Genomic DNA, 66131 nt, shown 5'->3' on the forward strand with positions numbered 1-66131 from the left:
TCGATCATTGCCAGCAGTCTACAGAGGATATATCATTGTGGATTTCTGGGGACCTCTCCAGCACTCTGCCTGTTCCTGTTCTCATGTGATCTGTTAAAACCTTTTTAAAAATTAGCCTGTGAGACTTGGAAAAGTCAATAATTTATTTTGCTTTATGTTAGTTTTATTTGTAAATTATTGTTTGTTTGTTTTTTATTTTATTTTATTTGTTGCTGTTGTTTTGAGCCAGGTTCTCAATAGTAAGGACCAATCTTGACTATGCTATGTAGCAAAGAGTGGCCCAGAATCTTTGATTCTCCTGGCTCAGCCTCTGAAGTTCTGGGATTATAGTTGTGGGCCACCTTGCCTCCCTTGAACACATTTTTATAAATTTGAGAAACCAAGTTTCAGTTGTTTTTATAAAAAATACGGTTAAAAATGTGAGGCCTTTAGAAAGGGGAAAAAACAGACTGAAGAAACACTGAATTTTCTAACAGAATACAATATTAGAGAAATGAAAAGTATGTGTTAAAAACAAAGCTCTTACTAAAACAAGCTATGCCAAGTGATTCACCAAATTTAAGTGTCAATCATCAGCAACAACTGTCAGGTCAGAAGGGAAAGTCTAAATTCTCCACTCTCTATTTCTCATGCCCTTCAAATGTTGTTACATTTAAACTCTAAACTGAACACTTTGCTGCATTAGTATGGTGATAATGAGATGTGGGAGCCTAGGACCCAAGACCTCAAATCACAAGGATACATATCTCATTTTCCTCCGTAAAACAGAATTGTCAGAGAAAAAAAGAGCTGACTCCTAGGAAGTCTTCAAGGATGGACCCTTATAGAGTTCAGAATATTCCTACTGGTTCCCAGTTTCTCAAATCCATCGCTTGATATTTCCTTCCTCTTCATACTGAGTTGAGATCTCTTTGTGGGCTGCTAATTGCAGTTGGGAGTTTCCTACTTGAATCTGGCTTATCCCTTCAGTGATTTTTAAGATGAACTTTTGAAACTGTGTGCACCTGGATGAGGCAGCTTAAGCTTGTCATTCCAGCTGCCTGTGAGGCTGAGTCAAGAAGACTGAGAGTTCAAGTCTGAAGGGGCAAAATTTTCTGAAGTCCTAAAGAACTGCTTCTATACATAGGCTATAAACAGATGAGTATATGTCATCTAGAAATTTAAAGCTTAAAGTTTTCTTTTTATGGTTTATTATAATTTATTAATTATATAAAATAATGGGCTTCATTATGACTTATTTATAAGCATATAATTTACTGATCATCTTTAATCCTTTATCCTATCCTGTTCCCCCTTAACCCTGTTAACCTTCCAGTACCTCTTAGTCATCCTACTTTAATGTATTTTCTGTATTGTTTCCTTTTCATTTAATTATTAGTTACATGTTAGCATATTTATCTATATCTATCCATCTATCTATCTATATCTATATATATCTATATCTATTTGATTCCATTTAGCATTGTTTACATGTATATGTTTTAGAGCTGACTCCTTGGTATTAGATATTCACTTATGGGCTCATTTTTTTTTTTGTGCCAGTGCTGAGGACCAAACCCAGAGCCTTGTGCTTGCTAGACAAGCACTCAACCACTAAGCTAAATCCCCAACCCCTGGGCTCATTCTGAGAAGAAATTTGATTTCTCTCTCAGCTGTCATCAATTGCCTGTAGTTCATCATCTAGCAGTGGGGTCATGTGGACATTTCCCCTGTCCATATTGGCATGTCCTCTGGTAATGTAGTTGGGCATGTCTTGCTTAGGCTATGATATTCTTGTAATTGTCTGGGCGCTGCTTCCTTGTCTTGCAGAAGATGTCCTGAGTCTATGTATTTTACAGTCTCTTCATCTTCTCTTCAGAGATATTCCTGTAAGAGTTGGTTTGCATTCTAGAATTTTACTTAAAACATTAGAGGTACCATCCCTTTGTTTCATATGGTGCCCCAGGACATGGCTGGTGGTGGACCATGGGATGTTCCTGGTGATGATTTTGATGTCTTTAGAAGTTGTCAATCTCCTTACATCTCATTGCAGTGGCTCTTGGGGCCCTTTGCTTACTTCTGATGATGGCAGTCTCGGTGTGGCTGATATACAGTGAGTAATTCAAATACATCTTTTGCCTAGGTAATGCCAACAGACACTAGTTATGACACAAAGATCATACTTTGTCCATTACTTTGTCACTAGGTGACATTCCAGGTGGGCTGGAATTTGCAAGTTTGTTTTCTCTGGACCCCTGAACTCTTGGACATTACATGACTGGGACTGCCTTGAACTGCCTTAGTCTGTCTTACTCATGATCATATTCCTTCTGATAATAGATGTGTATGTCATATTCTGGTTTGGGAGCTCAAGTAATTATGAATCTGACATATACATGTTGTAAGAAACAGCTGTACAAAATAAATTATGTCATTTTGTGGATTTTTTCCCAGCCCATATTGATGGCATGATTAAGTGAAAAGACTGAATCTGTACACAGAAGTAGAAGTTCAGGAGTGTCAGCTTTATCTTTCATTTGATGCCATCACATCCTTAGAGAAAACCGCTAATGGACTGGGCTCCAATACTGCTGTATATCTGTGTATTATTGTCTGTCCTCCTGTGGGTATTCTACCTGCTTCAGTGATAACTGTGCTATTACTTCTTTATTCAAATTTTCTTTTTTTTAAATTTATTATATTTGTGTTCCAATTCCACTCATCAGCCATGGGTTCCCCCATCCTCCCCCCTCCTGCCCCCACCCTCCCCCCAGCCACTCCTGCCCCCACCCCCACCCTCCTCCCAGCCCCTCCCCTCCATTCCCATGTCCTCCAGGGCCAAGACTCCCCCAGGGACCCATTTAAACCTGGTGGATTCAGTACAGGAGCAAAGCGTCCCCTGTAAGCCCAAGGTTCCAAACAGCCAGCTCATCACCAAGGACAGGTCTGGGTCCCACTGACTGGGTGTCTCTCAAACAGTTCAAGCCATTCAATTGTCTCACCTATCCAGGGGGTCAAATTTTCACGTTGTGTTATGTTTCTCTGAACATTTTACTTAAGTATTTATTTGTTAGTTTTGTGCTGTGAAAACAATGAATTAATCAGGACATGTGGTGTTTCCATCTTAATATTATTTAGCTGTTTCACCTACTTTACACTGAAGTTGCCAATAGCGAGAAATTCAGTTTCCATTTTTATAGTGAGTTAATTGAAGAATTACTTTTTTAGTGTTAAAATAGCAATTAAATGATGATATATGTTGGTAGTCAATGAGAAGCTTTCTTCTCTAATCATAAATTAGATATTTACTTCTTATGGGAATTTTTTGAGTTATATCTGCTACTAATTTTAGTTTTTCAGTATAGTCAAGAAAAAATATGAACTTCAAAGAACTCTAAACAACCTCACTGAAAATTACCACATCCTGCAAAATGACAACTACTTAAAGGAAGAAATACTGAGAAATAAATCTAGAGAGTGTGATGACCTCAAACATCAAAAGGAACCAGACTCCCTCAAAAGAAAACAGAACAGATGCTGTGGGAAAACTAAGGTTGTTTTAGATTGCATACAGCATACAGGTAAGGAGGGAATCATGTGAATAAAGAACTGCATTATTCTGTATTGATTCTTCTCCAGAAGATTTGAAGTCCAGTTAGCAGCTATCAATGCTGGTAATCCCTGTGCTAATTGGTGGGTGGAATTTCCTTGTCTCATGGAGGGGGCTGGAAGCCTGGAAATCCCTGTTTGGATTAGGAAAATCTTAGTTTCTAGAACTCAGTGGCTATCCTGTCTCCCACTTCTCCCAGGGGTTGGAAGCTCAAATCAGCACAGCTGAGAATTCAGGTCGTTTTCATGTGTGGGCAAATCTGAGTCCCCATTTTTGTTGTTGTTGTTGTTGACAGAATGTGGAAGTTTCCAGTAAGAGAGTATTTACCAAATTCTTAGGATGAAATGGACATAAAGTATTTACATGGATGCAGTCATAAAAATAATTGTGTTTGGGTGTTTGTTTTCCTTCTGCCTTGGTATCAAGAGTTGGCCTGTTTGTGACCATAGTGAAGCTCACTGCAGCACACATGGGAGCTTCACCATGGTGCCCACACTGGTGTATCTCTGTCACTGAATGACACAGAGATGAAACTATCAAGTGTTACAAGGAAACTTTCTTTCCTTGCATCATTGTTTACATTAATTGGCATGGTTTATCATTCATTGTTAAGTATTTTTTCAAAAGTTAATGTACACAAAGAACTCTTGAATATGATCTCACTGTTCATGATAGCAGGGGTTGACAATCTTCATTATTCAAGGACTAATAATATCCTTGCCAACTGGAAAATTTTAAAATATGTGACAGAGAAAATAATAAAGTCCAAAAATAGTCATGAAAGCATTCCAGATTCATTAAAAATGTTTTATATTATTATTTTAGAATAAAATAACTACCATCTCTAAATGGGAGCATGATTCTGCAATGCTTGTGATTAGAACATTGAGGCAGGAGGATTGCAAATTTGAGAACAGTCTAGGTGTCCAGCAAATTCCAAGCCAGCCTGAACTATAGAGTGATGATACCTTCCCTCAGAAAAGCAAGGGTTGAACATAAAAGTTTATTAATAGAGAACAGGAGTCCCCAGCACAGACCAAACAAATAAATCTTATTGAGATATTGTAGCTATGTAAACTACACACATGGTAATGTATTCAAATTTGATACTTTGGGCATGTGGATGTACTCTTGAAGGTAGGAGAACAGGAAATCACCATCAAAAGCTTCATGATTGTCTTTTATTTATGCATCTAACATAGACCACAGCACAGCTGTATGTGTACAGTAGCATTTGGGCCACTGTGGGCACAGTGCATTACTGCAGATCTAGCCTTGCATCATCCTTGTAACTGCCTCTGAGCAGCAAGAGCTCCTTTGCCCTCCCTCCAGCCCCTGGGATCTTACAAAGTCTACTACTTAGAACTGGGGATGCTGTAAATCTCATCTGATTGATATCACAAAGTATGGTCCTGGCTCTGGTTTGTTTCACTTTGTACTTTATCTTGATATTCATCCATGCTTCTCTGAGATACTTTCTTGTAGACTTCTGACAAAGGGAAGTTATTGCAAAGACTCTGCTGTCTCATTAGTAATGGATCATCAGGAATGCATAGCTCGTTTTGTATCTTTCAGTATCTACTCTCAACATATGTGTTATGTTGTGTGATCCCCACATTACATAACAAGACACTTTCTCCTGACACTAACTGAGCAACAGTCAGGAATCACCTGGGAGACTCTTACTACACAATTGGTCACTTAGGTCAGGATTTCTCTTTGGGGGTGTTAGATGTGACAATGGTTTCATTCAGTAGCCTAGGCTGTGTGGAACTCACTGTATAGCCAAAGCTGGCCTGGAGTTCACTGCTTAACCTAGGCTGACCTTAAACTAGAGGTGAACCTCGTGCCTCTGCCTGTGTAGTGCTGTGGTTATAGGCATAAGTCATTATGCCCAGTTAGATTTCTTCCCTTTCAAGGATAATAGTATTCCTTTGTGTGTATATGCTACATTTTCTCTATTGAGTCATCCTTAATGAACACTTAAATTTTATCCATATCTCTATTATAAACAGTGCTACATAGAACATGGGTGTGCAGGGGTCTCTCAGCATTCTAGTATCTCAATTTCCGAAAGCTGTGAGGTTTTAGTTAGTTATATATGTGTAGTTATCTAATATAGCACAAATCATAATAGGTCTTAAAATAAAAGCCTGGACCCAGATATCAGGGTAAATCTGAAAGATCAGAAGAAACAAGCCACAGACAATTCTCACCTCTCCAACTTCTCAGCCAAAGGAGGAAGATCCTGTCTCCATGAATCCTCAGACTGAATACCCCTGAGTCCTGTTTCTACCCACCATATATTCCTTTCTCTACCCAGTCTTATCACTTTTTGTCTCAATCTTCCTTGTCCTGGGTTTAAAGCCATGCAACTCCCATTACTGGGATTAAAGCTGTGAGCCGCTCTCCCTGACTCTGTTTCTCTTTTTAGAAGACTGGATTAATGTCGAGTAGTCCAGACTGGCCTTGAACTCACAGAGATCATCTATCTGCCTCTGCCTTCTGAGTGCTAGGATTAAAGGTGTGTGCCACCACTGCCTGGCTTCTATGGCTAACTCTGGTTGGCTCTGCCCTCTGATCTTAAAACAAGCTTTATTTGTTAGAGCATATACAAAATATCACCACAATTCTAATAACAGAATACCAGAAAATGAGAATTTTCACCATTGCCTTCTCTGTTATAGGAAAACATGTTGAAGGACATTTGTTCTGCTGTGGGATAAAATGTTATTATGTCATCATGGAAAATAAACACTGGAGTGGATGTAAACAGACCTGCCAGGCCTGCAGCTTATTCCTTTTGAAGACAGATGATGATGATGAACTGGTACCATAGACAATTACATGCTTCTTTATTTTTAGACTCCTCTAACCCTTGGATAGTGAGATACTGAGCCCATGTGTTTCAAAAACAAAAGAGTCCTTTAGCAGTTGTATGTGGTTTTCCTGTAATGCCAGCAAAAAACACACAATTAAAAGTTTCCCAGTCCATCCTTTCCTGCTCCCTATTTAGTTTCAGGATCAGGGTCGGGTATGAGGAGACTCATTACTAAGGAGACAGTCCTGTTCTTGCAATCCCTTCCCTTTCCCAGGAATCTGCAAGAGAATCATGCAGAGAAGCATGTTTTACCTGAATAAGTTTAGCCCTCTGGTATTGCACATCATGTGACTGACAGTTATTTATCTCCATATAGTGTCAACTACACCCAGAGAGGCCAAGTTTAGGGTTTGCACTTTGGAACCCAGAAGTGAGACCGCCTGAGATGAGTAATTGGAAGACAATAGAGAGAGTAACTGACCTCTGAGTCAATCTGCAAAATGGAAATTATTTGAGAGCCTTGGAATTAAACAGTTTTTCCTGTTAGCCCCATGTTGATTTTCACTGAAACTGCCCATAATTTCCTTCCTAATATTCTTAAGTTTCCTTAAAAAGATCTATATTGAGAAACGAATATTTAATGAAAAATGAGTAGCCAGGATCCTGAGATTAACTTTATATTTGTCACTAAAGAAATCTCTTTAAATACATACAGGGTATTTTTCTAGAGAAATTGTTGAGTGATCAGCATGAAACATTGGCATTTAGAATATGATGTACAATTTCTTTATCAATTTAATACATGTCTGAATAATTACAGCATAAAATAAGTTTTAAGGTCAAGTAATGATATAATTTTCCATATGATACAGTAAACAGTAAAATTTAAACTGGTATCCTAAAATATATTCAGTAGATTTAATAGTAATCATTCCACTTGTATGTCACGTGTAAGACATACGAGTGTAATTACTTCCAAATATCTCCCTTCCACAAGTTCTCTCTCTTTTGATCTGAATAACATCATGGGTCACTAAAGTTGAACACTTCCCACATGCTTCTGTAGTCTTCTGAAATGTGTATTTGAGTAATTTCATAAAGTGTCAGACTTGCTTAAGGAGCCAAGAAGGCAATGTGCAATTAGGGGTCTGCAGCAGGGAGATTTTGAATTAAAGAACAGCCTTGGCTACACATTGATACTTTCTCTGAGAAACAGTCACAAATCATTTCATGAATCCAGTATCTCTGGTCACCTGAAGTTTTCATTTTAAATAATTTAACTAACTGACATCTATTTTTACATAAATGAGCTACTAGTGGGAGATCACTTTAAAAATGAACTTGGAGGGACTGAAGGGCTGGAGGACTGGACAGCAGAGCACTGACATAAAAATATCTGGGGCCTGGAATCCTGTTCTTTTCTCACCAGTCAGACAGACATTTTATCACAATATGTGTTATTTTTCTTACAGAAGTTCTTACAGTCCCAGGTTACTACAAACGGATACTGGACTGGATTAAAATATAATGGAAGCAAAGGAGAATGGCAATGGATTGGCAATGTCCCATCTAACCTGTGAGTTTCCTGAACCCTCACACTTTAACACTGGTGCACAGTTGGGAGGATGGTTGCAAAGACTTCTCTCTCATTTTACATGGTTTTCCTCATTTTCTAGGGAGGTCACAGGTCAGGACAAGATGCCTCAGACAGTGTTTGATCAAGTGTTACACAGGGAAGAGGAATGGTTTAGAAGCTGACTGCTAGTGATGTCATATTGAACACAGCTCAGGGTTGTATGTTCTAAGATGCAGAGGACACACACACACACACAAAAAGCATAAGATCATGTGAAGTAACTTGTTCATCCTGAAAGATATTATGAATGTATCTTAAACGTACACTTGACTTGTTACTGTAGTTAGCTTATTTAATTGTGAATTTATAAACATAAAAACACATTAATATATATGCATATCATTTCAAGGTTTCTGTAGTCTATAAGCTCTAAGCTTGTACATTTCTGACCTAGTAAAAAACTGTTCATTGATTTTCATTATTATTACCATTTCTTTAAATTCTCATAAATATACAGAATGAAATATGATCATAGAATCATTTACATGCCCTCTCAACCTTCCTCTGACTGTACCTTTGGTGTTCCCATCACACTCATGTTTTCTTACTTGATGCTGTCCACTGGTGCATGTTTGTAGTCTATCCACTGGAGCAAGGATACTTCCCAGTGGCCAAATACTAAATAAAGAATGTATCTCTCATTTCCAGTAGCAATCACCTAACAATACTATCTCCATAAGTGCTAGAGGGCCCCTCCACAACTATGCTGGAATTTTGGTTGGCTTGTTCATGTTCAGGTCTCATGTAGGTAACCACAGCTGCTGTGAGTTTGTGAGTTGGAAAGCCTTGTCATGTCCAGATGGCAGGATGTCACAGAGCTTTTACTATCATCAGGTTCTTACTCCCCCCCCCACTTTCTCTTTCCTGTTGTTCCTTAGGGATGGTGTTGAAGGGAAGGGAGTTGAAGATGTTCCCATAGGGCTAAACACATTTACTCTTCTTTTCTGAACTTTGACTAGTTCTGCTGATCTGTACCAATTACAACTGACTATAAAAGAAGCTTCTCTGACCAAGGTCTAGAACAGCCCAGTTATAAGCCATAAACACATGTACTAAGAGTACAGTTTGACTACATACCCACTTATCAACATGATTGTAGCAATTTCCACCCTAGGTCCTTGAACTCCACAATCATGGCCTTTTTATTTGGATTACAATATCAAACATGATATCACTTATGTAGTAAAGATTTCAACTCTAATAAGAAAGCACTGAGTTATCCTTTAAAAATGGTACCACTGGGCACATCTTGCCTAGCAGGTCAGTATTGAAGCTTGCAGGCTCCAGTGCTGGGTAAGATCATTCATATCTTTTCTCCCCCAGCAGCCTGCATATCACTTTTCATCCTTTGAAAAAAGCTCAGGTTAATTGATTCTGGGGTTTCCTTGTGCCACTCTGGCTCTCACAATCATTCCTCCCCTCTTCTCCATGATTCCCCAAGGTCTTCCAGGGGTTAGACTGTGTGTCTCTTCATGTTTCCAGCTGTTGCTGGGTGATCCCTGTCTGGTGGGAATTAGGCTAGGCAGCAATCTATGAGTGTAGAAGACTATTATGAATCATTTCATTGACTTGTCAGTAATGTTCAGCTCCATCCTAGGTCTCTGGGTTGTCTGGCCTCTGGGTCCTGGTCCTCCAGGCAGTGTCAGGGGTGGGCTCCCTCTCATGGTATGGGTCTCCAGCTTGACCAGACATTGGTTGTCCATTCCCATAATTTCTGCACCACCTTACCCTAGTATCTCTTTTTAGGTAGGGCAAACTGAAGATTGAAGGTTTTGCAGCTGGGTTGAGGGTGGTAGTCCATCCACTGGCTGTCTTGCTGGGTTACAGGAAATGGCCTATTCAGACTCTGTTTCCCCCATTGTTAGGAAGGTTAGCTAGGTTCACACTCATAGATTGCTAGGAGTCTCCATTGCACTAGGTTTCTAGCTCATCCCAGAGATGCCCCTCATTCCACTTGTCTTTGCCAGTACTCTCTTCCCCCATCTTCCCCCACCTGACCTTTCCAGTTGTCATGTCCATCCACCCCAATCCAAACCCTCCTACTTCCACCAGCAATGTCTATTCTATTTCCCCTTCACAATTCGATTCATTGGCCCCGCCCCACTTGAGCCCTCCTTGTTACTTAGCTTCACTGGGTCTTGGGATTGCAGCATTGCTATCCTTTAGTTTATAGCTAATATTTACCTGTAAGTGTGTACACACCACGTTTGTCTTTCTGGGTCTGGGTTACTTCGCTCAGAATGATCTTTTCTCGTTCCTTCCAATTGGTGGCAATTTTCATGGTGTCATTGTTTTTAACAGCTCCATAGTACTCCATTGTGTAAATGGACAACATTTTCTTTATCCACTCTACTTTTGATGGACTTCTAGGCTATTTCTAGTTTATGGCTGTTAATATTCTGACCCTCCCCTTGGAAACCAATGTTAGTATTCTGAGCTGTCCCTTGGCACTGTCCTGGATCCTGATATAAAAACCTCATTCTAAGAAAAACTCTTCTTTCCCCTCTCTCTTCCACCTTTTTACTCCATGGATTGGCACCCTTGACATGTCTCTCTCTTTGACATCTCTCTCTCTCTTTCTCTCTGTCCTATCTTTCTCTTCTTCTCTTTATTACAACAAACTCTCCACATGGACTCAGTGTCTGGGTTGTGAATTATTTGCCACCTCTGCCACAGCTGCTTGCCCACATGGCATGCATTTGCCCAGCCTGCCCCTGCATCTGCCCAGCCCACCACTGCATCTACCCAGCCCACCACTGCATCTACTCAGCCCACCACTGCATCTGCCCACTATGTTTCTCTGCACACTTGGGATACCCTTTGGAGTCCCCCCACATGCAATAATTCATATCAATGGCTATTATAAATAAAGCCGCTATGAACATTGTTGAACAAATGTCATTATGGTAGGATGGAGCTTCCACTAGATATATGCCCAAGAGTGGCATAGCTGGTCTTGAGGTATGTTGAATACCAATTTTCTGAGAAACAACCATGTCACATCTCAAAGTGACTGCATAAGTTTTCACTCTCACCAGAAATGAAGGAGTTAATTGTAGTTTTTATTACCCTTTATATCATTTAAAATCATTTTAATTTTTTGTTTTTATTTAGATAACAATTCATGTGTCCCAGACTGTCTTGGAACACCTGATCCTTGTGTTTCCAACTTGCAGGTGCTGGGACTACTAGTAGGTGTAACTGTGTCTGTCCTGTTCTTTGTCTCTTGAAAGATACCAACTATTATTACTTTACAAGTGTTAGATGGTAATCCTAAAGTCTGAAGTTTTATGGATTCAATGTACTGTTTCTGTTGGATTTTTTCATGATGTCATTTTCTTTGAGGCATTTACTGAATGTCTTCTGTAATGGCTGCAGAAACTATCTGAAGCATGGTATTCACAGTGGTAACTGTCTCAGGAATCTTTTATTCAGTGCCTGGGAACATGGTAGGTCTGTTTACTTCTGTTTGAATGTGGTCCAGCAAGTGTGGACAGCAAGGTTCCAAATATGCAGGAAAATAATTCCCTCTCTCTCCTCTAAAGATACTTTCAAGCAGGTTGTCACAGAGGTGGCCAGAGGATAGACAGCCTTACAAGATGTTTTAATATATTCAAAGTATATATATATATATATATATATATATATATATATATATATATATATATATATATATATATTATTGTTGTTGCTATTAATTTTGGCTTTTCTATTTGAAGTATCATTTCATATAGGCTAGCCCCACTTCTGCATCTACCTCCCAAGCACCAGGATGGATGCTATTTTCCACCATGACTGACCACAGAGTTCATGAATTTATGTACATCCTACAGCACCATACAGAGTCAGAGATGGCAAGTGGTAACATATGGAGTGAAGTGCCAGGGCTGAGAGAATGCCTGAATCCAGGTTAAAATATCTTTGTAGAACTTGACTGTGTTACAGAACTGCCCCCTGGTGATGGTAGGATTACTAGGACCAGAACTCAGAATTCAGTATAAAAACCCTGGTGTTGGAAGATTTCTTTCACCACCAGAAGCATTTTCTCTAGTGGGAAGATGCAGTAGCTTAGATATCTGTTTCAATGTCAGGTTCTAATGGACCTTTAGTGAGCAGCTATGAGATTAACTTGACTTGCTTGTGTAGAGCTCCAAATGGGCATCATCATGGAGGTAAAGACAAGAGGTCATTAAAGGTGTGTGCCACCAGCACCTGGCCATTTATTTATTTTTGTGTATATGTATACATGTGTATTCCCATGTCACAGCACATCTGTAGTCAGAGGAAGTTGAAGGAGTCACTTGTCCTATTCTACTCTGTGGCATCTGAAGTCTGAAATCAGCATGTCAAGTTTGGTGGCAATGGCTTCTATCCACTGATCTATGTCACTGGCCCAATAATTTTTTAAATGAATTTAGAGTAAACAAAGAACCTTCAGTGAAACACAATTAATTCTATATTCTGTATATTTTGGTCAATAAAAATTGTTTTTAAAATAATGACCTATGTCACATCAATATGTTTCAAATTTTAATAACTGCCCAGTGCATGTTCTGTTTTACAGTAATTTGACAACAGCGAAATTGTTAAAGGGAAGTGGAGGCTGTGTGTATCTCAGTTTTGGAGGTATACATGAAGATGACTGTGGTAGAAACCACCCCTGTATCTGTGAAAAGAGAATGGATAAATTCCCTGTTTCCATGTACAGTGTGAAGGTAAAGTAAAAATGGAACATTTTGTCATTTTTGTTGGTATCTTGTGATAATTTGTGACTACTTAATGACTGAATATCTTAACTGAAGGACTCAGTCAGCTGAGCAAACATGGCAATGAACTGGAAAGAGAAGAGATGTTCTACTGAAATCTAATAAGAAGCTTTCTCCCATTCTACTGAACACAGCAGCTTATGTCTGGAGAATGGATGTCCTTTGTTCCAAGCCCTGTGGAATCATCCTTTGTTTCCTGAATGACACATGGAACCAAATCCAGAATGCTGATAAATAGCTCACATAACTAACTCATCATCACTAGGATATACCATTTCAATATTCCATTGCTTTGACATCACAATTAAGAACTCTGGTGCAGTTTGGGAGTCAGTTGGTTGGTTAGTTAGTATTTCTTGTTTTTTGCAGGTAGAAGAATTTATGTTAAGAAGAATTTTTTTAATTTTATTTTCTATAAAATACAATTTAATATTTGATGAATAATTGCTAGCCTATTTCAAGAAACTCATACAACCATTCACAGCCTATATGTGTTCTCATTCTCTCTCTCAGTCTCTTTCTCTGTTTCTTCTCTCTCTCTTTCTCTCTCTCTCTCTCTTTCTCTCTCTTTCTCTCCTTCCCTCCCTCCTTCTTTTTGTCTGTCTGCCCTATTTGCTGGTAAATTGAAAACCCAAGGATACAGTAATATTCACTGAGGCCAGCTGGATATCATGACTCAGACTTACAATCTTATAATTATTTGAGTTTGAATGTAGTCTAGGCTACATAGTATGTTTGAGACCATCATGAGCTACAGAAAGAGACTCTGTCTCATGAAGCATATAATAATAATAGTCATAGTAATAATACAAAAGGGTCCATAAATATTTTCTGGGCAATTTCTATTATAGCATCATTCTAAAATGATAAGACTCAAGAAATTAATATTGATGCAGTATTATGATGTATTCCCATATCCATATTAATAATTGTCAGTTTTCTGAGTTACATCACTGTTGATATTTCTTCACATTCACTATCATCAGTGCTTTCCCTTGTAATGTCCTTTAGTTCTAAAATGGTTATTGACTTATGATGTCTTTATTTTTTTGACTCTGACATTAAAAATATCAAATTTGACCTTGGAGTGTGTATGTAATTAAAATGTCCCCACTGTAAGTCATGAGAAATATGAGTTAAAAAATATGTACATCTCTTCAAGAACCCTCATGGAAGCTAATTTTATGTCAACTTGAGACAAACTAGATACATCTGAGAGGTGGGAACCTCAATTGAGAATGTGCCTCAATAAGTTCTGGCTGTAGGCAAGCCCTTAGGGCATTTCTTAACTAGTGATTGATTAGGAAGACTCAGCCCTTTAGGTGGTGAGACCCTTGGGCTGATGGTCCTGGGTTCCATAAGAAAACAGGCTGAGCAAGCCATGGGAAGCATCCACTAAGCAGCACCCCTCCATGACCTGTGCAGTAGGTTCTGCCTACTGATTCTGCCAGGTTTGAGTTCTTGTCCTGAATTTTGATAATGTACAGCAATACTGAGGTGTAAGTCAAATAAACCTTTTTTTCCTAAACTTGCTTTTTGGTCATAGTTTTTCATCACAGCAATAGAAACCCCAACTAAGAGAGCAATCCAACCCTACCCGAGCTTTTTTTTTTTTGCCAGACAGATTTCTTTTCTACACCTTTCCCTACCTGGGTCCTGGAAAGCAGACATACGCTCTCTTATAATGTAAGTTAGGAAGGCATTGTCAAGAGTGTCATATACTAAGCTCAGATTTGTATTTGGCTCCATTTTCCTCTACATCTTTTACTATTACCTGGACTTCTACCAAGAAACACAAGCTCACAGCTTCTCGCTGGGTTCATTAAAAGCTGACATTGTAAGCAGGTGTACAAGCTTCTGCACCTTCCCACTGGAGAAAATACTTGCGGTGGCCATAGAAACCTTCTGACCACTGGACTTCCTTATAGAAGCCTCATGTTTAGGCCCAGTAATCATACCATAATCAGGGAACAGTTCTGCAATGTAGTCAAGGTCTTCAAAGATCACTTAATCTGGATGCAGACATCCTTTCAGCTGCTAGAACCTTTGTCTAAATGTTACCACATGCTCATTTCACTCTGTATGATGCTGTAGGATACAAACAAATTCATTAACTCTGTGGCCTTTCACAGTGGCAAACACCAATAGTTCTAGTGCTTGGGAGGTAGATGTCCTGTTTTTTGTCTTTCTTTTAAATAACACAGTGAGTCTATGCCACCCTTCATCCTTGGCTAGGCTGTGTACTATTCTAAAACCTCATGGCCTTCATGAAGACCATTTTCCTGCCCAGGTGATTAACAAGACCATTGGATCTGTTCTGGAAAAAGTAGAAATTGAATTCATTGTTCTTTACCAGAAAGACCCTGCTAGTTATTAATCTGGTAATAGTCCTGGCAGTTTAGAAAGTCATGTCTCAACAAAGTGCCAGAGGTAGGATTCAGATAGGACTTGACAATGGAGGAAAAAATACATAACAGGCAGATTGGGAGGCACCGAGGAGGGGCAGGAGAGTTAGTTGAATGTATCTGCTGCTCCTGAAGAGGACTTGGTTCAGTCACAGCACCCACATGGTGGTTTACAAACATCCATAACTCCATTCCAAGGGTCTGGCAATCTTTTCTGGCCTCTGAGGACAGTAGGCACGCATGTGGTACACATATATACACACAGGCCAAGTATTTATACACATAAAATAAAATGAATCTTTTTTTAAAAGAACTTTTTCCATTCCCGACTTCATTCTCTTCATGAAGAATTCATTTTGTCACAGTACAAGTTCTGCCTGAGGACTGGTTTGGATCTTGTCAAGGGATGATGTCTATTATTGTAGTCTTCCTTTGAGGAGTAGCCTGGCCAGGGATATAAGTGTTCAGCTCTCTGCACCCTAATGTCAATAACTTCTACATTTGGCATTTCTCTTTTGTACAGGAAGATAAGATTTAGTAGTTCTGAAGAAGGATACTGTTATCGACCCTGTAAGCAATTCAGAACAAGAATAGATTATGAATTTAAGAAGTAAAGAAATTATACACATCATTATAATTTACAGAACCTAAGCATAATAAAAATATGATTTTGGGCTGGGTGTTGTGGCCCATCCCTTTAATCCCAGCACTAGCGAGCCAAAGCCAGAGGCAGGTGGATCTCTGTGAGTTTAAGGCCAACTTAGAATTCACAGTGAATTCCAGGACATCCAGAGATACATAGTAAGACCCTATCTCAAAAAATTATACATAATTGCATATAAACTCTAGTCTTAAAGTTAGAGTTATGAAAAATGTCATACAGGCTTATGGCAGGCAGAACTGCTGCTATACTGCTCCTGCAATGAATAGGCATCCTGCAAAAATAGCCAAAGGGGGACCTGGAGGCCAGCAATGGCCAGCAGATTCCAGAACCTATCAGAAAGCATCAACTTAGCAATGAGCTCTAAGACAGAACTCATCCCCAGGATGAGGTATATAGACTATATAAGGCTTTACCCTTTGCTAAAAATAAGTGAGCTTGCTTGCAGCCTCCTGGAGTCTGTGTCATTGTCTCCACATCTCCTCACTCCCTCAGGATCTAGAGACCTCACCAGGCAAACAGCAACACAGGCTAGATACAGAATAGAAAATATTGGCCTCCATGAGATGTCTATAGAACTCTTTGCCACAATTGTAATCTGCATAAGTGAAGTGTAGACGTGAACTGAGTTAGACCGACACTCAGAGCTGTCTGTCCAATATGGTGGCCTCTGGTCACCCATAGCTACTTTGTACCTGGATTGTGCCTGGTCTACATTTAAAAAATGCAATAAATGTGTAATAACACACTAAAATTGATGATTTGATTTTTAAAAAGCATGCAAACTATCTCAACAACATTTACAGTGACAGTATGTAGAACTAATGATGTTTTAGTGTTTGGAATAAATAATGTACTGTATTAGTTTTTTAAGAAGAATGGAATTTTGAAGAGATATGAGACAATTTTAGCCCTCTGTCAAGCTCCTCTACACCACAACATAGTCTTTAATGTGGTAGCACTAACAATTTCACAGGTAGTCACCAACACTTTTCAACAGTGGTAAGTTTCCTATAAACAAGATACCAACATATCCTGAGTGGGGTTTGGTATCTATCTAATAGCAATACTACTCATTCTGTAGTTTCACTTTTAATCTATATTTGTCTGTGAGTCACAATTTATAAGGTAACAGCTGATTTGAGCATTTGCCAATTATTTCCTGTAACTGACACATTCTCCTGGACAGTGTCTAAAAACTGTCCTTTGGGTGTATTTCTGCAAGGATTCTAAGAGTTATGCACTCTGTTCTTTTGACAATGTAAAGATTCAACTAAATAAGGTTTTCTATGGAAAGATCATTCCTTCAGGGAGGGCAGGATGGCTCAGCCTAAAGTAGTAGCTCTCAACCTGTGGGTTGTGACCCTTTTGGGGGTTGCATATCAGGCAGATTTCCTGTATATAAGATATTTACATTATGATTCATAATAGTATTAAACTTACAGTTATTAAATAACAACAAAATAATTTATGAGTAGTGTCACCACAACATGAAGAATTGTATTAAGGGATCACAGTATTAGAAAGGTTGAGAACCACTAGCCTGATGACTTGATGCTGATACATGAACCCATGATGACAGGAGAAAACTGACTCCTGAAAGTTGTCCTCTGACCTCCCCATGCTTTTCTTGAGCAGAGAGCTCCTTGGTGGGTTGACAGTGATTGACTGAATGGTGAGGTGGTCTCTGTAATGACTCCTTTGTTCATTGATACTCTCACACTTAAAAGGCCCTCATGTTATTTTGTTTTAAACATTGCCTGTTTCTACCCTACACCCTGTCTCATCTGAATTAATTCAACAGAGATCACAAAGACTAGAGAGATAAGCAGAGTTGAGAGTGAGATCCCAGTAGGAGCTGGACATTGCTTCTCAAAGTTTACTCAACCAAATAGAAAAATGTGGTGGAATTGTGTTCTCCAAAATATTGTGCACCCTAATAAACTTACCTGGGCTCAGAGACAGAACAGCCACAATATTAAACATAGAGGATAGGCAGTGGTAGCACATGCCTTGCCTTTAATCCTAGCATTCCAGAGGCAGAAATCCATCTGTTCAAGGATACAGCCAAGCATGGTGACTCACACATTTAATCCCAGAAAGTGAGCCTTTAATCCCAGGGAGTGATGGTAGAAAGCAGAAAGATATATAAAGTGTGAGAACCAGAAACTAGAGGCATTTGACTGGTTAAGCTTTTAGGCTTTGGAGCAGCAGTTCAGCTGAGATCCATTTTGGATGAGGACACAGAAGCTTCCAATCTGAGGAAACAGGATCAGCTGAGGAACTGGTGAGGTGAGATAGCTGTGGCTTGTTCTGCTTCTCTGATCTTCCAGCATTCACCCCAATAACTGGCCTCAAGTTTGATTTTGTTAATATAAGACCTGTCAAGATTCCTGCTACAGAAAAATATGACATATAGTTAAATAATTGATGGATTCTAGACAGCCTATGGCTTGTCTATGCTAACTCCCCACCATCACAAGAATTGGAAGGCTGTTATAATATATTGTATTATTAATTCTATAAAAATAAGACATAAAAATAGACCAGGTATTTCCTGAGAGGTTGGCCCAACAGAATGAAAGAAGTATCTAGAATGACTTAAGACATTTGTGCTAAACCACACAGGAAGCCACAGAATCAGGGCCTTACACAGTATACTCCATACCCAGGGTAGAGAACTTGAATGGAAGGGGAAAGATGACCCTTACAGTGCCATCTCTTTTCTCTCTTTCATCCATACAGTAGAAAGGGTTTAAAGTATTTAGAAGTAGTATATAATATGAGACTAATATTTATTCAAATCTTACATTAAATCCTTGGCATGATTCAAACTTGTGTTCCTCGGGTGTAGATTCCCACAAATGTTCACTGTAACATTCATGGGAGAATGTGGAATTGCACTAAAGTTTTATATATAAGTGTTGGTGGAAGGTGGAGCATGGAGGGTGGAGGGTAGAGGGTGGAGGGATGGTTTGGCAGTTTTCTTAGTTACTTTTCTATTGCTGTGAAGAGATATCAGGACCAAGGGAATTTATAAAAGAAAACATTTCAATTGAGGGTTCAGGATTCCAGAGGACTGGAGTTCATGGCCATCACGATAGGGAGCATGGCAGGAAGCATGATGTTAGAGCAGAGAGTGAGAACTTACATCTTATCCACAAGTACAAGACACAAAGCTAACTGGAGATAGCATGGGCTTTTGAAAACTCAAAGCTCACCCCCAGTGACACACTTCCTCCAAAATAGCCTTACCTCCTAAATCTTCCCAAACAGTTCCAAACCTGGAGACTAAGTAGTCAAATCTGTGAGTCTGTGGGGCCATTTTCATTCAAACCTCCACAGCAGGTAAGAGTGCTGACTACTCTTCCAGAGAACCTGGGTTGCATTCCCAACCTCTACAGGGCAGCTCATAACTCCAGTTCTGGGGATCTGACATACTCTTCTGGCCTCCACAGGCACTGAACACATGTGATGCACAGACACATGTACAGGCGCAGTATCTAGATACATAATAATTAATTAATTAAAACATATAGTGTTGGGGTTGGGGATTTAGCTCAGTGGTAGAGCACTTGCCTAGTAAGCTCAAGGCCCTGGGTTCGATCCTCAGCTCCAAAAAAAAAAAAACAACAACAACATATAGTGTTTATGTCCAAGAGTTTTCGGGTTTAAAAAAAATTATTGCACAGGAGCTATTCAGTACATTTTTAAGTACATAATTTATTTTTATTTTATGTTCATTGGTGTTTTGCCTACATGAAAGTCTGTGTGATGGTGTCAGAAGCCCTGGAACTGGAGTTACAGATAGGTGTGAGCTGCCATGTGGATGCTGGGAATTAAACCCAGGTCCTCTGGAAGAGCAACAGGTGCTCTTTACTGATCTCTCCACTGAAAGGCCCAGTATTCTTACAATAATTTCTCACAAAAGTTTTGCTGTATATTCTGTATCATGTGAGTAATTGTCCATTATCTGTTTTACTGAAAGAAAATCACTGAATCCTTTCCTCAGCAGCAGCTCTTCAGAAATCAGCCTTGGCTCATTCTAGGTGCTGTCACCCATGTTTCATCCTTGCCGAGCTGTCAAACTGTTCTGTACCAGCTTCACGGTCTAAATAGTTTGGTTTGGGGGAGGGCTAGGGTTGTTCTATCTTTCCATCATTGCTGTTTGACATTAATCATTATCCTGATTCTCCACCAACTGGATAGTAGGGGTGTTATTATCATTTCTTAGTGAGAAAAATCTGAAATTTAGAAATATTAGGTGGCTCACAATAGCATCCTCAATGGGTAAATACACATCTAATATTTGTGTTGCACACCTGTGTGTTGGTTATTTGTAGATAGGGGATGAAGTTCAATAGTGAACATTGAAATAATAAAAAAATAAAAGAAAAAAAAAGCAGCAATGAGGGAAAGTGACAGAAAAGCTTTTGGAATTTTGCTACAAAATTATGCCAATATATCTCCTTTCTTTCCTCTACAGAACACAGCAAGATTTTCACATCCTTTGTAAACTTGATTTCTAATTAACATTATATCATATGTTTCTATTAAAGTAATGATTATTTATTTAAAATTTTTATCATTATCAATTGTACAATTACATCAAATATTCCTTTTGTTTGTTTATTTGGTTGAGATTTTAGTTTTTCTTAATTATATAATACAATTTTAAATGAGTTGCATAAACATAATACCTTAAATAAGAATAGAAATATACATATAGTATAACAAAATTAACTTTAAATTTGTATCAAACTAAAATAATCAATATAAAATATTTCAAGAGAGTAGTAGCTTTTTATTTTTTATTTTATTTATTTATTTTTTGGGGGGTTTTTCGAGACAAGGTTTCTCTGTGTAGCTTTGCACCTTTCCTGATCTCACATGGTAGACCAGGCTGGCCTCGAACTCACAAAGATCCACCTGCCTCAGCCTCCCAAATGCTGGGATTAAAGGCGTGTGCCACCACCACCCAGCGAGAGTTGTTGCTTTTTAAAAGTATGTTCCCTAATCTACCCTTTTATCCTGTCATATCTATATTCCCTTTTCTCCTTTAGAAATAGATTATATTTATGATCAATCCTCTTTAAATAAAAATGAACATTAATAAACAATATTTTGGAAATTTGGGCACAGCTTTCCATACTATTTCCTACTGATTTGGCACACTGCCAATCTTATGGGTGTAATGAGAAAATTTAGAAATATAATTAAATATTGGCTGTAGTAGTCTGTGAGGCTGTATTGTCTCAGCCAGTTGCTATTTTGGATGTTGGATCATCTAGGTCATGGCTGTTATTGGAAAACTTTCAGGGGATCTTGGTTGATCAAACAACATTAGCCTGGAAGCAATCCACAGGTTCTCATCTTCTGTGAAAACAAAAGCAGAACTTCTTTTCCAAAGCAACATATCCTTAGACCCAAACTTTTGAAGTCAAAATTTACCTGTGAAACATACGTTTAACTCTTTAACTTTACAATCAAAAGTCTTTCTGTAGTTAGTTCATTAACAGTCAAAAAATTCAAAGAAAACACAATAATATACATAATCCAGACTATCTGTGTATTTTCCATCCTTACATGGCTTGGCTTCTACATTATTTTCCTTGTCTATTTTTTTTGTTATTTATTATATTTGTGCTTTAATTTTACACATCAGCCATGGGTTCCCCTGTCCTCCGCCCTCCTGCCCCCACCCCTCCCTTCCCCCTAGCCCCTCCCCTCCATCCCCATCTCCTCCAGGGCCAAGACTCCCCTGGGGATCCATTTAAACCTGGTGGATTTAGTACAGGCAAGTCAAGTCCCCTCCTTCCAGGCTGAACAAAGTGTCCCTGTGTAAGCCCAAGTTTCCAAATAGCCAGCTCATGCACTAAGGACAGGTCCCAGTCCCACAGCATGGATGCCTCCCAAACAGTACAAGCTATTCAATTGTCTCACTTATCCAGAGGGCCTGCTCCAGCCGGGGGTTCCACAGCCTTTGGTTCATAATTCATGTGCTTCCATTCATTTGGCTATTTGTCCCTGTGCTTTTCCAATCTTGGTGTCAACAATTCACACTCTTACAGTCTCTCCTCTTTCTCAACAATTGGACACCTAGAGCTCCACCTGGGGCCTGGCTGAGGAGCATCCACTTCCATCAGTCACTGGATGAGAGTTCCAGCCCAACCATCAGGGTGTTTGGCCATGTGATCACCAGACTAGGTCAGATCAGGCTTTCTCTCAACCACTGCCAGGAGTCAACAGAGGATGCATCACTGTGGACCTCAGGGGACCTCTCCAGCACTCTGCCCACTCCTGTTCTCATGTGGTCATCATCCATCATGGTCTACCATTCCTTGTTCTCCCATTCTGTTCCTGATCCAGCTGGGATCTCCTGCTCCCCCAAGCCTCCTTTCCCTCAATCCTTGCCCTTCATTTCTCCAACTCTCGTCCAGGTTGTTCATGTAGATCTCATCCATTTTGTTGTCATTGAGCAATCCCTGCATCTTTCCTAGGGTCCCGTTTTCTAGGTAGCATCCCTGGAGTTGTGCAGCAGTCTAGTCATCTTTGTTTTACATCTAGTATCCTCCTATGAGTGAGTATATACCATGTTTGTCTTTCTGAGTCTGGGTTACCTCACTCAGGATGATTTTTTCTAGATCCATCCATTTGCCTGCAAACCTCATGATGTCATTGTTTTTCTCTGCTGAGTAGTACTCCATTGTGTATATGTACCATATTTTCTTTATCCATTCCTCAGTTGAAGGGCATCTAGGTTATTTCCAGGTTCTGACTATTACAAACAATGTGGATATGAACATAGCTGAGCAAATGCCCTTGTGGTATGATTGAGCATTCCTTGGGTATATACCCAAAAGCGCTAATGCTGGGTCTTGGGGGAGATGGATTCCCAATTTTCTAAGGAAGCACCATATTGATTTCCAAAGTGGCTGTACAAGTTTGCATTCCCACCTGCTCCACATCCTCTCCAGCATAAGCTGTCTTCTGTGTTTTTGATCTTAGCCATTCTGACAGGTATAAGGTGGTATCTCAGAGTCGTTTTGATTTGCATTTCCCTTATAATTAAGGATGTTGAGCAATTCCTTAAATGTCTTTCAGCCATTTGAACTTCCTCGGTTGAGAATTCTCTGTTTAGTTCTATAGCCTATTTCCTAATTGGACTGTTGGTCATTTTGATGTCTAATTTCTTGAGTTCTTTATATATTCTGGATATCAGCCCTCTGTCAGATATGGGGCTGGTGAAGACCTTTTCCCATTCTGTAGGCTGTCACTTTGTCTTGTTAACCATGTCCTTTGCTCTACAAAAGCTTCTCAGTTTCAACAGGTTCCATTGATTGATTGTTTCTCTCAGTGTCTGTGCTACTGGTGTTATATTTAGAAAGTGATCTCCAGTACCAATGTGTTCAAGAGTACTTCCTACTTTCTCTTCTATCAGGTGCAGAGTAACTGGATTTATGTTGAGGTCTTTGATCCACTTGGACTTAAGTTTTGTGCATTGTGACAGATTGGATGATTTGCAGCCTTTTACACATTGACATCCAGTTATGCCAGCACCATTTGTTGAAGATGCTTTCTTTTTTCCATTGCACATTTTTGGCTTCTTTGTCAAAAATTGTATGTTCATAGGTGTGCGGGTTAATGTCAGGGTCTTCAATTCCATTCCATTGGTCCACATGAGGGTTTTTATGCTGGTACCAAGCTATTTTTATTACAGTAGCTCTATAGTAGAGCTTGAGGTTGGGGATTGTGATGCCTCCAGAGGTTGTTTTATTGTACAGGATTCTTTTGGCTATCCTGGTTTTTTTTGTTTTTCCATATGAAGTTGAGTATTATTCTTTCCAGATTTGTGAAGAATTGTGTTGGTAATTGGATGGGAATTGCATTGAATCTGTAGATTGCTTTTGCTAAGATTGCCATTTTTACTATGTTAATCCTGCCTATCCTTGAGCATGGGAGATCTTTACATTTTCTGACATCTTCAATTTCTTTTTTCAGGAACTTAAAGTTCTTGTCATATAGGTCCTTCACATGCTTAGTTAGAGTAACCCCAAGGTATTTTATATCATTTGTGGCTATTGTAAAGGGTGATGTATCTCTGATTTCCTTCTCAGCCTTTTTGTCTACTGTATATAGGAGGGCTACTGATTTTTTTTTGAGTTGATCTTGTATCCTGCTACGTTGCTGAAGGTTTTTATTAGCTGTATCAGTTCCTTGGTTGAATTTTTGGGGTCACTCATGTATACTATCATGTCATCTGCAAATAGGGAAAGCTTGACTTCTTCCTTTCCAATTTGTATCCCCTTAATCTTCTTATGTTGTCTTATTGCTCTGGCTAGAACTTCAAGTACTAGATTGAATAAGTATGGGGAGAAGGGACAGCCTCGACTTGTTCCTGATTTTAGTGGTATTGCTTTGAGTTTCTCTTCATTTAATTTGATGTTGGCTGTTGGCTTACTGTAGATTGCTTTTATTATGTTTAGGTATGTTCCCTGTATTCCTGATCGCTCCAAGACCTTTATCATGAAGGGGTGTTGGATTTTGTCAAATGCCTTTTCTGCATCTAGTGAGGTGATCATGTGGGTTTTTTTCTTTGAGTTTGTTTATATGGTGTATTACATTGATGGACTTTCATATGTTGAACCTCCCTTTCATCCCTGGGATGAAGCGTACTTGATCATGGTGGATAATTCTTTTGATGTGTTCTTGGAGTCTGTTTGCCAGTATTTTATTGAGTATTTTTGCATCAATGTTCATGAGGGAGATCAGTCTGTAGATCTCTATCTTTGTTTCATCTTTGTTTGGTTTAGGAATCAGGGTAATTGTAGCCTCATAGAAGGAGTTTGGTAATATTCCTTCTGCTTCTATTGTGTGGAACAATTTAAAGAGTATTGGTATTATTTCTTCTTTGAAGATCTGGTAGAATTCTGCACTGAAGCCATCTGGTCCTGGGCTTTTTTTGGTTGGGAGACTTTTAATGACTGATTCTATTTCCTTAGGAGTTATTGGACTATTTAAATGGTTATCTCGTCTTGATTTAACTTAGGTATGTGGTACCTATCCAGAAAATTATCCATTTCTTTTAGATTTTCCAGTTTTGTGGGATGGAGGTTTTTGAAGTATGACCTGATGATTCTCTGGATTTCCTCATTGTCTGTTGTTATGTCCCCCTTTTCATTTCTGATTTTGTTAATTTGGATGCTCTCTCTCTGTCTTTTGGTTAGATTAGATAAGGGCTTGTATATCTTGTTGATTTTCTCAAAGAACCAACTCTTTGTTTCATTAATTTTTTGTATTGTTCTCTTTATTTCTATTTTATTGATTTCAGCTCTCAATTTGATAATTTCCTGGTGTCTGTTCCTCCTGGGAGACTTTGCTTCTTCCTGTCCCTGGCCCTTCCATTTTTGTGGAGTACAGGTTTTTGAACTATGAGCTGGTGATTCTCTGTATTTCTTCAGTGTTAGTTGTTATGTCTCCCATTTCATTTCTGATTTTGCTAATTTTGATACTCCCATTTTCATTTATCTTTAGGAAGTCTTTAAGTTCTCTCTTTATTTCTTCCTTAACCCATTGGTGATTCAGTTGAGCATTATTCAGTTTCCATGAGATTGTAGAATTTCTGTAGTTTTTTCTGTTGTTGAAATCTAACTTTAAACCATGGTGGTCCAACAGAACACAGGAAGTTATTCCAATTGTTTTTATCTGTTGAGATTTGCTTTGTGGTCAAGTATGTGGTCGATTTTAGAGAAGGTTCCATGGGGTGCTAAGAAGGCTATTCTTTTTTGTTTGGGTGGCATGCTCTGTCGATATTGATTAAGTCCATTTGAGCCATAACATCAGTTAATACCATTATGTCTCTGTTAAGTTTCAATTTGGCTAATCTGTCCAGAAGTGAAAGTGGGGTTTTGAAGTCTCCCACTATTAATGTGTGGGGTTTTATATGTGATTTAAGCTTTAGTAATGTTTCTTTTACATATGTGGGTGCCCTTCTGTTTGGGGCGTAAATGTTCAGAATTGAGACTTCATCTTGGTGGATCTTTCCTGCGATGAGTATGTAATGTCCTTCATGATCTATTTTGATTGATTTTAGTTTGAAGTCTATTTTGCTGGATATTAAGATGGCTACACCAGCTTGTTTCTTAAGACCATTTGATTGGAAAGTGTTTTCCCAGCCTTTTATTCTTAGGAGGTGTCTGTCTTTGAATTTGAGGTGTGTTTCTTGTATGCAGCAGAAAGATGGATCCTGTTTTCATATCCATTCTGTTAGTCTGTCTCTTTTTATAGGTGAATTAAGTCCATTGATATTAAGGGATATTAATGACCAGTTATTGTTTGTTCCTGTTATTATTTTTATTATTTGGTGGTAGTGTGTGTGTATACTTCTCTTCTTTGGGGTTTACTGCTGTGGTGTTATCTATTGCCTGTGTTTTCATGGGTGTATCCGCCTTCTTTAGGTTGGAATTTTCCTTCTAGTGCTTTCTGTAGGGCTGGGTTTTCTTATTAAGGCATTTTTTTTACTCATTTGCCATACCAATCACAGATCACCCTCTCTTCTAGCCTCTCCTGCCTCCCCATCCCCAACCCACTCCCATTCTCTTCTCCAACAAGGCAAGGTTTCCCATGGGGAGTCGGCAGAGCCTGGTATGTATATTCAATAGCGGCTGGTCCTCTTAAGCACGTTCTCCATGTATGTGGCATGCTAGCTGATTATCTTTTGGCATAGTTGTTACACATTTGGCATGGATGTTATTCAGGTTGGTATCTTCAAAGAGGACAAGAAGATAGGCCTCACTTGCCACCGGTTAAACACCAATGGCTGCACTCTGGAAGCACGGATCTGTTTTGAAGCCCTGAGAAATTTCATGCACCAGACTCTGGAAGGGGAGCTTGGGAATCAGAAGCTCAGTGGATTCATGATTGTGTCTGATTTCATGGAATGCCACAGTACCAGGCCTGTAAAGATGAGGTTTCTTCACTGTCCAGTAGTGTGGCTTTTGTAGCCAGTTGTTTGCTGGGTGCTGTTACACGGGTGAATTTGAGGCAGTCTGCTTTCCATGAGCCACCATACAGCATCTCCTTACTTATCCCGCCTCTCCTTCACTGGAGCTTGGCAAGGAGAGATGCGGCTGGCGTAAGAGAGCGGCTGCTGCGCAGACAGGTTTGGCTATGAACACAGTTGAATTATACCTTAAAATATGATTACCATGAAAATATTCATAGTGATTTCCATAGTGCATCTATCAGTTTGTACTCACACCAGCAATGAATAAGTGTTACAATTTACCCATAAACTCCATAGCATCTGCTGCTGTTTGTTTTATTGATCTTGGTCGTACTGAAATTGGTGGGATGAAATCTCAAGTATGCTTCATTTGCATTTCCCTGATGGTGATGTAGCTTATGTATGCTCCCTTTATAAGATGTACAGCATTTAGTTATTATTGGCATCTCTAAAGCAGCCACGACCAATCATCATCACAGCACCCCTTGGCATGCCACTGTGTGGTTCTCATGTGAGTCTTCATGCCGGCTGTGGTGGCCCAAGTTGAATTTTGTTACCCAGAAGATAGTGGCATGAGGATCAAGAGTTTGAGCCAAACTGAGCCACATAGAAAAATCATTTCTCAAAATACAAAAACAAAACTGAAGTCTTTTAATAAAGTCATACCATGCATGTGTGCACACACATATTTGCATGTAAGTCTAACTTCTACCAATTATTTAGTATTAAATGGGTACTGTACAGAATTTAAACATTTAGTCAATCATTAAAGTGGAATTACTTGACTCTTATACCCTAAATCAGACTTCTAAATTTACTTCACTGAAAGCACATTTAGTTTTCATTTTTATTTGGTATTTTAAATAACCTCTAAGTTTTTGTTAGTAAAAATTACAAATAAGACTAAGAATTTTCATATACAAAGTGTTTTGAAGCTTCCAGAATTCCAGGACCATAAAAGACAAGGCAGTTCCTTTCAGTGTTTTTACCAGGATGGCTGACTGTTGACATAGGAAACATGCACTTGTGGGGTGGGGGAGCAGGGAGGTGAAATCATGAAGATCCAACAAGAAGCTATTGTTATCATTGAGTACAGTCAAAGAAAACACAGTGAGAGTTGGGAATGGCAATATGGGGGGCAAATGTAACTGGATAAAACTGTCCACATTATTGTCTTCATAATAGCAAGAGCTGGAACTAATAAGTCTACTGAAATCTATGTCAAATAAAATAGATCTTTCCTTGTGTTTTCTGTATGTTAGCAGTTGACAGATAAAAGAGATGGTTCTCTTATTTGGAGATGTTGGAGTCTGCCTTGAAAAATCACTATGGATATTTTTAGTATCACTTCTTCAGCAATTAAAGGCTCCAAGTAGCATTTATATATATCAAATTCAAGAGGAAGCATGGTTGAAAAATACTTAGCAGTTAAGCTGTAAAGAGAAATCTTGGGTTGTTGAGCCTGTGAGGTCCTGTTTTAAGCTAATGATTCTTCAAGGATGGTGTTTATCACAATAGGAATAGCATCAACTGTCATAATTTGGAAATTGCATTAGCTTCTACCTATTGCTATGAGATTTTACCACTGTGAGAACACTGCTCTTAACCATTTCTGAAGAGGAGAGTAAAACAATGAGATAGAAAAAAATTAAGGAATCTTCCTCTACAGTTGTGCAGGAAAAATAGTACACATATCTACATGTGTCACATTATATATTATAATAATATATATTATATTATATGTCACATAGATTTCCTTGTGAAAATCATAATACATAGCACACACATCCACACTGTATGTCACAAAGACTTCCTAGTAAACATCACAGCACCCATACCCCCACAATGTGTTACATAAAGTGGCTAGTAAAAACCATTTTTTCCATAGATTATCTTCTCCATCTAAAGAATTCCTCTGAGGGGCCTTTTAGAGAAAAACCTACTTCAATGTTCCCCTCCCTCTGTGTCTGCAAGCTTGAGCAATGATGTTTGTTGGTGATGAATGAAAAATTCTTTATGTTCAAAGAAACAAAATTTTAAGGTGTTATCCCTTCAAGGAAATTCTTCTCTTTCTGTGGGTAGATAAAAATAATAATTTAACAGGTCAGTGTACATAAAATAGAGATCTCAGGAAGAGAGCAGAGGTCTGTAGCTTTGAAGGCCTGGGAGACCTAGGGTCCTATTAACTCTTCAGCCATAAACGACAAAAATTTCCTTTAGATTGCCATCTTCTGTGTGTTGTTTTTCCTTGTAGGTCATCATATTTTGCACTTTGTTATCTTTTCAATATACTGCACTGCCAGGCAATAAGGCTAAATTTTATAGCTACAGGGATGATAAATCCACAATGATTATGAGGGATCCAAATGCTTTATTCTGCCTTTGAAGCCATTGCTACTTCTAGAAATTGCAAGCACTGTTATATTTTTCTGTTTTCAGAAGACAGCTAAAACTTATAACAACTATAAGTATGTAGTCCTTTGGTATGTGTAGTTAGAGTTTTCCTTCTTGGCCCAGTCAGGACAAATCTCTCTCACCCACCAGTCCCATAGTTGCTCAGACCCAACCAAGAAAGCACACAGAAACTTACATTATTTAGAAACTGTATGGCTGTGGCAGGCTTCTTGTTATCTACTTCTTCTATCTTAAATTAACCCATTTCTGTTAGTCTATACTTTGCCACATGGCTTGTGGCTTACCATTGTCTTTACATGTTGCTTCTCATGGTGGCGGCTGGCGGTGTCTCCCTCCAAACTTCTACTTCTCAGAATTCTCTTTTCTCTTGTCCCGCCTATACTTCCTGCCTGGCCACTGGCCAATCAGAATTTTATTTACACAGAGTGATATCCATAGCACTTCCCCTTTTCTTTTTTTTTTTTTAAGGAAGGTTTTAACTTTTACATAGTACAATTACATATAACAAAACAATTATCAAGCAAGAATTACAGTTACAATATTAAAGAAGATATCCTATCTATCTTATATTTATGAGTCTAAGGTTTTATATCTAACGTATCTTTTATCATAACTGAGGAAATCATAACTATCTAGTCTTCAACCATATCAAAGACCTCAGAAGGATATAATATTACCTGAGAACCGGGAGAAGGATGCAAGCAACTTTCGGGAGTCTTGCAGGGTAGACAGAGACAGCTGGCAGCCTGAACAGTCACCTAATGTTCCTTTGTAATGTTGGGGCATCTGTCTTCAGCCCACAGGGCTAGAGTCTCTCAATCACTTCTCTCAGTGTCCTGTAGAATGTCTGGCAGTTTCCTCTGCGAAGCAGGAACCTGAAGGACCATTTTTTCAAGCAAAGTTCAGTGGTCACCTTTCTATGGGTCCTGTATGTCCAGTCGATCAAGCAGTCCAGGCAAGAACAGTTTCTTGCCCAAATGGCTATTTTTGCAAAGGTGAAGATAAGATATGAAGTGTCTTCAATGCCCATCCTCCTCTCTGAAGTAAATCGGTGCTGCCAGGAGCAGACATGTCTCACTGTCCAGAAAGTCTAAATTTTAAAAATATTTTAAATGCCATATTCTGTAGACCTTTGAAGTGTTTGAGGATTACCTGTCTATCTGAAATATCTCTCTGTATATCTAGAAGACTTAACTAACATGGCTACAAGTATGATTATCATAGATGACTAATTATTAATCTATTTTTAATTATCCATTTCAATTTAAAATGAGCTATACAAATATAATACCTTAAACACGATTAGAAATATACACACACTATAACAAAATTAACTTTAAGTTTGTATCAATAGACTAAAATCTATACCAATGTAAAACATTTTAAACAAGTTGTTGCTCTTTAGAAGTAAGTTCCTTAATCTACCCTTTCATCCTATTATATCTGTATCATATCCCCTTTTCTTCTTTAGAAAGAGATCTCATTTATAATCAAACTTTTTTAAATAAAAATATTGTTTTTTCTCTGTCCCACACCAGAGGGCTCTTCTGATTTGGGACACAAGAATCTCTTAACCTTTTCTTTTAGTAGTATGTCTGGGTTTAGAGAAGGAGTGAGCCAATTCCATCTCTAAAGCCAGCTTGATAATTTTGGGAATGTGGGTGTAGTTTTTCTTACTACTTCCTGCTGGAGGGGGGCGCTGTATCTTATGGGGACACAAAGAAAATTTTAGGATTATGGAGTAGTCCGTGAGGGTAAACCTCTGAGCCAGTTGCCTTGAAACCATTCTGGATGTCGGATCATCTGGGCCATGGTGTCATCAGAGACCTTTTAGGTGGTCTTGGCTGATCAAACCTGATGTATCTTAATCTGGAACAAATCCACAGCCTCTGGCTTTCTGTGGAAACAAAAGCAGAGACTCTTTTCCAAAGCAACATATCCTTATATCCAAATTTTGAAGTCAAGTTACCTTTACAATTTACATATTTATTTAACTCAACAGCTTTTAAGATCAAATCTTTTTCTGCAGTTAAAAATCCCAAAGACAACATAAACCAGATTCTCTGTGTAATATCCATCTTTGTAAGACTGAAACACCACTGTGGCTGCTGGCTCCGCCCACCTCAGCTTCCCAATATGGTGGTGGTACCGTTTACCGCCAGCTCTGGGTCTGGAGCCATGTATACCATCAACTATCAGAAGCAGTTCTATCAAAGCAGTGCACAGCCCAGAAACTTTTTTTTAAAAACTAGCAAAGGCTAAATCTACCACACAGCAATGTGTTGCTTATAGATTCCTCATTCCCGCCACACTGCAGGTCAGACGCACATGCCAGGAACCCACCACAGTAGCTCAAACCCGCAGGCTGCTGCTAACTTGAGAGAGACATTTAGGAAGCTGTTTTTAGCTCCGTTTTAAAATCTTTTTTCTCAGGTTTTAGGTGGAAACTCTTGCCAATACGTTGGGCGCCATTTGTAGTTAGAATTTTCCTTCTTGGCCCAGTCAGGACAAATCTCTCTCACCCACCAGTCCCATAGTTGCTCAGACCCAACCAAGAAAGCACACAGAAACTTACATTATTTAGAAACTGTATGGCTGTGGCAGGCTTCTTGTTATCTACTTCTTCTATCTTAAATTAACCCATTTCTGTTAGTCTATACTTTGCCACATGGCTTGTGGCTTACCATTGTCTTTACATGTTGCTTCTCATGGTGGCGGCTGGCGGTGTCTCCCTCTAAACTTCTACTTCTCAGAATTCTCTTTTCTCTTGTCCCGCCTATACTTCCTGCCTGGCCACTGGCCAATCAGAATTTTATTTACACAGAGTGATATCCATAGCAGGTATGTATTCACACACATAAAATGAAAAGTCTGTTTCACCCAGTGGCTCAAAAGCATTTCAAGACCACTGGCTTTCGAAACCTCACTAATTTTTGGTTCTTGTCTTTCTGGCAATGTGTGGCTATAGTATGCCTGCCATAGTACAGGTCAAGATAGCTAAAATATAAGTCAGGAGAATACAAGGCATCCAGAAATTCTGCAGCCAACTACATTATAGTTTTTCACAGGAGAGGTGGTATCAGTGGCCATGAGGGCAACAAGGCATCTGGAAGAGTGAATAACTGGTGGCGATGGCAGAAGAAAATGTCTTTTAGGTGGTTTTAACTAAAAGTTGCTGCCAAGTTAGAATAATGGTTATGTAAGATTCAAGCAAACACCACTAAAATTTTGAGGCCCTTCCAGAATATGAAAAAGAGAACCCTTATACTGTGTTATTTCTGTAGTATTCTTATCCTCTGCTTGGTTTCTTGTAGTAAGTATCAGTCTAAGAAAAGGAAACAAAGTAATTGCATTAGAGGAAATATAAAGAGAGAGTTGGAAAATCCTATCTTGGATGTGTCAGGAAGGGATTCCCTGGGGTCTGACAGCTTCATGTGGGAATGAAGGAGTGCTAAGTTTCTGGAACGCAAATCAAGAGATTAAAACATAGTTTGGAACTACACAGAATCCTTAGCTTTTTGTTTGTTTTAATCTTTCCATAGAGTTAATTCTTATAGCTATTATCTAAGTCACTAACTTCCCAGGGACCCAGTGGCTACATGTGACCAGAGGTCACCATATTGGATTGACAGCTCTAAATAATGGTGCAACTCAGTTTTTGCCTACATTTTCTTTATGCAGATTAGTATAGCTGAAAGTTTGTCTACGTCCTGCTCAGTTCTGCAGCTGCTCAGACTCAAATAAACATACAGAGAATTATACTATTTTCAAACTATGGCCATGGCAGGCTTCTTGCTAGCTAGCTCTTATATCTTAAATTAACCCAATTCTACATATCTATAACTTGCCATGTGGCTTGTGGCTTACTGATACTTTATATCTTGCTTCTTCTGGCAGTGGCTAACCATGTCTGCCCCACTCTCCTTTCTTCTCTCCTATCTCTCTTGGATTTTCCCACCTGGCTCCATCCTGCCCTGCCACGGGCCAATGTAGCTTTATTTATCAATCAACCAGAGCAACACATATTCACAGCATATGGGAAGACATCCCACAGCAGATTACAATTATGGAAAAATGTTCTATAAACTTCTTGTGAAGGGACTGAGGCAAAGACAGCAGTGGTAATTGGAACCAAACCATGAACACTACTGCTTATTTATGCATATCTCTTGAACTCTATTTAAACCTAAGCGTCCTGAACTGTGGTTTTTGTTGTTGTTGTTGTTGTTGTTTTTTCTGTTCTCAGTGATAGTCACATTGAACACATCTCTTTTCTCTGCTTTTCACTATACTCATTTCTTTAATAAGCCTTCAAGAAACATAACTAACTTGTGGATACTAGCAATGATGGTTTAAATGAGAAGTATCCTATAAATTTCAGTTATTCGAATACTTGGTTCCAAGTTGGTGGCTATTTGGGGAAGATTAGTAGGTGTGGTCTTCATGGATGAAACATATCACAAGGGGCAGGCTATGAGGTTTCGAAATATTTCACTACACTTAGAGTGAGCTTGCTCTGCTTCCTGTATGTGATTTGAGATGTAAGCTCTCACTTACTTCTTCCACCATGTCTCTGCTCAGCCATCATGGAACCTAGTATTCATGAACCATAAGCCTAAAATAAACCCTTTCTTCTATAATTTGTCTTGATCATGGTGTTTTATCAAACATTAGAAAAGTAATTCTTATACGAACTTAGGAGGAATGAGTGGAAAAGATATTCCAAGCAAACTGAAGGAGTACCTATTCTGTTATCTGACAAAATAGACTTCAAACCAAACCTAGTGAGAAGCAGCGGGGAGTTCATTTCCTACTCACTAAAGGAAAAATCCATCAGGAGGATATCCAATCAACATTTGCTGGTGTCTCAAAAAGAATTTGGAAGTGCTCCCTCCTCTGTGCTCCAAGTTTAGGGGAAGCCAGTTTTTACATGAGTAGAATACAGATTTTTTTAAGGTATGTCCTCACGATTCCCTAATTTTTTTCAGTGAAAATCATGTCTCCCTTTTCATCTCTGACTCTATTAATTTCAATCCTATCAGTATATTTTAGTTAATTTGGCCAAAGGTTTGTCAATTTTGTTAATATTTTCAGTGAACCAACTCCAGGGCCAATATCCAAAGGTAGATGAACAGCACAACTGGATTCAATGGATTTTAAAAAGAAAAAGGGAAAAAAATCAGAGAGTTGTGTAGGTAGAGAGGTGGGAGGAAACTGGAAGGAATTGAACCAGGGGAAGTGAATGTGATTAAAAAACATGGCATGAAGTTATCAAAGAATTAATAAAAATATTATTTTAAAAAGAGGAAGTTTTTGGTTAATGTTAAAAACAGTGAGCAAAAAGAAAGCAGATACAAAGTTGTAATGGGAATAGAACCAACTTACTGTGTAAGAGGACAGCTTGGGGCAAGAAAGGACTCTGAGAGGATATGGAAATGTTCTGCTTGGATTTAATGGAGGATAAGTAGTGTACTCGTTAAAGTCCGTATTTCTCAGCTGGACATGGTATTGCATGTCTTTAACCTAGCATTTGTGGGGCAAAAGTAAGTGTATCTCCACGAGTTAGAAGTCAATCTTGTTGATATAACAAGATTTAGGGTGGCCAAGGCTACCATATATATATTTAATCTCAGTACTCAGGTAGCAGAGGCAGGCAAATCTGTGAGTGCTAGATCAACCTGCTGTACAGAGAGTATTCTGGGACAGACAGGTTAACACAGTGAATCTCTGTCTTGGAAAAAAGAAACAAACAAACAAAAACTACCACCACCAGAAAACATTAAAAAAAAAACCTATTCTAAATGACTATACTAAATCACACAATGACATCAGCACTAAATGCATGTGAACCTGAACATGGAGGAAATACCTAGAGTGACATTATTCAGTCAGTAGATGAGTACATGGATCCTAAATTAGAACAAACTGCTGTATCGATATTAAATGCCCTAAGTTTGATTACTTGGGTACAGTTGTATAAGATAAAGTGATGTCCCTGGAAAATATTTAGGAACTTTTGGGCCTCAATTTTGTTTGGCTTGTTTGGTTCCTTCACACAGGCTTTCACTGTATTATTATTTTTTTTTTTTAGCAATCTTGTCTTAGCCTCCTAATTGCTAAGATTACGAGGGTAGGCCACTACATCTAGCCAACTTCTAATATTACCACCATTTCTATAAGGTTTTAACTTATCAATGATTGTTTAAAGAAGGATGGGATAAACTGATGTTTTGGATAAAATGTATTCAGTAGTTCCTTGAACTACATACTTGCAAATGTTCACCAAAATTGAAATTAAATTTTATGGGCAAGTGGAATGTTTATAACCATGAAGAAAACTTCTACATGAAACAAAACACACAAAATAAAACAGAACAGCAATCAACTAACAACTAAGAAATTGAAGCTTATAACTTCACTGTAATTCTTAATTGTGCTTTCAATTGAGATGATAATGAAAGAGTCAGGCTGTTTTTTACGGTTCTTTATTTAGTTCTATGGGTGTTTAAGTAAACAAAAAAAGCAGATTCTTCAGAGCTTGGCGAAAAGGGTGTCCATGCACCAGAGCAGATGTGTTCTGTGTCTTCTGGGAAGAAAGATTGCCTCTGCTCTGCCAAGTCAGATTTCAGAGAATATTTTCAACCTCTTCCAGCTCTTCTCTCTGTTTGCACAGAGAACCAAGTCCTGTGATCAACACACTTGTTCATAAGGAGTCACAAATTATTATAGGAATGAAATGAGGATCAGCAAATTCCATTTTGCCTTTAGCTCTTGCTGCAGTATGAACCAGGGAATTTATCCAGTCTCTTCTCACAGATACAGGAGTAGAATTGATCACAGTTATCATTATCTAGTCTTGTTCTAGATAAAAATGCACATCTTCCAGTATTATGATCGAATTTCACTGTGTTCAAGTCACTAAAGTACAAAAATAATAGGCAACTACTTAATTTTGAACATTCACTGAAATATCATGATTTTAAAATTTCTATTTGCCAAAAGATACAGAATATGGAGCTATTAATCATAAGTTCATCACTAAAATGTCTTTTATTCTCTAAGCTCATTAAAAAGAAATGATCTCTTGATCATACCAAAAAAATCCCCATTTTATTCCACACTTGCAAATTTTGAACAGCAGGTAAAACTGATTTTTAATATTACCAAGGAATTATTGTATGCTAAACCTTCTTTCCCACTTTTATTTTGTCAATAAATATGCTAGGTATAAACAAATATGTGTAGTACACATAACAAGGTCTCATATACTTGTGTTTTAAGAAGAGAGGGAAGATTTGGAATACAGGCACAAATGAAGGCTTGTAACTAATATTTTGGTCTATTTTCCCTTCATGTTCCCCCACCTCATAGTTAATGGGTATCCTCTGAAACATGGTAATCTACTGAATTCCCTGCATGCAACAAAGGATGGTATATTAGAAGCCATAACTGCTCTTCTGTAAAAAAGAAAAAAATTAAATGCAAAATAAAAACATATTAAAAAATTAGAAAGCAGAGTAAATTAGTACATCATCTAAAACAGAAGGACTGTTAGTTCCAGATCAACCTGAGCTATGTAACAAAAACAGAAATCAATGAGTAATTAATTAATAAATAATTAAAATCATCCTTTAAAACTGACAGAAGTCAGATTTCTGCTCAGCCTGAGGTGTTAGCAGAAGATGGAAAAAAACTCAAATGGTCAGAGAAAAATTGTAGCTGTTTTCCCCCTAATAGATAGAGGAAGTTGACTAGAGAATGAATTTAAAATGGAGATCCTCAATAATAGATCCAGCCCAGCACAGTTGGGCACAATTATAGTTCTAGTATTTTGGAGATGAAGGTAGGAGAATCACAGTTCAAGACATAGGGATTTGAGGCACACTTCAGTACATAGGGAGTTTGAAGCTAGTGTGGGCTAATAAGACTCTGGAAAAGAAAGACAGAACGAGAATGAAACCCACTCATAGTACATGGAACTGAGAATTCAAAGTCATCAATTTTTGACAAAAAATCATGTTCTTTGAATCTTGGATTTATGATGGAGAGAAATGGAATATTCAAATTTACTATAGGAATTTAGAAGAAAAAAAAGATAAATGAAACCAAGTGGCATGTGGGACATAGTAAGGAAAGGTTAGATCCATGGCATTATACAACAGATAACAATGATAGTTCAACTGTCAACATACCAGATGAATAATTTTCTGATGGAGGAACCCTGTCCAAGCAAAGCTAATGGTGCCACAAACTCTGAACACTGTTGCTTCTGTCTGTAATTTCACATGTGCAAAAACAGCTGTGGTATCTCCCTAATACCTGCACTGTAATGAGCAGTCTCATGTGATGTATATATTTAATCTCATGATTACATCTCAGTCCTATGGGCACATATATCTGTGGATGGTCAGGAAGATGACTTCTCATTAAGCTGTATAATTTTGATGACTAGAATTAATACCAGGATATTTTTCATAACTCAGGCTGACATAGGAAAGTAACAGTATTCTCAGCTACAAAGACAGCTTTTTTTTAAAGCTGATTTTAGCTTAAAGCAAATTCAAAATGAGCTAGTTGCCTCTGTAAAATAGGCACAAGGACAAATTCCCAAGTGTCTGTTTGATTAACTAAAGTCAAGCACAATGAAAGCAACTGTAGTGGACATAAATCTCTCAGCAATTGACTTTCTGCTCATACTTCCAACCTCAGTTTACAACACAAGACTCAAGGCTCAGCCATCGAATTGTTTATTTTTTAAGTCCTGAATTTCAATATCACTTTCTGTTGGGAAATGCTGACCACTCAGCCTATGTGCCTCAAACCTGCTCACCAAGTAGCTTGGCTGACAGCCAAGCATTGCCACTTACTGACTGGCTGGTCAATTTGACATCCCTAGCCTGAAAGAAACTATGATTCTCATATGTTATCAAATGGCTCTGACCCTCATATATTTGTCTGGAATTTTTTTCTCTGAGAGACCTGCTGCTATGCAGAAGAGCTATGAAAGAGAGAGCTATAAGAGAGGGCTGTTTGAGATAACTGTGTGGAAAGGAAGATGAGTAGTTATGTAGAAAGGAGAGCTGTGTAGAGAGAGATGGAGCAATATCTGTATAAAGATGTGTGTAGGAGACATGTAGAAGAGAGATGTGTAGTAGAGGGATGCATATAGAGTGAGGAAATCAGGGAAGAATCAAACAGAGCAGGATCACAATCTGATGCATGCCATTGGTGATGACAGAAGAGCAGCAGATGGCAATTGACTTAAGGGGACTGGCCATCAGGAAACAAAACTTTGATGGGTAAATTTCAGATAGAAAAGGCCCTGAGACCACAGACCACAGAATGTCTTTGCATATGCTGGGCCTTCACATGTTTGCTGCTGCCATCTTCCTCTGGTATCTGGCAAGGTATAAATGGGCATGGGGAGATACCCACTTCCCTGAATACAGCATGATCATTTCTTAGAAATATCCCACTCTACTGGGCTTTTTTTAAACCTGAGGATTACTATGGAGATGTTATCCTAAGCTGTATTGTTTAACTGAAGTAATGATTTTATACAATAATAGTGTTAGTTTGAATAGAGTTTGATGATTGAGGGTCTTTAATAAATCTAGTAAGGTATTATGATGAAGATTATTTTAGTGGAAAAATTAAAATAGGTAAAGGTAGGATAAAATATTGCCCTTGCCTCTGGTAAAGCATGGGGCTACAGAGGATAAGAATTAAAGCAAGAAAATGTCACAAAGCTAAAACACTTGAGTTTTGATTGAGGAGCCATATATACTATGGCTAAGGTTAAGCATAAGTAAAACAGTTGAGTCCCAGTAGTCAAAATAGCTTAAAGTCTTTTAATCTTAATATAGATAGATGCATTATAGATTAAACAAATCCCTAAAATAACTTCAGATTAAATTAAGATGTTTTGATAATAGCTTTGAGATGAGAAACCCTAGAAAACACTCTAAAGTTCACAAGGACACATAGCTAATTTAGGGATCAAAAAACAAAGCAGCCCAATGATTACTAGCTGAAGTACTTTCCTAGCTAGGCTTGATTGTTGATCAAAGATTTTGGTTAATTCCTTGTACACATACTACCCTCAATCTACTGATTTAAAAAACAAAACAAAAACAAAATATATATATATATATATATATATATATTGAGAGAGAGAGAGAGAGAGAGAGAGAGAGAGAGAGAGAGATTCTAAAACAGAGCCAGGAGCATTTTCCTAGTTCATGTCTCTCCTTACAGGCTGAGGGACAGAATTGCATTTCCTGTCCATGGTGGGCCTCAGCTGAACATGGTGGACTCCCACAGTCTCTAACAGGCTGAGGTATAAAGAGACTTCTTCAGCTGCTGCCTGCACACTTGAAAGCATAGCTGCAGACTTAAGAACACAGCTACATGATATTTAATACTGCTTCCCAGAGTTGGGGCAATAAATGTGGCTCTCACTGGGACCTCTGCTCTGAAGCTAGGTACTCAGAGAACAATGGAACAGGGCAGAGTAAGCCGCCAAAGCAGCTGCTTTTGTACTAGTGCTCAGCAGTTTAAAGTAGTCATCAGAAAAGGATTACAGGTATTCAATGAAGAAAACTTCAGATGGAAAAAAAGCTCTAAATGGGTCACAGTATGTTTAAAAAATGTACATAGGCTTGGGAGAGAGAAGAGAATGGGTATAGATAGTCATAAAAATAAAGTCTTCAAGAATAATAAAGTAATATACATAAAAAGCCATATAAAGATGGAAAATACACAGAGTCTGGATTGTGTATATTATTGTGTTTTCTTTGAACTTTTTGACTGTTAATGAGCTAACTGCAGAGAGACATTTGATTGTGGGGCTAATACGTTAAATCAACATATGTATTTTAAAGGTATCTTGACTTCAAAATTGGGTCTAAGAATACATTGCTTTGGAAAAGAGGCTCTGCTTTTGCTTCTACAAGAAGCAAGAGGCTGTGAACTCCTTTCAGGTTAAGATGGATAAGATTTGATCAAGTGAGGCCTCCTGAACCTTGGCAGATGGTATATATCAACAAAGGTTCTATCTGATCTTCCCAGAAGATCATTTACCATTACCTCAAAATTTCTCAGGATTCTCATAAGATTACCAGTGCCCTCAGTCAGCAGAAAGTAGTATAGAAAACTATGCCTGTGGTGGGATTGTGTTCCCTGAAATATTGTGTGTTCCCCGAAAAAACATATCTGGGGTCAGAGAACAGACAGCCACTAGAACAAAGCCAAAAATGGTGGCTAGAAAATGGGAAGAGTAAGCCATAACAGAAGTTGGAAGGTGGTGGTGCACGCCTTTAATCCCAGCACTTGGGAGGCAGAGCCAGGTGGATCTCTGTGTGTTCAAGGCCACTTTAGAAACAGCTAAGCATGACCCATGCCTTTAATCCCAGAAACCCAACCTTTAATCCCAGGGAGTGGGGGCAGAAAGAGAAAGTTATATAAGGTGTGAGGACCAGGAACTAAAGGAGTAAAGCATATGGTTAGTTAAGTATTTAGTTAATTAAGCATTTTGGCTGGAGAAGTATTCAGGCTTTGGAGCAGCACAGTTCAGCTGAGAGCTATTGGGATGAGGACTCAAAAGCTTCCAGCCTGAGGAAACAGGATCACCTGAGGAACTAGCAAGGTGAGATAGCTGTGGCTTGTTCTGCTTCTCTGATCTTCCAGCATTCACCCCAATAACTGGCCTCAGGTTTGATTTCATTAATAAGAACTTTTAAGTTTCCTGCTACACTATGCCCAAATTCCCAAAATAGTGTTTATGAATGTTTATTTTCATTGAAAGGGGGTTGGTTATAAGTAGTTAATGGTCATAATCAGCTTCTCTCCAAAGAAAAAAAAGGGGGCTATGATAAAGAAATGATAAGAAAAAGGTAGATTATTGAATCTACTTTAATTCCAAAAATAACTGTTTATCTCAAAATACTATACATTGGTATGGATTTTTGTTTATTGATACAATTATAAGATCAATTTTGTTGCACTGTATGTATATTTCCACTCTTATTTAAGGTATAATGTTCATACAACTCATTTAAAAAGGTAATATGTAGTTAAAAATGCAAATTAATAGTCATCTAAATAGTCAAACTTATAGTCATATTAGTTAGGTTTTATAGATATGGAGAGATGTATTTCAGATAGGTAGGGAAATCTTCAAACACTTCAAAGACCTACAAAATATTTAAAGTGTTTTAAGAACTTAGACTTTTCTGGAAATTGAGACATGTCTGTTTCTGGCAGCACCAATTATTTCAAAAAGGATGATGAGCATTAAAGAAACTCCTTATGGAGTTTGCTTTCAATGTAGCAAAGGCTAGCCATTTGGGCAAGAAACTGCTCTTGTTTTGACGGCTTGACAATTTGTTGTATAAACTGGACAAGCAGGACCTGTAGGAAAGGAACCACTGAACTTTGCCAAAACAAGGTAGGATGGTCCTTCAGGTTCCTGCTTCACAGAAGAAACTGCAAACATTCTGCAAGATACAGTGGAAAGTTACTGATGAACACTGCCAATGTAGGCAGGACAGACCTTCAAATTTCCTGCTTCCCTGAAATGTCTGCCAGATACTATGGGTCTGTAGTCTGAAGATTAATGACCCAACATTACACAAGAACTTTGGGTGACTATTCAGGCAGCAATGTGTCTCTGGTATATCTAAAATTTCGGAAGTTGCTTGCCATGAACATATCCTCTGGGGTCTTTGATAGATATGAATACTACATAGTTATAATTGTAGCTATTCTTAGTTATGATAAGTGGTAAATTAGAGATGAAACTTTAGACTCATTAAAATAGGATAGATGATAGGGTATTTTCTTTAATTTTGGCAAATACAAATACACTAGATATTGTTACTGTAATTCTTGCTTGATAACTGTTTTGTTATGTGTAATTTTCCTATATTAGAGTTAAAACCTTCCTTTTGATTAGGCAGAAAAGGAAAAATGCTGTGGGATGTCTTTTCTGTATGCTGTGAATATATGTTGCTCTCATTGGTTGATAAATTAAGCTGATTTGGCCTATAGCAAGGCAGAAGATAGATAGACTAGAAATACAAATTGAATACAGGAAGAAAGGAGGGCAGAGTTGAAGGAGATGCCAGCTAGCCACCAGAGGAGCAAGATGTACTGGAACACACTAAATATTAAATATTAAATTTTAGACATGAGATATGTGGCAAAATATAGATTAATAGAAATAGGTCAATTGAAGTTGTAAGAGCTAGTTAAAAATAAGCCTGAGCAATAGGCCAAACAGTTTGTAATTAATATTAAGCCTCTGACTGGTTATTCAGGAATAGGCAGGCAGGAGAAAGTTGTCCATCTACAGTAACCACATTGTAATTTTTGTGTTGCCTGGAAGATTTTATTGGGGTATGTAAACTGTAGAGGAAAAATAAAATCATAGAATAAAGAATAGAGAACACAGAATAAAAAATATAGAAGAAGAAAACTATCTAGGGAGTGTGTGAATATCTTTCCCTTTACTCCCTCAGATAAATAAGTTTTATTTGCATACACTCTGGATTTCTTTCAAGCCCTACACTGCTGGAGGCTGAACTCCAGGCAGGGAAAGAAGTATATGCACATAGGAGTGCAGCTTACAGCCCTGCTCCCCCAAATTCGCTCATTCTACTTTCTTATAGTCCCCAAGACAACCAGCCTAGTGGTGATATCACTTACAATGGCCTGGGGCCTCCAACATTAGTCATTAATTAAGAAAATGCCCTACAGGTTTGCCTACAGCCAGCTGTTTGTTTTGAGGCACTGTCTCACTCGAGGTTCCCTCTTCTCAGAGGAATCTAGCTTGTGTCAAGTTGATATAAAACTAATTTGCAGAATGGTGCTTGTGAAGGTATACCTATTTGCTAAGACTCATATATCTTATGACTTAGAGTATGCATTTTATTACATGCATACTCTAAATTCAAGACTTGATGTTTTTAATGTAATTGTCAAAAGAAAGAATGAAAGAAAGAGAGAAGGAAAGTAACAAAGAAAGGAACAAATAAAGAAATTTAGGAAGAAGAAAGGAAAGAAGGAAGGAAGGATGGAAGAAAGGGAGGAAGGAAGAAAACAATTATGAATCAAACTGTTTCAGAACTAAAGTATATCACAAGTGAATGTACAAAGAAATATCAACAGTGACATGAACCAGAAAACTTTTCCCTACAAAATATTTATGGATGGCTTACCATCATTATTATTATTAGGCTTCATGAGACAGAATCTTACTCTGTAGCACACAATGATCTCAAACATACTATGTAGCCTAAGGCTACCCTCAAACTCATTTCCCTACAAGATTATGAGTCTTAACCAAATCAAACTAGTAGGAACTGTCATGAGTTGTGGACCAATAGCTGTGAAGCCTCTATCGGACTGAACCAGGCCCTTTGCATAGGCAAGACAGTTATGTAACTTGATCTGCTTAAGTGGCTCCTTGGCAGTGGGATCAGTATCCATCCCTAGGGCATGAATGGGTTTTTTGGAGCCCACTACCTATGGTGGGAAACCCTACACAGTCTGGTCGGGGGTGGGGGGGGCAGTTGGACATACCTCAACTGAGTGTTTCAGGCTCTGCTGACTCTCCATGGGAGGCCTTGTCTTGGAGGAGATGGGATGGGGTTTGAGATGGGAGAAAGAATTGAGGTGGGAGGAGGGAGAAGAGGGGATCTATGGTTGGTATGTAAAATGAATAGAAAATTTCTTAATAAAAAAGAAAGGAAGAAAAGATTATAAGTCTTGAACTTACACATACAACCTGCCTCAATGAATATTACTGTATCTATGGAGTTTCAACTCATCATCAAATGTATCAAAGAAAGAGAGAGAATGAGAACACATATGGATTGTGGAAGGTTGTATGAGTGTCTTAAACTAGTCTGGAAACTATTCACTAAGTCTGAAATTACTTTTTTTTGCATCAAATAAATGCACTCTAAAGATGATAAATTCTTCTCCATACAAAAAGTGTCAAACAGTAGCTAACAACTAACAAACAAACCAAAACCCACAACTGCATCCTAGTTCTTAGTTGTGCTGTCAAAGCCAATGGATATTGATACCATCTTCTACCACTCAGAATGGCTTAGATCAAAAACACTGAAGACAGCTTATGTTGGAGAGGACGTGGAGTAAGGGGAATACTCCTACGCTGTTGGTGGGAATGCAAACTTGTACAGCCACTTTGGAAATCGGTATGGCTGTTTCTCAGAAAATTGAGAATCAATATTCTTCAAGATCAGGCTATAACACTCTTGGGCATATACTCAAGGAATGCTCAATCATACTACAAGGACACATGCTCAACTATGTCCATAGCAGCATTCTTTGTAATAGCCAGAACCTGGAAACAACCTAGATGCCCTTCAACTAAAGAATGGATAAAGAAAATATGGTACATATACACAATGGAGTACTTCTCAGCAGATAAAAACAATGACATCATGAGGTTTGCAGGCAAATGGATGGTACCAGAAAATATTATTTTGACTGAGGTAACCCAGACTCAGAAGGACAAACATGGTATGTACTCACTCATAAGTGGATACTAGATGTAAAACAAAGGAAAACCAGACTGCAAACCACAGCTCCAGTGAGACTAGCTTGTAAGACACTAAGATAGACACAGAGATTGCCCAGAGATGGAGAAATGGATGAGATCTACATGAGTCAACTGGGGGTAAGGTGGGGTAGTGGAGGTCAAGAGATGGGGGAATAAGAGCTATGGGGAGCAGGAGGTTCAAGATGGATCAGGAACCCATTGGGAGAACAAGTAAAGAGATACCATGATAAATGAAGGCAAGATGGACTAGGCAGATAGAGTGCTAGGGAGGTCCCCAGGAATCCACAAAGATGACTCCACCATAGACTACTGGCAATGTTAGAGAGGGTGCCTGAGCTAACCTACTCTGGTGATTGGATGATTGAATACCCTAACTGACACCATGGAACCCTCATTCAGTGACTGACAGAAGCAGATGCAGAGATCCACGGCCGAGTCCCAGGCAGAGCTCCAGGAATCCAATTGATGAGAGAAAGGAGGGATACTATGAGCAAAAGATAATTGAGAAGATGATTGGAAAAAGTACACAGACAACTAGCAAAACTAGTGGATACACATGAACTATGAACAAATAACTGAGGAGCCTTTATGGCAATGGACTAGGCCCTCTGGATAAGCAAAATAGTTGTTTAGCTTAAACTATTTGGGGGGGGGGGTGCCAGGCAGTGGGACTGGGACATGTCCCTAGTGCATGAGCTGGTTTTGGAACCTAGTACCTATGGTGAGACACTTTTTGCAGCCTTGGTGCAAAGAGGAGGGTCTTGGTCCTGCCTCAACTGAATGTACCAGGCTCTGCTGACTCCCTTGGAGGAGTTGGGAATGGGGGGTGAGTGTGGGAGGGAGTCTGGGGGGTAGGAGGTGGGAGGACAGAGGAATCTGTGGTTGATATGTAAAAGTGAATAGAAAAATCTCTTAATAAAAAAATAATAAAATAAATAAATGAAGGAGGATCCAGTAAGGGAGCTGAGGGATCCATCAAAAAGAAAAAAAAAAAAAAAGAGCCATGGATATTGAAATGGTTTCTTCTAGTGACGATGAAATACATGTGCTATTTATTAGAGTTCTGTATTAAGTTCTGTGTGTCACTAAGGAAAAAGAAAAGAGAGTGATTCCTTAGGGCCCTGGACCAGAGGCATCCATTCTACAGACACAGGCCACAGTGTTGTACAAGGAAAGAAAATGGCTAATTTTCTGTTAAATCAGTTTTCAGAAGAATGTTTCTTCCCTTTCCAATTCATCACCCTACTTGCATAGCAGACTGTGACCTGTGGTTAAAACATTTGGTCGTTAAGTAGTTACAAATCACCACAGGAAACCAACAAAGATGATCACATTCCATTTTAAACTTTCCTATGCACTGCCCACTGAATTAGATAATTTATCCACTTTCTTTTTGCAGATACAGCAGTGAGTTCTAACACAGTCATCATTATCTTCACCTGTTGAACTGAAAAATGCACTGCCTCCTGTGTTATGTAGCAATCCCATTACTGTTAAATCACTATTAAATAAAAAATATAATGGGAAATTAATTAATTTCAAATCTTATAGTAATTCTGGCTAAGGTTTTTAAAACAAGATTGACAAAAAAAATGTACAAAACATGGAATGAATCATAAGTATATCAATAAAAGATTTCTATTTTCTCTAAATGCATACAATTAGACTTGGGCCAATGACATGGCTGAGTGGGTGGAGGCCATTGACATCAGACCAGGCAACCAGAGTTCAGACTTCAGATCCTACACAATAGTAGGGAAATGACTCTTTCAATGCTCCTCTAACTACACTAGTGCTGTGACATGTCTCTTGATCACAAAATGGTCTTTTGATCACAGCTCAAGTTCTTATCTACTTCACACTGTTAATTTTTTTTGGCTAGCAAGTTAAAATAATTTTCAGTATTTCCATGGAACAATTTTACACTAAGATTGTTTTCCTCTGATACTTTTTACAATAAAGACAGTTTAAAAAGAAGAAATAAATGTATGTGTCACACAGGACATGGTCTTATATGCCTGTGTTTTAAGGAGAAAAGGGACATTTATAGAATAGTCACAGAAGAGGGTTGTGACTGTTGTTTGGTTGTTCTACTCTTTCTTCTCCCTCCTCAGAGCTATTGGTAATCGACTGACTTCCCTGTGTGCAACACAACTGCTATCTCCTATGGACGATGAATACTAAATCCACAACTACATTCCTGTGAAAGATAATTCAAAGTGTTAAATAAAAACTAAAACACAGTGCCAGGTGATGGGGACACACGCCTTTAATCTCAGCACATGGGAGGCAGAAGCAGGAGGATCTCTGAGAGTTTGAGGCCAGACTGGTCTACAGAGCAAGCTCCAGGACAGCCAAAGAATACCAGACAGAAGATAAAATCCACCAAACTCCACGGGACTTAAATGGCAAAGAAATAAAACTTTAACAAAAGTTCATCTTCATTTAACATTGGATTTAAGCCAGGTGGAAATAGAGGATTTAGATTTACAATAGGAACAGAGAAGGAAGATAAATAAAACTAAGTGGCCCATATAAAGAATAGGTAAGGTACAGTAGGGATGAGTATACATATTTGTCAGCCATAAGATATGGTTATGGTACAATCAGTAAAGCATGTGTGTTGGATATGGGCAAAGAGGAAAGAAATAGCAGATATTAACTATTCACAAGATACACATGGAGCACATTCTGCATCATGAGTTCTTAACTTTACCTAAATGTTGATGCCCACTTGGACTTCTATCAAGAATCACAAGCTCACTGTTTCTCACTAGGGTCCTTAGAAGCTGACATTGTAAGCAGGTGTACAAGCTTCTACATCTTCCCACTGGAGAAAATACTTATGGTGGCCACAGAAACCTTCTGACCACTGGACTTCCTGACAGAAGCCTCATGTTTAGGCCCAGTAATCACACCATAATCAGGGAACAGTTCTGCAACATAGTCAAGGTCTACAAAAATCAATTAATCTGGATGCAAACATCCTTTCAGCCACTAGAACCTCACTCTAAATGTTACCACATGCTCATCTCACTCTGTATGGTGCTGAAGGATACAAACAAATTCATTAACTCTATGGCCTTTCACAGTGGCAAACAGCAACAATCCTAGGGCTTGGGAGGTAGATGCAAAGGAGCAGAGCTAACCTGTGTGAAATGATACTTCCTATAGAAAAAACAAAATTGATAGCAATACTGATAATCAGTATGATTTGTACATATTAACACATTTTGTATGGTCTTCTGTCCTCTAGCCACCTCTGTGACACCTTGCTTGGACAAAAGAGAAAGTTATTTTTCTGCAGATTTGGAACCTAACTGTTCACACTGGCAGGACCCCGTTTAAATAGAAGTGAGCCAGACCTGCCATGTTCTCAGGCACTGAATGAAAGGTTCCTGAGAAAGTTACCACAGCTAATGCCTCAGATGTTTTTGTAACAGCTGAAGAAGAAATTCACTGAATACCACAAAGAAAATGTCATAATGAACAAAATCCAGCAGAAACAGTACATAAAACCCACAAAAGTACAGACAATAGGATTACCAACTAACACATGTAAAATAAGTACTGTTGATATCTTTAAAGGGATGAAAGACAGCCACACCTGCCTGTAGTCTTGGTAATTGAAAGATGAAGATACAAGGATCAGGAGTTAAAAACCAGCCTGGGGACACAAATCCCTATTTCAAAACAACAACAAAACAATTAAAATTTATTTTTAAATAATTATAAGAGGTAACTTGAAATTTAACTAGCTAACAAAGTTATTAAAGGACAAACACAGAATTATCAGGGGATATTTTTTTAATTTGTATTTCTAAAAAATCTATAATCAGGAAAAATGATGAATATGTGATATGAAGGCAGAGAAGGGGTTCTGAGGATTAAAGGATTAAATTAGATGAGTATTGGAAAATAATGGAGAGGAGAGAATAAAGGATGGATCAACCTAAACTAAGGATGTATAAAAGGCCTTATGGATACCCAATAGCTGACCAACACAAAGCAGACTCGTTTTGTGTGTGTGTGTGTGTGTGTGTGTGTGTGTGTGTGTGTGTGTCTGTATGTGTGTGTGTGTGTGTGTGTGTGTGTGTGTGTGTGTGTGGTTTGGGGACCTTTGTGTGTTGATTTTTTGCTTGTTTTAGGCAATTTTTGTCTTGCTGAATGTTTTTTTTTTTTAGTTTGATTTTATTTTTCGTTTTTATTTTGTTTTTGTTTTGGGGAGAGACAGAGAAATAATACAAAATTGAGTGCATAGGAAGGGAGGTGGGGAGGAACATGGCATTAAGGGGGAGAGGAAAACCTGATCAAAATATATTCTATGGAAACATAATTTAAACATATCAAAATATAATTTAAAAGAAGCTAGATCCACAGAAAATATGAGTTATTAAGTGAAAATCAAAGTGCAAGTCAAGGGATACCTCCCAAGGAATCACCAGTCAGGGAGACCATAGTTGCCTCCAAACAACCAGGCTGCTGCTGTGCCCTTTGTTTTTCCACCATAAATACATGGAAACAACCTATTTCTGAAGACACCACACATTTGGTGTCAGGTCATAGAGAAACCAATCTCAAACCGATCAGGAAATATCTTCCCTTAGGCTATCTTTCAATGGGTCAAAAGGTCCTTTGCAGGTTACTAGGGGGAGTGCCTTAGCTAGAATTTTTATTGCTGTGAAGACAGACCATGACCTTGGCAACTCTTATAAAGAAAACATGTAATTGGGGTGTCTCCCTTACGGTTTCAGAAGTTCAGTCCATTATTATCATGGTGAGCAGCATGGCAGTATGCAGACAGACTTGGTGCTGGCTTCCTCTTGATATGCAGGCTACAGCAAGTCTATTGACATACTCAGTGGTCTCCAGAGCATAGGAAACCTCAAAGCCCACTCCCACAGTGACACACTTCCTCCAATAAGACCCCACCCACTCCAACAAAGCCACACCTACTAATAATGCCACTCCTTGTGAGATTATGTGGGCCAATTACATTCAAACTTCTAAAGGGAGAAAAGATTTGAGTGGTCTTACCCAGCACTGGACCCTGCATGCCACAATACTGACCTGCTAGGCAATATGTCATGTTTGATACTGTAATTCAAATAAAAAACCCTTGATTGCAGAAGTCATGGGCTCTAGTATAGAACCTGCTACTATCATTTTGCTAAGTGGTCACAAGGTCAAATTTCATTTTTAATATTTATGTTTATGGCCTGGACCTGGGCTTCTCTCAACCTCCATCAGAGAAGTTTCTTTTTGCAGTGGTGAGTGGTCATTGCAGAGAAGCAGAACTGGTTAAAGTGCTTAGGAGAAGAGAATATATGCTCATCCATCAAGGGGTCATCTTCATAAACCTCTTTCCCCCAAAAGCACCACAACCATGCAGGAAATAGGAAGGAAGGGGAAACAGAAAGGATGTAAGAACCAGAGAAGGAACAAGCATGTGAAAAGCAATATTCTGGACATGACAAAAATTCCTGCACAGATGAGGAGGTGTCTACTACCACGTAAGGAATCACTATTGTTAGGTGACAGCTGCTGGAAAAGGGAGATTCACTATTTTGTGATGGGTAGGTGTGGCCACCAGTATGTATCCTTGCTCCAGTGGATGCTCTACCATGCACCTAGGGACAGCATCAATGAAGAAAACATGAGTTAGGGAGACACATGTTAAGACAGAAGCCAAGGAAGCTTGGAAGGTTAGGAAAGGATATGATCATACTTTATTTTATGTATATGAGATATATTCAAGAAAAAGAAATATTCCTAATAAAGATAATCAATGAATAGTTTTCTACCAGATTATAAATTAACATAAAACTTGGAATCTACAATATGACATCTTGAAATGGAAGGAAGATACACACACACACACTATATATATATATATGTACAAAATGTTCTTATATTTATAAATAACAAGCAATTTTATGAGCTAACTACAGAAACAAATTAAGTGAATGTTTCAAATATTCATACTCATAGTATCTATCAGGATGATCTAGTCACTTTCAAGTGATCTTAAGTTGCTGATTTGCTTGTGTTCTCTGCATCTAAGAACACACAATCCTTAGCTGTGTTCATTGTTACATCACTAGCAGTCAGCTTCTAGACTGTTCTTCTTCCCTGTCTAATGCTTGCTCAAGCACTGCTTTATGCATCTTATCCTTAGCTGTAAGCTCCACTGACAAAGGAAAAGCATTGTGAAATGAAAGAAAAGCCTTTGCACACAATCCTCCCAATTCTGCATCAAATTGGAGTGTGAGGGCTCACGAAACTCACAGTTTAGATGTGCTATTGTCAATCCATTGCCATTTGCTTCTTCTTCTGTTATATGATAATCCAGTCCAGTAATTGTTCGGCTTAATTTGGAGCTGAAGGAATTTCTGTAAGGAAAAAACTCATCTGATGATAAAATTTCCCTCTGGCTGGTGAAAAAAGAACAACATAACAGGTCCCAGCTATTCTAATATCAGTTCTCTGCTGTCCTGTCCTCCAGTACTTCCTTCCCTCCAAGCTCATTTTTAAAGTAATTTCCCACTAGTAGCTCATTTATGTCAAAACCAATGTCAGTTACACAAGTTATTTAAAATGAAAACTTCACATGTCTAGAGATACTAGGTTCATGAAATGATTTATGGCTTTAGATCAATTCTCACTGTGTAACCAAGGTTAACCCTGAACTCACAATATTACTGCCTGTGACTTCTAAAAACAAGCATACAGCACACATGGTTCATTAAATAATTTCTGACACGCTATGAAATTATTCAAATGTGCATTCCCAAACACTACAGAGGCCTGTGGGAAGTGTTCATATGGTAAGTAACACCCTATCTTCACAGCAAATTCATTAAGATCAAAGATCCTGTGTGAAAAGCTGTGCATTAAGCTCCATGCTCCAGAAAGGAAGCCGTTCTCAAGTTCAGACCTGGAGGGAAGGGACAGATATTTGGAAAACTTTAGTGTCTTACATGTGACATGCAAGTGGCATGATATCTAATTAAATTTTTAATATATCTTAAAATATGGGTTTAAATTTAATTATAAGTATATAAAATGACATTTTACATAATTATTTGACATTAAAAATTATCTTGTTTTAATTTTTTATATATGTATTGAATTGGTGTACAAAATTTGTGCCATGTTCCAAATGACAAAGTTTTCAAGCTGATCCTACAAGCATTTCTCTAGAAAAATATCTTCTTCATATTAAAAGAGATTTGTTAGTAATAATTTAAATTAAAAACTTCTGCATCTTGGCAACTTTTTAAAAAAATTGCTCATTTCTGTAAATAGACATCTTTTTTAAAAAACATAAAAATACTATGAAGTAAAAAGTTGCTGACAATTTCATTGAAAAGTACTATGGAGCTAAGGTAAAACTATTTAAATCTACATATCTCATATAATTTCCATTTTTGCAGATTGGCCCAGAGGTCAGTGACTTTCTCTATTTTCTTCCCATTACTCATCTCAGGCAGTCTCACTTCTGGCTTCCAAAGAGCAAGCCCAAGACCTCTCTGGGTGCAATTGAAACTCTATGGAGATACATAACTGTCACTCTAGGATGTACTGTAACAAAAGTTTAAACTTATTCTGGGAAAACATACTTCTCTGAGGGACTCCCTTGCAGAGTCCTGAGAAAGAGAGGAGCTTACAAAGACATGGCTGTCTCTTTAATCAGTCTTCTCATAACAGACGCTGTGTCCTGACACTAAGTCAGGAGCGGGAAAGAGGGGATACTCTTACTGCACAGTGTTTGCTCACATTACAGGCAAACCATATCCAATACTTAGAGGTCTTTCTTTCAATAAACCTGCCTGGGCTCAGAATCTCCCTATCCAAGGGGTAGAGACAGAGTCTAAGAGAAGAAATGGGCATTATAAAAGTCTACAGTACCAGTTCATCATGATCATCTATTGTCAAAAGGGATAAGCTGCAGTCCCAGCAGGTCTGTGCACATCCACTCCAGTGTTTTTTTTCCATGATGACATAATAACATTTTATGCCACAGCAGGACCGGTGTCCTTCAACACCTTTGCCTATAACAGAGAAGGTAGATGGTGAAAATTCTTATTTTCTAATATTCTGTAATTACAGCACTGTTTTCATTAAACATCAATAACTAAGTAAAATTTCAGAGCTCTAAGAAATTCAAATTCCAGAATGTAAAGGGACCCATTTACACCCATACTCTGTGTGGTGTTTTTTATAGTAGATATATAGAAACAACTGATGTGTCCATTGTGGATAAATCAGTAGGAAAAATGTAGCACATGCACACAAAGGAGTACTATTTATTCTTTAAATTATCTGGTCATGAGACTTATGACTATAACCTGAGCCCTACACAGAGTGAGACAGGAGGATCACCCCCAGATTGAATCCAGCCCAGGCTAAGTAGGGACTTCCATGCCAGCCTTGGCTATAAAGACAAGAGTAGGCTGACTCTAAGACAGCCTGGGCTACAGAATGAAGCCATGTCTCACTCCTCAACACCTCAAAAGAGAGATGCTCAACCAAGTGAAGAACACGGATGAACTGGAGGATGGTGCAAGGTTAGAGTCAGGCCCAGGACCACACTTTATGGCTCAACTCAGATGAGGTTCTAACACAGCCCAACTCTAAGATGCAGAGGCTTGTGAGAGCTGGAGAATGGGGTACAAACCCTTGCTGCTCAGAGGCAATTACACGGATGATGGAATTCTAGACCTACAAAAATGCACTGTGACTCCCACCCCATCGCCCTTTCTTCCATAGACACTGTGCACTTAAGGTTGTGCTGTATTTTGTGTTAGATGCTCTTACCTTAAGAGCAATAAGAGACACATGAGGGAGCTTTTGAGGTGTTAGTCTACTCTCCTGATTATGCTGATGCCTTCAATCTATGTCCACATACCCAAGCATGTCAAGTTGAATAAAATGTGTGCACTTTGTGTAGCAATAACACCTCAATATGATTATTTTGTTTGGTAAGGGGCTGGGGATGGCCATGCTCTATTACCAAACTTTATTTCCAACCTTTGTTTTCCTGTGAAGAGGTAGCCTGGAATTTGCTGAGCTGTCCAGATTGTCACCAAATTTGTAATCCTCCTGTCTCAGATTCCTAAGGATAGGGACTACAGCAATGTTCTACCATTTACAGATGATAAAGTTATTTCATGGGTCTGAAATATTTCTAAAAACTTTTGGCACTTTTTTCCTTTCACATTTTATAGTGTAGCAGTTTGAAAGATATTATTATTCCTTGCATAATAATGGTTTTAACCTCTATCATAGTGTAGCGAGATCATAAGCAAAAAAGCTCTTGGTAAACTCTAAATTCTGAAAAAAATATTAAGTAATGAATGATAAACTGTGTCAATTAAAATAACCAGTCACAATACAAGGTAAGAAAGGTTCCTTGCAATGCTTGATTGTGGTGATATTATGTTCCCCAAAATATTGTGCACCCTAATAAACTTATCTCGGGTCAGAGAACAGAACAGCCACTACATATAGAGGCCAGAAAATGGTGACACACACACCTTTAATCCTAACATTCTGAAGGCAGAGATCCATCTGGATCTCAGTGAGTTCAATGTCACACTGGAAACAAACAGGCATGGTGACACACGCATCACATTCCTAGGAAGTGATAGCAGGAAGCAGAAAGGTACATAAGGTGTGAGGACCAGGAACTAGAGCTTGGTTAAGCTTTTAGGCTTCTAGTAGCAGTTTAGCTGAGATTCATTTCAGATGAGGACTCAGAGGCTTCCAGTATGAGGAAACAGGATCAGCTGAGGAATTTGCAAGGTGAAGTGGCTGTGACTTGTTCTGCTTCTCTGATCTTGCAGTGTTCACCACAATAACTGGCCTGAGCTTATTTTTATTAATAAGACCTTTTAAGATTTGTGCTACACTTGATTTTTTCATCTTTCTGGGCTCATTCACTGTGTCACTGACAGAGTAACACAAGTGTGGACACCACTTTGAAGTTCCATAATGTGCTGCAGGGAGCTGCACCAGGGTCACAAATAGGCCACCCCTCTCATATCAAGGCAGAAGGAAAAACACATACACATACACACACACACACACACACACACACACACACACACACACACACAATTATTTTTATGACCACACCCATATAAATGCTCTAAGTCTATTTCAGCCTAAGAATTAGGTAAATGCACTCTTACCAGAAACTTCCATGTTCTGTCACCAACAGAGTTGGAGACTCAAATTTGCCCATAGACAAAAAGAACCTGAATTGTCAGCTATGCTGACTTACAATTACATCCCCTTGCAGCAGTAGAAGCCAGAACACCCACTGAGTTCCAGAAACTATAAGATTCTCTGAATTCAAGCAGGGATATCTGGGGTCCAGGCCCCTCCATGAGATAAGGAAACTCCAAGCCATTAACCCTCAGATCGCCAGCATTGTAAGCTACTAACTGGACTTCAAATCTTCTGGGGAAGAAACATTAGAAAATAAAGCAATTCTTTATTCAAGATCTTCTCCTTACCTCTGTGCTGTTTGCAATCTAAAACAAATTCAGTTTCCTGGTAGCATCTGTTCACTGTTCTTTTGAGTGCGTCCAGATCCTTTTTGAGGGCATCATAATCTATAGACATACTTTTCAACATTTCTTCCTTTAAGTAGCTGTCATTTTGCATGGTGCTGTACTCTAGATGAAGATTATTTAGAGTTCTTTGCAATTCATTTCTTTCTTGACTGTACTGAAAAACTAAAATTAGTAACCGATATAACTCAAAAATGCTCATGGAGAGTAAATATTTAATTTAAAATTAGAGAAAAAGCTTTATATTGACAACCAAGACAGATCATTATTTTAATTGTTGTTTTGGCACTTAAAAAGTAATACTTCAATTAACTCACTATAAAAATTAAAACATCAAATTCTCTCTATTGGCAACTTCAATGTAAAGTAGGTGAAACAGCTAAATAATATGATGGTGGAAGCACCATATGTCCTGATTGATTCATTGTTTTCACAGCACAAAACTAACAAATAAATACTTAACTAAAACATTCAGAGAAACCTAACACAATATGAAAATTTGAACCAATAAACATGAAATAACAGCACATTTATCATTGGAGAATATGGACTATCCACAGGAGGAAGATAATAATATGCTGACATGCAGCTGTGTTGGAGCCAAGTGGTTTTCTCTAAGGATATTTATTAAAGATAAAGCTGAAGCTCCAGAACTTCTACTTCTCTGTACAGATTCAGTCTTTCAATTTAATCATGTCCTCAATATGAGCTGGGGGAAAATACACAAAATGACATAATTCATTTTGTACAGGTCTTTCTTATAGCATGTATATGTCAGATTCATAATCACCTGAGCTTCAAAACCAGAATATCATATACACATCTATTATCAGAAGGAACATGATCCAGAATAAGGCAGTCAAAGGCAGCCCCAGTCACTGTAATGTCCAAGAGCTCAGGGGTCCAGAGAAAACAAAAAACTTACAAATTCCAGCCCACCTGGAATGTCACCTGGTGACAGACAAAATAATAGACAAAGCATGATCTTCATGGCATAATTAGTGTCTGTTGGCATTGCCTAGCTAAATGATGTATTTGAATTACTCACTGTATATCAGCCACACGGAGATTGCCATCATCAGAAGTAAGCAGAGGATCCCGAGACCCACTGCAACGAAATGTGAGGAGATTGAGCATTCCTAAAGATTTTAAAATCATAACCAGGACCATCCAATGGTCCACCACCTGGGGCATCATATGAAACATAGGGATGATACCTCTAATGTTTCAAATAAACTTCCAGAATTCAAACCAACTCCTATTTGAGGAACATCTCTGAAGAGAGGAAGAAAAGATTGTAATACAGAGACTCAAGACATCTTCTCCAAAAAAAGGAAGCTGCGCTCAGGCAACCTCAAATTTCATAGTCTAAGCAAGACAAGCCCAACCACAACACCAAAGGGCATACCAATATGGACATGGAAAATCTCCACATGACCCAACTCCTAGATGAAAAACTAAAGGCAACTGATGGCAGGTGAGAGAGAAAACAAATCTCTTCTAAGAATGAGCCCATAAGTGAATATCTAATACCAAGTGGTCATTTCTAAAACATAATCATGTGAACAATGCTAAATGGAATCACAGACTGCATATATACACACACATGCAAACAAGTAACTAATAATTAAACAGAGAGGAAACAATACATTAAAGTAGGAGGGTTAGGAAGTACTGGAAGGGTAACAAAGTTAAAGGGGGACAGGATAGGATAATAATGGTTTTAAAATTATATGGAATACAAAAGTCTTAATAAAGCCCATTATTTTATGTAATTAATAAATTCTAATAAACTGTAAAATGAAAACGTTATGTTTTAGATTTCTAGATGACATACACTCATCTGTTTATTGCCTATGTATAGAAGCAGTTCTTTAGGACTTCACAAAATTTCTGCCCATTCAGATTTGAACCCTCAGCCCCACAAGCAGCTGAAATGACAGTCCTGAGCTGCCTTATCCAGGTGCACATAGTTTCAAAAGTTCATCTTAAAAATCACTGAAGGGATAAACAAGATGAAGGTAGGAAACTCCAAACTGAAATTAGCAGCCCACCAAGAGATCTCAACTCAGTATGAAGAGAAAGGAAAGATCAAGCAATGGACTTGAGAAACTGGGAACCAGTAGGAATATTCTGAACTCTATAAGGGTCCATCCTTGAAGACTTCCTAGGAGTCAGCTCTTTTCTTGTCCATCAATTCTGTTTTTCTTAAGAAAATTAGGTATTTATCCTTTTGCATTTGAAGTCTTGAGTTCTAGGCTCCCACATCTGATTATCACCATATTAATGTAGCAAAAGTGTTCACTTTAGAGTTTAAATTTGACAATATTTGAAGGGCAAGAGAAACAGAGAGCAAAGAATTTCCACTCCCCTCTGACCTGGCTGTTATTGCTGATGATTGGCATTGAAGTTTGATGAAATACTTGGAATATCCTGTTTTAGTAAGAGCTTTTTTGTTTGTTTGCTTTTTGTTTTTCTTTTTTTAGTTTAGTTTTTTCAAGACAGGGTTTCTCTGTGTAGTTTTGGTACCTGTCCTGGATCTCACTCTGTAGACCAGGCTGGCCTGGAAATCACAGAGATCTGCCTGACTCTGCTGGGATTAAAAGTGTGCGCCACTGATGCATGGCCTAGAGCTTTGTTTTTAACACATACTTTGCATGTTTTTAAGATTTTATTCCATTAGAAAATTCAGTATTTCTTCAGACTATAGTTTCTTCTTTCTAAAGGCCACACATTTTAAACCATATTTTGTTAAAAATAACTGAAACCTAATGGTTTCTCAAATTTATAAAAAAGTATTCAAGGCAGGCAAGGTGGATCACAACTGTAATCCTAGAACTTGAGATGCTGTGCTAGGAAAATCAAGGATTCTCAGTCACCCTTTGCTACATAGCACAGTCAAGACTGGTCCTGGCTACTGGAGACCCTGGCTCAAACAAACAACAATCCAAACAAACAAACAAACAAAAAACCTAACACACAACAAAACGAAAAACAAATTAAATTATTGATTTTTCTTGTCTCAAAGGTTATTTTTTAAAAGCTTTTAAGTCTTTACTTCTTCTCGCTGTGATCGCCTATTACCAGCTGACAATCAGCAGTATATGACTAGGACAGTTTTCAACATCTGGTGTGTACAATGCATAGGAGGAGAGCATTCACCTTTGTGGCCAACCTCTCTGGGACCTTGAGTCTCCTCAAGCTTGATTGGATTCTGTGACTCTGAAGAAGACTCAAAAACTCTTGAGTTTGAATAAGTCACCTCCTGATTGCTCATCTTGAATGGAAGCAATGAAGGTTCAAATTAAAACCTTGTCATGGGATGATGTCTAGGTAAAGAAAAAATTAAAATGTCCAAGTTTAGAACATTCCAGGATTTGGTGCTGGGGTTGGGTAGAAGTTTATTAACTTCTTTAAGGATATGAATTCTGTAAAGAGAGTGCATGGTGGCTGGCTTCCACAAGATGTGAAAAACCTCTTTTTATTTATTTTTTTTTTTTTGGTTTTTTTAAGACAGGTTTTCTCTGTGTAGCATTGCGCCTTTCCTGGAACTCACTTTGGAGACCAGGCTGGCCTCGAACTCACAGAGATCCACCTGCCTCTGCCTCCTGACTGCACCACCACTGCCCGGCTGAAAAACCTTTTTAGCTAATGGTCACATCAATGATTGTTGAGATATGTGGGAAAATACCTTGAATAGTCAAATAAAGAACATGTAGTGACATGCTTGACAAAACTGGTACCACTTAAATAACTGACAAATTTAAAACAATTATTAACATATCAAAAATTAAAAACTTGTTTAAAACCAAATCTCCTTGCTTTTAAAGCTTTTATAAATGTTGAGATACACACATGAATAAAAAATGAGCTTGTCAGCCAGGTGGTGGATCTTTGTAAGTTCAAGGCCAGCCTGGTCTACAGAGTGAGATCCAGGAAAGGCTCCAAAGCTGCACAGAGAAACCCTGTCTCAAAAGAAAAAAACAAACAAATAACAACAACAACAAAAAAAAACAAAAACAAAAAAAAAATGAGCTTGTCATCTTTAGACCACATTTAAAAAGTGTATACCAGAAACAATGTCCAAAAGATTATATGAAAGGAATACTACAGGAAATTGAAATTTCAGAGTCTACATGTGATAATGAAAGTCTCCTGAGTAAAAGTCAAAACACCTGTACTCATATTTGAAAGGACTCCGTGGATATTAACATTCCACAAAGAACAGTATAGTGTATGATATTACTCTAGGACCCTATATAAAAGTAAAATTAATTACAGTAGCTCTATAGTAGAGCTTGAGGTCGGGGATTGTGATGCCTCCAGATGTTGTTTTATTGTACAGGATTCTTTTGGCTATCCTGGGTTTTTTGTTTTTCCATATGAAGTTGAGTATTATTCTTTCCAGATCTGTGAAGAATTGTGTTTGTAATTTGATGGGAATTGTGTTGAATCTGTATATTGTTTTTGGTAAGATCGCCATTTTTACTATGTTAATCCTGCCTATCCATGAGCATGGGAGATCTTTCCATTTTTCTGACATCTTCTTCAATTTCTATTTTCAGGGACTTAAAGTTCTTCTCATAAAGGTCCTTCACATGCTTAGTTAGCATAACTCCAAGGTGTTTTATAACATCTTGGTAGTGGCATAAAAACCGACATGTGGACCAATGGAATCAAATTGAAGACCCTGACATTAACCTGCACACCTATGAACATATAATTTTTGACATAGAAGCCAAAAATGTACAATGGAAAAAAGAAAGCATCTTCAACAAATGGTGCTGGCATAACTAGATGTCAATGCATAGAAGGCTGCAAATAGATCCATATCTGTCCCGGTGCACAAAACTTAAGTCCAAGTGGATCAAAGACCTCAACATAAATCCAGCCACTCTGAACCTGATAGTAGAGAAAGTAGGAAGTACTCTTGAACACATTGGCACCGGAGATCACTTTCTAAATATAACACCAGTAGCACAGACACTGAGAGAAACAATCAATCAATGGGACCTGTTCAAACTGAGAAGCTTTTGTAGAGCAAAGGACATGGTCAACAAGACAAAGTGACAGCCTACAGAATGGGAAAAGGTCTTCATCAATTCATATCTTAACACATAATAATTAATGAACACATAATGAAAGTTTTGAAATTTATTTACAGTTTCTACAATTCTCTAAAAATAAAATGGTTTCCTATTATAAAATTCTACAAAGTGCATAAAAACTATGTAAACCACTTGAACTAATTACAAAGTAAATAATTCTACTGGTCACTCTTTTTAGATTACAGCCAACAAAAATTATAGCACAATAAGACAATATACCTTTCCTGAAGTTAACTCCAAAAGTCACAGATCAACTTAAAACAGTTCTAATATGATCAACTGTCTTTCCTATGCATGTGATGGTCGTGCAGGACATTTTAACTGAATGGCACTTTTCTAGAATAAGTATGATCCTGTGATAGAGATATCTGAAGGAATCAAAGTAGCTGTTACCTATACCCCCGTCAGGTGGTGATGCAGGTGGAGGGAACCCAGGATGAGGAACAAGTTGTTCTTTCCAGCTCTGTATCCCCTCAGAGGCTCCAAATGTAACACAGAAGACTGTTCCTTCTGCATGATACTTCAGCTCTTAAAGTTCTGCCCCTCACTTTATCAAAGTGAAAAGAGGAAATTGCATGTTGAGGGCTGATCCTGAAAGACAGAAAACATGAGCTCTGCATTCCTGCATATGAAATGATCCCCACATCACCTGCAGAAGATTCATGTTTGTAATCAGTATTTGATGACTGAAAGAATAAAGGAAAACACATTTTGAGAGAACACTGCCAGTGTCTTCAACTAAAATGTAATGTAATTAAAAGAAGCCATTGTTTAGAAGAGATGACTGAACAGCTCTATGTAAATATGAGGGGATATAGGACAAATGAGACGACTAATTTCTTCAGTTCCAAATTTTAATAATTTTCAGGACTTTTGTCTTATTATTTCAGAGGAAATACTACTTTTGGTTTTTGAATTGTATCTATTGAAAGTAAATGTATATTAGGATTGCTGTAGGACAACCACATTTCCATAACTGAAAACTGATGGTTTCTCAAATTCTTAAAGAAGAATTTGAGGCAGGCAAGGTAGCTCACAACTGCATTCCTAGAACTTGAGGGGCTGAGCTAGGAGAATCAAAGATTCTTGTCCACCCTTTGCTACATAGCACAGTTAAGCCTGGTCCTGGCTACTAGAGACCCTGGCTTCAACACACAAAAAGCAAACAACACAAAGCAAGACAAAAACCATGTTATAAAACTAATAGTGGCCTGAAAATCACTATGTAGCCCAGGCTGGATTCAAACTCACTGTTCTCATGCCTCATCCTCCTTAGTTCTATGTTATGTTACATATACACATTACTGAAACAATTTACATTGTGTGTATGTGTGTGTGATGTTTATGATGCATATGATGGCTTCAACATGGCTTATATAAACAAAAACTTACATGCAACAAGGCATGCTGCAATCCCAGGAAGCAGGGGCAGGAGAATACTCAGAAGTTCAAGGACAGCTTGGTCTACTACATATTGAGTTCCAGGCCACCTATAGCTATTAAGTGAGGCCTTGTCTATAAGACACTCCTCCTTTCTGACAGCAGATATCAAAAAAGCAAGTCCATCCATCCTGTTCATTGTTCTACACATTTCTGTCTGTGCTGTCCCCCTTCACTTTGTATCATGAGTTGGCAGATGTTAGGCCTTAGCCCAAATGATGACACCTAACCATGATATTTCCAACCATAAGAAGTCTGAACCCGAACAAGCATCTTTTCATTATTGGTTACTCAGCCTATTGCTCTGTTATAGCAACAGAAATGAACCAGCATACACAATGAGATAGGTTCTCTATCCCACCATGTCACTGGGAGTAATGGTTGATATTGTTGACTTCACAGGAGAAACACGCAGAGGCAAGCCTTGGGCATACCTGTCAGAGATTATCTAGGTTAGATTTGCCTCTGAACAAAACTGTGAGTGATTATCTTTGCTAGGTCAACTGAGGTGGGAAGACCCATCCATTGTAGCTGGTGCCATTTTCCTAAATTAGGATGCCAGAGCATATAAAGGAAGAGAGCAATCTGAGTACAAACACTCATCAATCACTCTCTGTTTTTTGCTACTGATGAAATGTGACCAGCTACCTCAAGTTCCAGCTGTAGTGACTTCCCTACTATGAAGGACTATGAGCTAAAATAAACACTTCATTCCCTATGCTGGTTTGTCTATGTTTTATCATAATAGGTAAACTCAAGATGTTGGGAGGGCAGGTGTTTTGTTTTGCTTTGTTTTAGAATAGAGACAATAAGCAAAACTGAGAACCTGGGAAATCCACAACAGTGACAAACTACTGTTCCAGAAAACACCACAATGACCTTAGGTCTGGGAGTCAGATTAAACTGTTCATGGGAGGTTAACGCTGTTGAGACATCTTTCTGATTTCCATCCTTGATGGGAGGCTGTTGTCCTCCCACTGCACATGCACATGTCTGAGGGTTGTTTGTCTCCTCTCTCTCAAAGTCTTAGCACATGCTCAAAATCCTTTCCTTCCTGTCTGGGACAGCAGAGCGGACAACAGATACTGTGCCAACAGTGTGCTTGACAAACAAGACAATAAAGTGAACAGAAACTAAATACAAAGTGGTCACTGAATCATAACAATTTTTCAGCTTTAGAGACAGAATCCTACCAGTAACTGGAGTGCCAAATAAAGCAGCAGCTGCAAGTTCTGTCTTCTCTTTATTACAAAGCTCCAAGCTTTTGATAGAGAAAAGCCTTCAAATGAAGACAATTAGATTAGAAGATAGAGACTCCTCATAACTAATTGATTGACACACTGCAGTTCCTTGAGCAAAGTGCGGTGTAAAAAAAAAAAAAAAAAAGGAAGGAAGGAAGTAATTACATCCAGCTTAAAAAAAAAGGTGAGAAATCTGAAAAATGTTTTCATCTTCTTTAATATTTTCTTCTAATTACACTTTTGTGCAAAACTGCATACAGATAAACATAAATATATATTCCAATACACGTTGATGTCCCTGGCTCCTTACTGCATGAGCCTCTCTTATTTGAGAAACCACATCATGTGCCCACTCGGCTGTGGTAAGACAGCTACCAGGAAGCTGTGTACATCAGTTTAGTCACACCTTCAGACCTCTGGTCACACCCTCAGTCCTCAGCAGTGGCTTTATCATTTCACATCTGCAAGCTGCTCTTCCTGCCCTAGGTGAGGAATAGCTAACAGCCCAAGGAGAAGCTTGGTTTGAACTGCTTCACTGGGAGGAACTGCCATTCTTGACCAGCTTCTGATCTCATGGTAATTCTCTTGAGATGTCAAACTTTGACAACACTAAACTTCACAGAAAAAAACCAAAACCAAACAAACAAAAAATCCTCCATTTTGAGATTTCCTGTGCCCATAACCACCCCATGTTTCCTGGCATTTATAATTACAGTTGTGCTAATACTCTGTATTATCATGACTATCCACATACTGCTTGTGGGGACAGAAGCAATGAAAGCAAAAAATGAGAAAGATGTTTTGGGAACTCAGTAAGTAATAAAAGGGCCTCTGAAAGGTTTCAGATGGGTATCTGGGCTCTTCGATATTGAAGAAGGAAATCCATAACTGAGGCTTTTTGCCTCTTCAGTCCCTGTCCACTCATTATATCATAGTTCAAGAGACTCTAAGTAGCTCTCCAACTCCATCACATCCTATGTGGAGTCTGCAGGCTGAGATTGTGGAATTCCAGCTCCAACCTGCTCCCACCTTTCAAGGGGTTCTTGGGTGTAGAAGAGGGGAATGAGGAAATGAAAGGAAGAAAGAAAGAGACAATAAGAAAGACGGAGACACCAATAGCATCAAGAGGGCTCTGGATCAATAGCCAGTTGCCCAGAGCTTTATTCAAAGGGGCTTTTTATAATATGCCAAGAGGAGAGAAAAAAGACCTCCCCCTTTCAAAATCAAAGTACATTGTACAGCCAAGTGTAGACCCTTTCCAACACCTGGTAAACATGCCCCTGTCCAATCATCTTATTATGCAGCCCTGCTTGGTAAAGCAAGCTCAGATTGTCTGACCTTGAGTAAAGTCTCACTGTGAACCCTCTGTGGGCCCCCATATCGGATCATCCTTCTCAAAGCATCCTTTCTTTTAAATTTGATTTTTTTTTTCCTGATACATGGTCTGATATAGTACAGGATGACAGAACTGACTATTTAGCTGAGACAGGCCTGGACTTCTCATCCTCCCCACTCCAATTTGTGAGTTCTGGGATTACAGTGCAAGCCACTCATTCCAGCCCTCACATCATGCTTTTACTTTGAGTATTTTTTATTTTGTTGAGATGTTTTATCCTAGCTTATTATCTAGTAAGCCTAGGAATTCAGCTATTTAAACAATCTATGGTTCAACTTAAACCTTAGCTCTTTATATAACAACTCTTGTATATTTTAAGTTAAGACACAGGTTTCTAAGAGTTGGATATGCAAATAATGTTAGCTATTGTTCATATTCCTGCTGAAAAATTTCACATAGACTAGAGAGTTGCCTAAGCAGGTAAAAGCACTGGCTGTTCTTCTCAAGGACCCAGGTTTGATTCCAAAAATCCATGCAGGGCCTAAGAACTATCTGTATGTCCAGTTCCAGGGTTTCTGACCTCCTCTCTATCTTCCAGGCACATACTAGGCTCATGTCTAGTACACAGACATATATGCAGGCAAAACATCAATACATATAAAACAAAATATTAAAGAAAAAGACTATTCACATAGAAACCAGCTTGGCACTGATGAAATACTTCCCTGCCCTCTTCACTGTACACAGAGGCCAGAATTTAGAATGTTAGAAGAAAACCAAGTAAGAGATTATGGGAGAGCCTGGTGAGCACACCATTTTCACCAGTCTTTCTATTCTCTGTGGTTGCACTGATACACAGTGGTAATATACTCAAGCCTATGTGTGAGAAGATGTGGTTCTAAGCCTAGTGAAGAAACATCCTAAGGGATCTATTGAAATTCCAAACAAAAATTCTGAAAATCATGAGTAATTTGCCAAGGTGGAACCATAGGAGGCAGGTTAAAAAGAAGAACATTAATTTTTAGTTTTATATATTACCAGATAACATCAAAAATTAAGTAATAAAGCATTATTAAAATTATCAATATATGTAAGTCCTATGTCAAAATACTGAAATAAATGAAGACCTCAACAAACAGTGAATGAAAACATAGCCATGAATTCAAATAGTATCTTAGGACAAGTATACTAACTACCATGCTATCTATTCAGTGCATTTCCATGAGGCATTGCTGAAGTGATTTTAAGAGTGAAGAGAAGTAGAATAGCCAAGACAGACTGACAAACACTGAACATGAACCAAAACTGTCCCTGTCCATTCATCTGTTGGTGGACATGTAGTCTGTTCTTTCTTATAACTGGCTATTATGTATAGACATATGGGTTAGCAAGGGTCTGTATTATAATATTTACAGCCCTTTAGGTATGTACCCATGAATGGTACAGCTGAATCTTGAGGTAAATTGATTCCCATCTTCCTGAGTAATTGCCACACTGATTCCACAGTGGCTAAACAAGTTTGCACTCACACTAGCA

The 66131-nt window shown here is 38.4% G+C and overlaps 2 protein-coding genes across 2 annotated transcripts; one reads left to right on the top strand and one right to left on the bottom strand.

Moving 5' to 3' along the window:
• Positions 1–1970: 1970 nt before the first annotated feature.
• On the top strand, positions 1971–26881 carry LOC118580306 (killer cell lectin-like receptor 2). Its single transcript, XM_036181967.1, has 6 exons — positions 1971–2092; positions 3340–3560; positions 6277–6419; positions 7883–7986; positions 12611–12761; positions 26636–26881. Exons 1-6 carry the CDS (start codon positions 1971–1973, stop codon positions 26879–26881), a joined length of 987 nt encoding a protein of 328 aa, XP_036037860.1.
• Positions 26882–36019: 9138 nt separating this feature from the next.
• On the bottom strand, positions 36020–58747 carry LOC118580307 (T-cell surface glycoprotein YE1/48-like). The gene is made up of 6 exons (XM_036181968.1): positions 58633–58747; positions 56519–56578; positions 55414–55635; positions 52802–52944; positions 51179–51282; positions 36020–36216 (listed from the first exon to the last, which is right to left on the bottom strand). The coding sequence occupies exons 1-6, from the start codon at positions 58745–58747 to the stop codon at positions 36063–36065; spliced, it is 798 nt and encodes a 265-aa protein (XP_036037861.1). The 3' UTR covers positions 36020–36062.
• Positions 58748–66131: the final 7384 nt, after the last annotated feature.

This window comes from Onychomys torridus, chromosome 3 (assembly GCF_903995425.1).
Source record: "Onychomys torridus chromosome 3, mOncTor1.1, whole genome shotgun sequence".
Taxonomy (NCBI): Eukaryota; Metazoa; Chordata; class Mammalia; order Rodentia; family Cricetidae; genus Onychomys; species Onychomys torridus.

Coding starts and splice junctions, on each gene's coding strand:
- LOC118580307 (XM_036181968.1), bottom strand. CDS start 58,747: ATGAGCAATCAGGAGGTGACTTATTCAAACTCAAGAGTTTTTGAGTCT. Junction 55,636..56,518: donor CTCCGTGTGGCTGATATACA/GTGAGTAATTCA, acceptor TACTAATTTTAG/TTTTTCAGTACAGTCAAGAA. Junction 52,945..55,413: donor AGATTGCAAACAGCACAGAG/GTAAGGAGAAGA, acceptor TCTCTGTTATAG/GCAAAGGTGTTGAAGGACAC.
- LOC118580306 (XM_036181967.1), top strand. CDS start 1,971: ATGTTCCTGGTGATGATTTTGATGTCTTTAGAAGTTGTCAATCTCCTT. Junction 7,987..12,610: donor GGCAATGTCCCATCTAACCT/GTGAGTTTCCTG, acceptor TCTGTTTTACAG/TAATTTGACAACAGCGAAAT. Junction 12,762..26,635: donor TTTCCATGTACAGTGTGAAG/GTAAAGTAAAAA, acceptor GATGTTATTCAG/GTTGGTATCTTCAAAGAGGA.